Genomic DNA, 65,098 nt, shown 5'->3' with positions numbered 1-65,098 from the left:
GGGGTCCCTTCCCCAATTTTGGGTGTCCCCCTCCCCTGTTTTGGTTTCCCCTCCCCAATTTCGTGTCCCCTCCCCACCTGTCCCTGTGTCACACCTGTCTCTGTGTCACACCTGTGTGTCACACCTGTGTCACACCTGTGTCACACCTGTGCCCTGTGCCTGTCTCTGTGTCACACCTGTCTGTGTCACACCTGTCTTTGTGTCACACCTGTCCCTGTGTCACACTGTCTCTGTGTCCCCTCCTGTGCCCTGTGTCACACCTGTCACACCTGTCCTGTCACACTGTCTCTGTCCCCAGGCCACCGAGGTGGCGAAGGAGGAGGTGCGCCGGGTGCTGGGGGTGCTGGACGGGCACCTGAGAACCAGAACGTTCCTGGTGGGGGAGAGGGTGAGCCTGGCTGACATCAGCCTGGTGTGCGCCCTGCTCTGGCTCTACAAACAGGTACAGCACACCTGGGGGCACCTGGGTACAGGTACAGCACACCTGGGACAGGTACAGCTCACCTGGGTACACCTGGGACAGGTACAGGTAAACACACACACACCTGGGACAGGTACGGGTACACCTGGGACAGGTACAGCACACCTGGGGAATCACACAGGGTGAGCCTGGCTGACATCAGCCTGGTGTGCGCCCTGCTCTGGCTCTACAAACAGGTACGGGGCACCTGGGGCAGGTACAGCACACCTGGGTACACCTGGGGGCAGGTACAGCACACCTGGGGCAGGTACAGCACACCTGGGACAGGTACAGCACACCTGGGGGCACCTGGGGCAGGTACAGCACACCTGGGACAGGTACAGCACACCTGGGGGGTCACACAGGGTGAGCCTGGCTGACATCAGCCTGGTGTGCGCCCTGCTCTGGCTCTACAAACAGGTATGGGGCACCTGGGGGCACCTGGGACAGGTACAGCACACCTGGCACAGGGACAGCACACCTGGGACAGGTACAGCACACCTGGGTACAGGTACAGCACACCTGGGGCAGGTACAGCACACCTGGGGCAGGTACAGCACACCTGGGTACAGGTACAGCACACCTGGGACAGGTACAGCACACCTGGGGCAGGTACAGCACACCTGGGTACAGGTACAGCACACCTGGGACAGGTACAGCACACCTGGGGCAGGTACAGCACACCTGGGGCAGGTACAGCACACCTGGGGGCACCTGGGGCAGGTACAGCACACCTGGGTACAGGTACAGCTCACCTGGGACAGGTACAGCACACCTGGGGCAGGTACAGCACACCTGGGGGCACCTGGGACAGGTACAGCACACCTGGGATAGGTACAGCACACCTGGGGCAGGTACAGCACACCTGGGATAGGTACAGCACACCTGGGGGCAGGTACAGCACACCTGGCACAGGTACAGCACACCTGGGGCAGGTACAGCTCACCTGGGCACAGGTACAGCACACCTGGGACAGGTACAGCACACCTGAGACAGGTACAGCACACCTGGGGGCAGGTACAGCACACCTGGGACAGGTACAGCACACCTGGGGGCAGGTACAGCTCACCTGGGGCAGGTACAGCACACCTGGGGGCAGGTACAGCTCACCTGGGGGCACCTGGGGCAGGTACAGCACACCTGGGGCAGGTACAGCACACCTGGGGGCAGGTACAGCTCACCTGGGGGCACCTGGGGCAGGTACAGCACACCTGGGTACAGGTACAGCACACCTGGGGCAGGTACAGCTCACCTGGGGGCAGGTACAGCTCTCCTGGGCACAGGTACAGCTCACCTGGCACAGGTACAGCACACCTGGGGCAGGTACAGCACACCTGGGACAGGTACAGCACACCTGGGGGTGCCAGGGGGTTTGGGGTGATTTTGGGGTGCCGGGCAGGTTTTGTTCAGGATCCCCGATGGGTTTGGGGGTGTCCCAGTGGGGCTGGTTGGGGTCCCAGGTGCGTCCCAGGTGAATTTTGGGGTATTCCAGATGTATTTTGAGAGCCCAGGTGCATTATGGGATGTCCCAGGTGTATTTGGGATCTCAGGAGTATTATGGGATGTCTCAGGTGTGTTTTGGGGTCTCAGGTATATTTTGGGGTGTCCCAGGTGTGTTATGGGATGTCTCAGGTGTGTTTTGGGGTCCCAGGTATATTTTGGGATGTCTCAGGTATGTTGTGGGATGTCTCAGGTGTGTTATGGGATATCTCAGGTGTGTTTTGGGGTCTCAGGTATGTTGTGGGATGTCTCAGGTGTATTTTGTGATGTCTCAGGTACATTTTGGTACATCTTAGGTTTATTATGGGCTATCTCAGGTGTGTTTTGGGGTATCTCAGGTATATTTTGGGATGTCTCAGGTGCATTGTGGGATGTCTCAGGTGCATTATGGGATATCCCAGGTGCATTATGGGATGTCTCAGGTGCATTATGGGATGTCTCAGGTGTGTTTTGGGGTATCCCAGGTGTATTGTGGGATATCTCAGGTGCATTATGGGATGTCTCAGGTGTGTTCTTGGGGTATCCCAGGTGTATTTAGGGGTCTCAGGCTGTTCTGGGCTCTCCCCAGGTGCTGGACCCCGCCTTCCGGGGCCCGTTTGGGAACGTGAACCGCTGGTTCCTCACCTGCCTGAACCAGCCCCAGTTCAAGGCTGTGCTGGGGGAGGTGCAGCTGTGCCAGAGGATGGCGCAGTTCGACGGTGAGAGACACCTGGGGGCACCTGGGGGACACACCTGGGGGGCACCTGGGGGGATGGGACACACCTGGGGGGGATGGGACACACCTGGGGGCACCTGGGGGGATGGGACACACCTGGGGGGGATGGGACACACCTGGGGGCACCTGGGCACACCTGGGAGGCACCTGGAACACCTGGGGGGGATGGGACACACCTGGGGGGGATGGGACACACCTGGGGGGGATGGGACACACCTGGGGGGGTGGGACACACCTGGGGGGGATGGGACACACCTGGGGGGGGATGAGACACACCTGGGGGGAATGGGACACACCTGGGGGGCACCTGGCACACCTGGGGGGGATGGGACACACCTGGGGGGGAATGGGACACACCTGGGGGGGGATGGGACACACCTGGGAGGCACCTGGAACACCTGGGGGGATGGGACACACCTGGGGGGGGATGAGACACACCTGGGGGGAATGGGACACACCTGGGAGGCACCTGGAACACCTGGGGGGAATGGGACACGCCTGGGGGGGATGGGACACACCTGGGGGGGATGGGACACACCTGGGGGGGTGGGACACACCTGGGGGGCACCTGGAACACCTGGGGGGCACCTGGAACACCTGGGGGACACACCTGGGCATATCTGGGGGGCCTGGGACACACCTGGGGCACACCTAGTGGGGCTGGTGGACAAAACAAAGGAAATTTCGGGGCCGTTTCAAAAGGGAAAGAAAGGGAATTTTGGGGTTTTTCCAAAAAGAAATAAAAGGGGAATTTGAAGAGATTTTATCGAGCTTTGAAAGGAGCAGAAAAGATGAATTTTACAGGAATTTGAAAAGGGTTTTTTAAGGTAAAGAATGGGCAGAGAAGCTGAATTTTATGGGAGTTTCAAAAGGTTCAAAAGGAGCAGAAAAAATAAATTTTATGGGGATTTTAAAAGGGCAGGAAAGATAAATTCTGTGGGAAATAAAAAAGGTTAAAAAGAGGCAGAAAAGCTGAATTCTAGAGAATTCAAGAAGGGGTTTTTTTTGAGGTGAGAGGCCCAAAAAAAAACCAAATTTTGTGGCATTTTTTGAGTAAAAAAAGCCGAAACTAACCCCAAATTTTTTGTGACAAAAGCCAAGAAGTTTGCAGAGAGCCAGTCCCGGAAGGAGAAGGAGAAGGAGCCCCCCAGGAAGGAGAAGGAGCCCCCCAAGAAGGAGAAGCCCCCCAAGAAGGAGGAGAAGCGGCCGGAGCCCGACGAGGAGCTGGACGAGTGCGAGCAGGTCCTGGCAGCTGAGCCCAAGGCCAAGGACCCCTTTGCTCACCTGCCCAAGAGGTGGGGCACACCTGGGGGGCTGGGAGCATTGGGGACACACCTGGGGGAGTTGGGACACACCTGGGGACACCTGGGGGGGCTGGGGACACACCTGGGGACACCTGGGATACACCTGGAGGGGTTTGGGGTCACTTTGAGGGGGTTTGGGGGTCACTCACAGGGTCAGTCGTGGGATTTGGGGTCACCCAGGGGATCACCCAGGGGGTCACTGAGGTTTTAGGGTCACTCAGAGGTCACTCAGGGGTCACTCATGGTCACTCAGAGGTCACTCATGGTCACTCAGGGGTCACTCTGTCCCTGTGTCTGTCCCAGCCCGTTTGTCCTGGACGAGTTCAAGCGCAAGTACTCCAACGAGGACACGCTGTCGGTGGCGCTGCCCCATTTCTGGGAGCACTTTGACCCCCAGGGTTGGTCGCTGTGGTTCTGCCAGTACCGGTACCCCGAGGAGCTGAGCCAGACCTTCATGAGCTGCAACCTCATCACTGGTGAGAGCCTTCCTCAGCAGCAGCATCCTCATCCTCACCTTCATCCTCATTGCCAGCCTCATCCTCACCTTCATCCTGATCACCATCCTCATCCTCACCTTCATCATCATTCTCATCATCCTTCATCATTCTCTCTTTTATTCTCATCCTCACCTTCATTCTCATCCTCTCCTTAATCCTCATCCTCATCTCCATCCTCATCATCATCCTCACTTTCATTATCATTCTTCATTCTAATTATCATTTTCACCTTCATCCTCATCCTTTTTTTCATCCTGATCATCATCCTCACCTTCGTTCGCATTGTCACTTTCATCATTATCATCATCATCCTCACCTTCATCCTCATTGCCAGCCTCATCCTCAGCACCTTCCTCATTGCCATCCTCATCCTCACTGTCATCCTCACTCTTACCCTCATCTTCATCCTCATCTTTATCCTCGTCATCCTTTTCGTTTTCATCATTCTCTCCTTTATCCTTATCCTCACCTTCATTCTCACCTTCATTCTCATCTTCATTCTCACCTTCATCCTCATCACCATCCTCATTCTCATCTTTTTTCTAATCCTCAGCATTATCCTCATCATCCTCACCTTCATCCTCAACCTCACCTTTATCCTCATCCTCATCTTTATCCTCATCAGCATCCTCATCATCCTCCCCTTTATCCTTACTTTTATCCCCATCATTCTCTTCATGCTCTTCATCCTCACTTTCATCCTTTCATTCTTCCATCATCATCATCCCCTTTCTTTTCATCCTCGCCTTTATCATCTTCATCATCCTTGTCATCCTCGTGTTCATCATCCTTATCATCCTCACTTTTATTTTCATCATCCTGATTCTGTCCTTCATCATCCTCACTCTCACTGTCCTCATCCTCAGCCTTTATCCTCATCCTCAACCTTTATCCTCATCTTCACCTTTACCCTCCTCATCCTCACCCTCCTCCTCCTCCTCCTCCGCAGGGATGTTCCAGCGCCTGGACAAGCTGCGCAAGAACGCCTTCGCCTCGGTGGTGCTGTTTGGGAGCAACAACGACAGCAGCATCTCGGGGGTCTGGGTGATGAGGGGCCAGGAGCTGGCCTTCACGGTGAGGGGGTTCCCAAAAATCCCAAAAATTCCCAAAATGGCCCCAAAAACAGCCATGGAGTGGTGTTTATGGGGAGAAAATCCCAAAAATCCCCACTGAAATATCCCGAAATGTCCCCCAAATCCAAGGTCTGGGTGATGGGGGGCCAGGAGCTGGCCTTCACGGTGAGGGGGTTCCCAAAAATTCCCAAAATAGCCCCAAAAACAGCCATAGAATGGCATTTATGGGGAGAAAATCCCCATTGAAATATCCCAAAACAGCCCCAGAATATCCCAGAAATGCCTCAAAATCCTTCCCTGGGACCAGGAGCTGGTGAGGGGATTCTCAAATATTCCCAAAATTTCCAAAATGGCCCTAAAAACAACCATGGAGTGATGTTTATGGGGAGAAAATCCCAAAAATCCCCACTGAAATGTCCCAAAATGTCCCCCAAATCCAAGGTCTGGGTGATGGGGGGCCAGGAGCTGGCCTTCACGGTGAGGGGGTTCCCAAAAATCCCAAAATCTCCCAAACTGATCCCGAAAACAGGCACAGAATGGCGTTTATGGGGAGAAAATCCCCATTGAAATGTCCCAAACCAGCCCCAAAATATCCCAAAAATGTCACAAAATCATTCTCTGGGGCCAGGAGCTGATGATGGGATTCCCAAAATTTCCCAAAAATTCCCAAAATGGCCCCAAAACCAGCCACAAAACAACATTTACAGGGAGAAAACCCCAAAAATCCCCATTGAAATCCCAAAAATCCCCATTGAAATACCCCAAAAATCCCAAGAAAATCAGATTTTTTCCCCGTTTTTTTTCACTAATCACCATTTTTCCCGTTTTTCCCGTTTTTTCCCCCGTTTTCCCCAGCTGTGCCCCGACTGGCAGGTGGATTACGAGTCCTACACCTGGCGCAAGCTGGACCCCGAGAGCGCCGAGTGCCGGACGCTGGTGCAGGAATATTTCCTGTGGGAGGGCGAGTTCCGGCACGTGGGGAAGCCCTTCAACCAGGGCAAGATCTTCAAGTGAAAATTTGGGCTGAAATCCCGGGATTTTGGGGCTCAGATTCTGAGATTTGGGGTTCAGATCCCAGGATTTCGAACCTTTCAACCAGGGCAAGATCTTCAAGTGAAAATTTGGGTGAAATCCCGGGATTTTGGGGCTCAGATTTTGGGATTTGGGGTTCAGATCCCAGGATTTCAAACCCTTCAACCAGGGCAAGATCTTCAAGTGAATTTGGGGTGAAATCCTGAGATTTTGGGGCTGAAATCCCGGGATTTTGGGGCTCAGATCCCGGGATTTTGGGGCTCAGATTCTGGGATTTGGGGTTCAAATCCCAGGATTTCAAACCCTTCAACCAGGGCAAGATCTTCAAATGATTTGGGGTCAAATCCCGGGATTTTGGGGCTCAGATTCTGGGATTTCAAACCCTTCAACCAGGGTGAGATCCTCAAGTGAATTCTGGGGTGAAATCCCGGGATTTTGGGGCTCAGATTTTGGGATTTGGGATTCAGATCCCAGGATTTCAAACCTTTCAACCAGGGCAAGATCTTCAAGTGAATTTGGGCTGAAATCCTGGGATTTTGGGGCTCAGATTCTGAGATTTGGGGTTCAGATCCCAGGATTTTGAACCCTTCAACCAGGGCAAGATCTTCAAATGATTTGGGGTCAAATCCCGGGATTTTGGGGCTCAGATTCTGGGATTTCAAACCCTTCAACCAGGGTGAGATCCTCAAGTGAATTCTGGGGTGAAATCCCGGGATTTTGGGGCTCAGATTTTGGGATTTGGGATTCAGATCCCAGGATTTTAGGTTCAAATTCTGGGATTTGAGAACCCTTCAACCAGAGCAAGATCTCCAAGTGAATTTTGGGGCTCAAATCCCGGGATTTTTGGTTCAAATCCCAAAATTTTTGGCTCACACCCTGGTATTTTGGAGCTGAAATTCTGGAATTTCAGAACCTTTCAACCAGAGCAGAATCTCCAAGTGAATTTTGGGGTGAAATCCCGGGATTTTGGGGCTCTCAGAACCCTTCAGTCAGGGCAAGATGTTCAAGTGAAAATTGGGCTCAAATCCTGGAATTTTGGGCTGAAATCCCAAAATTTCTGGCTCACATCCCGGGATTTTGGAGCTCTTCAAGCAAGACGAGATGTTCAAGCCCCGCCCTGGGATTTTGGGCTGAAATCCCAAAATCTTGGGCTCAAATCCCAGGATTTTAGGGCTCCAGTCCTGGGATTTTGGGCTGAAATCCTGGGATTTTGGGGCTCCAGTCCTGGGATTTTGGGCTCAAATCCCGGGATTTTGGGGCTCCAGCCCTGGGATTTTGGGCTGAAATCCTGGGATTTTGGGGCCCTCCAGTTCTGCAGCCCCGCTCCAATAAAAAAGCTTCAGACAGGATGAGACTTTGGAGTGGTCTGGGGGATTTTGGGGAGGTTTGGGGGATTTTGGGGAGGTTTGGGGGATTTTGGGGAGGTTTTGGGGGGATTTGGGGATATTCCAGGAAAATTTGTGGGGATTTTGGGACATTCTGGGGGGTCTCAGAGGGTCCCAGGCTGATCCAGATCCCGATTTTTCCTAAAAATCCCCAAAAATCCTCATCCGGAATTTGAGGGAGTTTTGGGGGTCCCGGGTGATCCCAGCCCTGCTCTCCCCAGAAAATCCCAAACCCCGAAATTTTGGGGTCACATCTGCCCCAAATTCCGGCCACAAAAATTCGGGAATTTGGTGGGAATTCTCCCCTGGGGGAGGGGCCGATCCCAGTGCAAACCAGTATAAACCAGTTTGCCACTCCGGCCACATCTGGATCCAGTTCGGTCCCAGTTTCACCCCTGTTTATCCCAGTTCAGTCCCAGTTTAGCCCAGTTCAGTCCCAGTTTAGCCCCAGTTCGGTCCCAGTTCAGTCCCAGTTTAGCCCAGTTCGGTCCCAGTTTAGCCCAGTTCGGTCCCAGTTTAGCCCCAGTTCAGTCCCAGATTAGCCCCAGTTCGGTCCCAGTTTAGCCCCAGTTCGGTCCCAGTTTAGCTCCAGTTCAGTCCCAGTTTAGCCCAGTTCGGTCCCAGTTTATCCCAGTTCAGTCCCAGTTTAGCCCTAGTTTGGTCCCAGTTTAGCCCAGTTCAGTCCCAGTTTAGCCCCAGTTCAGTCCCAGTTTAGCCCCAGTTTATCCCAGTTTGGTCCCAGTTTCTCCCTATTCAGTCCCTGTTCTGTTCCATTTCAGTCCCAGTTCCTCCCAGTTCAGTCCCAGTTCCTCCCAGTTCAATCCCAGTTCCTCCCAGTTCAATCCCAGTTCCTCCCAGTTCCCTCCTTCCCGCGGCCGCGCCCTCCTGAGTCACCCCCGGGGTGTCCCCAGTGTCCCCTCCCCCCCCGAATTCCGGGGAGGGGACACGGGGGGGGGGAGGGGACACGGGGACACCTGGCCCGGGTGTGTCCCCAGGGAGTCCCCGGTGCCACCCGGCGCCACCTCCATCAGCGCCACTCCCGGCGCCACCTCAGTGTCCCCCGGGCCCCGCCCCGCTGTCGCTGTCGCTGTCGCTGTCGCCAGGTGTCCCTGCGGCCACCGCCCGGTGCCACCGAACGTCCCAGGGCGGTGTCGGGGCGAGCGGGCACGGCCGGAGCCACCGGAGCGACACAAAGGGACACAAAGTGACACCGAAGCGGCACCAAAGTGACACCAAAGTGCCACAAAGTGACACAAAGTGTCACCAAAGCGACACAGAGGGACACCAAAGTGACACAAAGTGCCACCAGCCCGTCCCTGTCCCTGTCCCCGTCCCGGGAATTTGGGGAATTCGGGAATTTGGGGAATTCGGGAATTCCCGGGGTGCCCCCCCCGCACCCCCCTGTCGCCCCCCCTTTTGTCGCCCACGTGTCCCCTGGCCCTGCCCCCGCCCCTCCCCCCGCGGGTGGCCCCGGGCCAGCGCGGAATCCCAAACATCCCAAAATCCCAAACATCCCCCCCCGCCCCTCCCCCCTCGCACCCGCCCTCCCCTCCCCCCCTCCCGCCGCTCCGGGGGGGTCCCCGGTGTCCCCAACCCCCCCCGGCGGTGCCGCCACATCTGGCGGTGACAGCGCAGCTGGAGCCACCCCCCCTCCCCCTCCCCCACCCCAAATCCGCTTTTTTGGGGAGGGGTCACCCCCGCCCCGCCCCCACGCGGGACCGCGGGGACCCCCGGGTTGGGGGAGGGGCGCTGGGGGTCCCGGTGTCCCCCGGTGTCCCCCCCCCTCCCCCCCCCCAAAATCCGCCACGCGGGGCCCCGGGAGGGGCGGGGGGGGCGGGGCGGGATGAGGCAGCGCTCGGGAATGCGGCGGGATTTGGGAATTCGGGAATTCGGGATCGGGGTTTGGGAATTTGGGATCCGGGATTGGGAATTTGGGAATTTGGGATCCGGGATTGGGAATTTGGGATCCGGGATTGGGAATTTGGGAATTCGGGATCGGGATTTGGGAATTCGGGAATCGGGATCGGGATTTGGGAATTCGGGAATTCGGGATCGGGGTTTGGGAATTCGGGAATCGGGATCGGGATTTGGGAATTTGGGAATTTGGGATCCGGGATTGGGAATTTGGGAATTTGGGAATTTGGGATCCGGGATTGGGAATTTGGGATCCGGGATTGGGAATTTGGGATCGGGGTTTGGGACCGGAGATTCCGGAACCGCCCCAGAACCGGACCCGGGACCAGCCGGGACCGCAGGTGGGGGAGCGGGATCGGGAATTTGGGGAATTTGGAGAAATCCGGGAGGTTCAGGTGCCGAAAGTCCCGGGTTTGGGCTCCCAGTATGGACTGGGCCAAACTGGGAGCAGCGCCCGAGGGTCCCCAGTGCCCCCAGTGCCACCCCAGTACCCCCAGTGCCCCCAGTGCCCCCCAGTGCCCCCCCAGTACCCCCAGTGCCCCCCCAGTACCCCCAGTGCCCCCCCAGTGCCCCCAGTGCTCCCAGTACCCCCAGTGCCCCCCAGTGCCCCCCCAGTGCTCCCAGTGCCCCCAGTGCCCCCCCCCAGTGCCCAGTTTGGGATTCCCCCCCCCCCGCCCGGATCTGGGATTTACCTGGGGGGGGGTTGGGGTTACCTGGGGGGCGGGGCTTGGGACTCACCTGGGGGGGGCGGGGGTCCCGTTCTGGGATTGTCCAATGGAGACCGGACCGGGACCGGGACCGGGACTGGAACCAGAAACGGGACTGGAACCGGGACTGGAACCGGGACTGGGACTGGAACCGGGACTGGAACCGGAACTGGGACCAGAACCGGGACTGGAACCGGGACTGGGAATAAAACCGGGACTGGGACCGGGACTGGGACTGGAACCGGGACTGGGAATAAAACCGGGACTGGAACCGGGACCGGGACTGGAACCAGAAACGGGACTGGAACCGGGACTGGGACTGGAACCAGAAACGGGACTGGGAATAAAACCGGGACCGGAACCGGGACTGGAACCGGGACTGGAACCGGGACTGGAACCGGGACTGGGAATAAAACCGGCAATGGAACCGGGACTGGGACTGGAACCGGGACTGGGAATAAAACCGGGACTGGAACCGGGACCGGGACTGGAACCAGAAACGGGACTGGAACCGGGACTGGGACTGGAACCAGGACTGGAACCGGGACCGGGACTGGAACCGGAACCGGGCTGGGCCAAGGAACGGGATGGAATCAGGACCAGAACTGGACTTGGAGCGGGACTGAGTGGGACCAGGATCGCGACCGGGATTGGATCAGGACTGGATCGGGATGGACTCGGAATCGGGACCAGAACCGGGACTGGATCGGGTCAGGGCCCGGGCTGGGACCGGGATGAGCTCGGGAACGGGAGCAGAAGTGGGACTGGAACTGGACCAGGACCAGGACTGGGATCGGAACTGGACCGGGACTAAAACCGGGACTGGATCGGGACCAAAAGCTGAACTGGATCGGAATCAGAACTGGGACCGGTCCGGGATAAGAACCGGCCTGGGATCGGGATCAGAACCGGCCCGGACTCAGAACCGGGACTGGATTAAGATAAGAACCGCTCCAGTTCAGAACCGAGACTAGAACGGGCCCGAGAGCAGAACCGGAACTGGATCGGGCTCAGAACCGGGACTGGATCGGGGTCAGAACCGGGACTAGATCGAGATCAAAACCGAGACTGGATCGGAATCAGAACCGGGACTGGATCGGGGTCAGAACCGGGACTGGATCGGGATCAAAACCGAGACTGGATCGGGGTCAGAACCGGGACTGGATCGGAATCAGAACCGGGACTGGATCGGAATCAGAACCGGGACTGGATCGGGGTCAGAACCGGGACTGGATCGGGATCAGAACCGGCACCGCATCAGGTTTAGGATCGGGACCGGATCGGGACAAGGACTGGAACTGGATCAAGACTGGGACCAGAACCGGGACCGGGAGTGAAACCGGGACTGGACGGAGACCAGAACGGCCTCGGCTCAGAACCGGGCTCAGAACCGGGCTCGGCACCGGGCTCGGCACCGGGCTCGGCACCGGGCTCAGAACCGGGCTCGGCACCGGGCTCGGCACCGGGCTCAGAACCGGACTCGGCACCGGGCTCAGAACCAGACTCGGCACCGGGCTCAGCACCGGGCTCGGCACCGGGCTCAGAACCGGGCTCAGCACCGGGCTCAGAACCGGGCTCAGAACCGGGCTCAGAACCGGGCCCAGCGCAGCGCTCCGAGCTGCCCGGCCCGGCCGGTCCCTCCCTGCCCGCGCCCGCTCCCGCCGCCGCTCGGGGCTGTCCCGGGCCGCTCCCTGTCCCGGGGCCGGGCCGGGCCGGGCCCTCCCCGCGGGGCGGGGGCGGCGCCGCCGCTACAAGAGCCGGGACCCGCCCGGGCGCGGCCACTCCGCACGGACCCGCCGGGGCCGCTCCGGGACCGGCACCGGCACCGGCACCGGCAGCGCCGCCACACCCGGCACCGGGCATGGCCCGGGCCCGCAGCTGAGCCCGCAGCGCGCAGGTACCGGCGGGGCAGGACGGGCAGAACCGGGACGGAACCGGGACCCGCCCGGACGGAACCGGGACCCGCCCGGACGGGCGGAGGCTCCGGGAGCGGCGGGCGGGGGTCCCGGGACGGTCCCGGGGCTGTTTTCGGGAGGTTCTGGTGGTCCCGGGAGTTGCCGGGGGGGGTTCGGGAAGTTCCCGAGGGAGTCCCGGGGGGCTCCGGGAGCCCCGGGAGTTCGGGGGGGGGTCCCGGCGGTCCCGGGAGGGGCGCGAGGGGTTCTGGTGGTCCCGGAGTTGGTCCCGGCGGTCCCGGGGGGTCCCGGGGGTGTCCCGGTGGGTCCCGGTGGTCCCGGGACCGCCATGGGGGTGCAGGGGGGGTCCCGTCACCGTCTCGGGGCTCTCCGGGACCGTCGGGGGTTCGGGGGGGTTCGTTTGTCTCGGGGGGGGCTCCGGTACCGCCGGGGGGGTCCCGGGGGGGCTCCGGGATGGGGGGGGAGGGGGCACCCCACGCGTGTCCCGTGATCGCTGCAGGGGGGGGGGGTCCCGGGGGTCTCCCGAGCGCTCGGGGCATTCCCGGGGGTCCCGAGGGGGGTCCCGGTGGTCCCGGAGGGGTCCCGGGGGTCCCGGGCGCGCTCAGGGCGTGGTTCCCCCCCCCGCCCCCCCCTCCGGCCGCGCCCGGGGAGTCCCCGTTGGGGGCGGGGCCGCGGTTCCCCCCCTCCCCCCCCTCCCGGGCCCCTCCCGCCGCTCCCGCCCCGCCCGGGCCGGGGGGACCCCGGGGGGGGGGTCCCGGTGCCGATTTTGGGGCGGGGGGGGATCCCCGGGATCCCGCGAGGGCGCGGCCGCGCGTGGGCGCTCGGTTAATGAGGGTTCGCTAATTAACGCTCGGCAGCGCGGGGGCGGCGGGAGCGCCGTGGGTTTGGTTTTTGGGGGGGGCTGCGTTAATTTTGGGGTTCCCAACCCCGAACCCCACTCGGGGGTCCCTGGGGAAGGGGGATTTTGGCGGGGGGGAGGACACGCGGGGTCCCCCCCCGCCCCCCCCTTTGCGGTTTTTGGGGCGCGGCCGCTCCCGCGCGCCACTTCCCCCTCTGCTCCCCCCCCCTTTTTTGGGGACACCCCCCCCCATTCCGGCCACCCCCGAACCCCCTCCGGGTGACCCCAAATCTTGGGGGAACCCCAAATCCGCGATTCGAGGTGGGGGCGACTCCTCTGCGCGCTCCCTGCTCGGAGCGGTTTTGGGGGTTCCGAGGGGGGAGAATTTTTGGGGAGGGGTCGGGGCGGGGCCGGGGACACCCCCGGAGTGTCCCGGCGCCACCGCGTGTGGCCGCGGGCAGAGTCCGGGCAGGACCCGGTGGAACCGGTCCGGGACCCTCCCGGATCCGCGCGGTCCCCGCCGCCCGCGGGACTCTCGCTCCAGCCGGTCCGACCGGTACCGGCCCGGGGCGCGCCCGCTGCGCCTCCGCCTCCTCCTCCTCCTCCTGCTTTTTGGGTTTTGGGGTTTTTTTCCCCTTTTTTTCCCCTTTTTTCCCCTTTTTTTCCTCGGTTTTTTCCCGTTTTCCCCCCGGTTTTCCTGTTTTTTCCCGCTCTCCCCGTGTTTTTGGGACGGTTTTCCGGGATTTGCCGTTTCCTGGGAGGATCCCGAGCCCCGCCCGGACCCCCGAGTTTGGGGGGGATCACAACCCCCGGGCACCCCCAAATTTGGGGGTCAAACCCTCCCGCCCCTCCCCAAATCCCGCGATGAGGGAGGGGAGAGGTGACAAAGTGACACGGGGGTGACACGGGGGGTGACCCCCCCTCGGTACCGGACACGCGGGGGGCTCCCGGGGCGGATTTTGGGGTGACAAAGGCACAACGCGGCCCCGGGGGGGCCCCAAATCAGCCCCCGGGGCCGGGGGGGTCCCGCTGCTGTCCCCAAATGTCACCCGCGGGCGGTGGCCGCGTCCGGGGACCCGGGCAGGGTGACACGGGTGACACCGGTGCCATCTCATCCCTCTGTCCCCTCTGTCCCCTCTGCGGCTTTTTGGGGGCGGGGGGGGGGGATGGGGGCCACTAAAAATACCGGGCAGGGGCCGCACGTGGTTTTCACCCCAAAAATAGCCCCGAGCCGGGGGGGGTGGCATTGCTGCGGGGACACTCGGAGCTGTCCCCTGTGTCACCGGGGGGGCGGGGGGGCTCCTGTCCCCCCCCACACCGCGGGGGAACCTCTGGAAAAGGGGAAAAATTCCCAGGAAAAGCGTCGGGAATGGTGGAAAATGCGGTTTTGGGGCCGTTCCTGGGCGGGCCGGGGCCGCTCCCAGCGCTCGGGGCCGCTCTGAGTCACCCCCGGTCCCCCCCCGTGTCCCCCCCGGTCCCCCCGCCCCGCTCTGAGTCACCAACCAGTCCGGCCGCGCCGAGCGGAGCTTCCAGAGCCTTCGGAGCCGCCGGGTCCCTGCGGGGGCACCCCCGGGCCGGGGGAGCGCCCCCAGAGCCGCTCGGGGCCCCCAACCCGGATTTTGGGGGGGGGTTGAGCAGGGAAAGAGCAAAAAAAACCCCAAAAAAACAAAAAACAAACCGAACCCGAAATTCTCTAAAAAGGGAGGAATTCCCCCCAAATCTTCAGGAGCTGCTCTGGGTGGGGCTCAGGGCGCGAGGTGACAAGGGACAGGTGACAAGGGACAGGTGACGTTCCCACGCGGCCCCGCCCTTCCCCCGCCCCCCCGGTCTGGAATTCCCGCAAATCCCAAAAATCGGCGGGGTCGGAGCTGCTCCTTTGGGGGTGTCCCCAAAGTGTCCCCGATGTCCCGGGGGTGTCCCGGGGGTGTCCCCTCGGTGCCCCCTGTCCCACCGTGTCCCCATGTCCCCTCCAGGCCGGGAGGTGACACCGGAGCCGTTCCCGAGCGAGGTCCGAGGATTCCTGGGGCGGATCCGGCCGGGACCGGGACCCCACCAAGGTCAGCGGGGCCGGACCCGCCCCTCCCCTGACCCCTGACCCCTGACCCCGACCCCTGTCCAACCCCTCCCCTGACCCCTGACCCAGTGCCCACTCCCATCCCTGTGTCCACCCCGTGTCCCCCTTGATCCCAGCCCCGTGTCCAGCCCTGTGTCCATCCTGCTGACCCCTGGCCCGTGTCCAGCCCCATGTCCAGCCCCCACCCCCATGTCCACCCCGTGTCCACCCCTGCGCCCAGCCCCGTGTCCCCCCTGACCCCTGGCCTGTGTCCAGCCCCATGTCCAACCCCTCCAGCCCCATGTCCACCCTGTGTCCCCCAGACCCATGTCCAGCCCTGTGTCCAGCCTGTGTCCATCCTGCTGACCCCTGACCCATGTCCAGCCCATGTCCAGCCCATGTCCAGCCCTGTGTCCACCCCACGTCCCCCTGACCCATATCCAGCCCCATGTCCAGCCCCTCCAGCCCCATGTCCAACCCCTCCAGCCCTGTGTCCACCCTGTGTCCATCCTGCTGACCCCAACCCATATCCAGCCCCATGTCCAGCCCCTCCAGCCCATGTCCAGCCCTGTGTCCACCCTGTGTCCATCCTGCTGACCCCTGGCCCGTGTCCAGCCCCTTGCCCAGCCCCTCCAGCCCTGTGTCCACCCCGTGTCCCCCAGCCCCGTGTCCAGCCCCGTGTCCACCCCGTGTCCCCTGAGCCCCGGCCCTGTCCTGGCGCAGATGGAGCCCCAGGATGACCCCCGGGAGATTCTCCTGCCCAGCTGGGAGGGCAGCGGCTCCCACGGCATCACCATCGCCCAGACTGACCACGGCGTCTTCGTGCGCTGCGTCCAGCAGAACTCCCCGGCCGCGCGCACGGGCGTGGTCAAGGAAGGTGGGGACACCGGGGGGGGGGCTTGGGGACACCGGGGGGGGGTTTGGGGACACCGGGGGGGGGCTTGGGGACACTGGGGAGGGCTTGGGGACACCGGGGGGGCTTGGGGACACCGGGGGGGGCTTTAGGGACAGTGGAAGGGGTTTGGGAGCACCGGGGGGAGTTTTGGGGATACTCAGGGGAGGCTTTGGGGACAGTGGGGGGGTTTGGGGACAGTGGGGGCTGTCCTGGTGACATCTCCTGCCTCTGTCCCCGTGCGTGGTGACCCCACGGTGCCTCAGGTGGGGGCAGGGGGCTCATCCCCGAGGGTTTTGGGGCTCAAAATCGGATTTTTGGGGTTGATCAGTTCATTTTTTCCCATCCCGGTGGGAAATGACCCCACAGCCGCTCACGGTGGGGACAGGGACGCTCATCCCCGAGGGTTTTGGGGTTCAAAATCGGATTTTTGGGGTTGTTTGGTGGCAGTTCTCCCTGGGCCCCCAGGGGCGATGACCCCACGGTCCCTCAGGTGGGTCCCTCCGGTGTCCCCACGCCCCTGACCCGTCCCTGACCCGTCCCTGTCACCGTCCCCAGGGGATCAGATCGTCAGCGCCACCGTGTACCTGGACTCGCTGCCGCCGGGGGAGGCGGCGCAGCTGCTGCAGACCATGGGGCAGCACGCGCTGGGGCTGCGGCTGCAGCGCCCGGGGGAGCGCCCGCCCGCGGCCGGGCACGGACACGGACACGGACACGGACACGGGCACGGACACGGACACGGGCACGGACAGAGCGGGATGGTGCCCGGCAGCCCCGAGGTGGTGCTGGTGAGTGGGGGAGGGGAGGGGGAGGAGGAGGAGGATGGGGATGGGAACGGGGAGGATGAGGATGAGGATGAGGATGGGGATGAGGGTGAGGATGAGGATGGGAACGAGGGTGAGGATGAGCACAGGAATGAAGATGAAGAGGAGGATGGGGATGAGGATGAGCACAGGGATGAGGACAGGGAGGAAGATGAGGACAAGGATAAGGATGAGGATGGGGATGAGAATGAGCACGAGGATGAGGATGAGCACAGGGATGAGGATGGGGATGAGCACAGGGATGAAGATGAGCCTGGGGAGGAAGATGAGGATGAGCACAGGGATAAGGATGAAGATGAGGACAGGGAGGAAGATGAGGATGAGCACAGGGATGAGGATGAGGATGAGCCCAGGGATGAGGATGAGGATGAGCACAGGGATGAGGATGAGGATGAGCACAGGGATGAGGATGAGGATGAGGACGGAGATGAAGATGAGGATGAGCCCAGGGATGAGGATGAGGATGAGCACAGGGATGAGGATGAGCCCGGGGAGGAAGCAGCCCCGCGCTCACGGCTGCCCTGCCCGCAGAGCGGCGATGACGAGGAGTACCGGCGCATCTACACCACCAAGATCAAGCCGCGGCTGCGGCCCGAGGAGGGCGCGGAGGCCGAGGGGACGCAGAGCAGAACCATCACGGTCACCCGCCGGGTCACCGCCTACACCGTGGACGTCACCGGCGGCGACGGCGACCTCGGCCCCGAGCTCGGCGTCCCGATCCCCGACGTGCTGCCCGGGCCCCTCCAGAGCCGCGTTCCTGGCGGAGACACCGGAGCGTCCCTGGCGGGCTGGAAGGGCTCCGGCCCCTCGCGGGGGTCACCGCGGATCGAGGCCAACGGGCAGCTCGGAGACATGGACGGGTCGTTCCACGTGTCCGGCGGGGCCCCGTGTCCGCAGGGGGAGGTCGCCGCCTCCTCCCTGCCCCTGGACGTGGGGAAGATCAAGATCCCGGCGCTGAAAATCCCCAAATTCGGGTTCCAGGCCGGCGGGGAAGCCCCGCGGGTGGACGTCACCTGCCCGCAGGTGGACGTGGGGGTCACCGGTGCCACCGAGGTCCCCTCCCCTCCGCCGGACGTCCCCAGCGCGGAGCTCCAGGACGGCGCCAAGGGCAAAGTCAAAATCCCACACCTGACCTTCCCCAAATTCTCGGCCCAGGGCGAGGCCGTGGAGGCGCCCAAGGGCGTGGCCGTGCCCCAGGTGGAAGGAGAGTGGAAAGGCCCCACCTTCAAAAAGGTGGAAACGCCCCAAATTTCGCTGTCGGACGTGAACCTGCACCTGAGGGGCCCCAGAGGGGAGGGGGACCTGGCAGGACTCGGCCCCAAGGGGCTCCAGGTGGACGTGGCCGGACTGAAGGGCGTGGAGATGGACGTTGGCCTGAAGGGGTCCAAGGGAGGAGTGGACGTGTCCGTGCCGAGCGTGGGGGGTGAACTGAGGGGGCCTCAACTGGACCTTAAAGGGCCCCAAATCGGGGTGGAGGTGCCCGGAGTGGACATCAAGGGGCCCGAGGTGAGCGCCCAGAGCCCCCAGATCTCCGTGCCTGATGTCGAGCTGAACCTCAAAGGGCCGGTGGTGAAAGGAAACCTGGATGTGTCCACCCCAAAACTGGAAGGGGAGCTGAAAACCCCCGGGCTGGACATCAAGGGCCCCAAAGTTGAGGTTGAAACCCCAGATTTGAACATCCAAGGGCCTGAGGGCAAACTGAAATTCCCCAAGCTGAAAATGCCGAAATTTGGGGTGAAGGGAGAGAGCCCCAGCGTCGAGGTGACCCTTCCCAAAGGGGGGGTGGACGTGTCCGGCCCCAAGGTGGACGTCAGCATCCCCAGCGTGGACGTCAAGGGCCCCAAAGTGGACATTGAAGCGCCTGAAGTGGACGCCCACGGCCCCGAGGGGAAGTTCAGGATGCCCAAATTCAAGATGCCCAAATTTGGGATTCCCGGGGTCAGAGCAGAGGGGCCTGAGGTGGACGTGACCCTCCCGAAAGGCGGCCTGGAGGTGTCCGGCCCCAGGGTGGACGTTGAGGCGCCGAGTTTGGACGTCCAGGGGCCCGACCTGCACCTCAAGGCTCCCAAAATCTCCGCGCCGGACGTCAACCTGACCCTGAACGGCGCCAAGGCCAGCGGCGACCTGGACGTGAAGGGCCCTGAACTGGACATCAAGGGCCCCAAAGTTGAGGCTGAAACCCCAGATTTGAACATCCAAGGGCCTGAGGGAAAACTGAAGTTCCCCAAGCTGAAAATGCCGAAATTTGGGGTGAAGGGAGAGAGCCCCGAGCTGGAGGTGACCCTTCCCAAGGGCAGAGTGGACGTGTCGGGTCCCGGACTGGACCTGCAGGGGCCCCAGGTGAGCACCAAAACCCCCCAAATCTCCATGCCCGACATCGACCTGAACCTCAAAGCACCCAAGGTCAAGGCAGATTTGGACGTTTCTGCCCCAAAACTGGAAGGGGAGCTGAAAACCCCCGGGCTGGACATCAAAGGCCCCAAAGTGGAGGTTGAAACCCCAGATTTGAACCTCCAAGGGCCTGAGGGCAAGCTGAAGTTCCCCAAAATGAAAATGCCAAAATTTGGGGTGAAGGGAGAGAGCCCTGAGCTGGAGGTGACGCTGCCCAAGGGAGAAGTGGACATTTCGGCCCCCAAGGTGGACATTTCGGCCCCCAGGGTGGACATTTCGGCCCCCAGGGTGGACATCGACGTCCCGAGCGTGGACGTGGAAGGGCCGGAGGTCAAAGGGAAAGGCCTCAAGTTCAAAATGCCTGAACTCAACGTTCAGACCCCAAAACTCTCCATGCCAGACGTGGATCTGGGCTTGAAGGCCCCGAAGCTGAAGGGCCCCAAAGTCGACGTGAAAGGCCCCAAAGTGGACGTGGAAGGTGCCAAAATGGACGTGAAGGGTCCCAAGTTGGATGTGGAAGGTCCCAAGTTGGATGTGGAAGGTCCCAAGTTGGATGTTGACGTGCCTGAGGTGGACTTGGAATGTCCAGAAGGGAAACTGAAAGGCCCCAAATTCAAGATGCCGAAACTCAACATCAAATCCCCCAAAATCTCGATGCCCGACGTGGATTTGAACCTGAAGGGACCCAAAGTGAAGGGAGACGTGGACGTGGCCGTCCCCAAGGTGGAAGGGGACATCAAGGGGCCGAAGGTGGACGTGGAGGTCCCGGACGTGCACCTGGAGGGGCCAGAGGCCAAACTGAAAATGCCCAAAATGAAATTGCCTCATTTCAACGTGTCCGGCCCCAAACTGGAGGGGCCCGAGGTGGACGTGACCCTGCCCAAGGGAGAGGTGGACGTGTCCGGGCCCGAGGTGGACATTGAGGGACCCGAGGTGGACATTGGAGGAGCAGAAGGGAAGTGGAAAGGTCCCAAATTCCGGATGCCGAAACTCAACATCAAATCCCCCAAAATCTCAATGCCTGATGTGGATTTGAACCTGAAGGGACCCAAAGTGAAGGGAGACGTGGACGTGGCCCTGCCCAAGGTGGAAGGGGATGTGAAAGTTCCAGAAATGGACATCAAAGGGCCGAAAGTGGACGTTGAGGTGCCCGGCGTGGCTTTGGAAGGGCCCGAGGGGAAGATCAAAGGGCCCAAGTTCAAGATGCCCGAGATGCACATCAAGACCCAGAAGATCTCCATGCCCGACGTGGACATCAACCTCAAGGGGCCCAAGGTCAAGGGGGACGTGGACGTGGCAGTTCCGAAGCTCGAGGGGGAACTGAAGGGCCCCGAAATCGACCTCAAGGGCCCCAAAGTGGACATTGATGTTCCAGATGTCGACATTCACGGGCCTGAGGGAAAATTCAAGATGCCCAAATTTAAGATGCCCAAATTTGGGATGCCCGGGGTCAAAGCAGAGGGGCCTGAGGTGGACGTGAACCTCCCAAAAGGAAACCTGGACGTATCCGGCCCCAAGGTGGACATTGAGGGTCCAGAGGTGGACATTGAGTGTCCCGAAGGAAAACTGAAAGGCCCCAAGTTCAAGATGCCCGAGATGCATTTCAAGACCCCCAAAATCTCCATGCCCGACATCGACCTGAACCTGAAGGGGCCCAAGGTCAAAGGAGATGTTGATGTTTCCCTTCCCAAAGTGGAAGGGGAGCTGAAGGCCCCAGACATCGACATCAAAGGCCCCAAAGTCGATGTTGATCTCCCCGACGTGGAGCTGGAAGGTCCCGAGGGGAAGATCAAAGGGCCCAAGTTCAAGATGCCCGAGATGCACATCAAGGCCCCCAAAATCTCCATGCCCGACGTCGACTTTGGCCTGAAGGGCCCCAAAGTCAAGGGGGACATCGATGTCTCTGTCCCCAAGATTGAAGGTGACCTCAAGGGTCCCGAAATCGACCTCAAGGGCCCCAAAGTGGACATTGAGGCACCTGATGTCGACATTCACGGGCCTGAGGGAAAGTTCAAGATGCCCAAATTCAAGATGCCCAAATTTGGGCTGAAGGGAGAAGGCCCCGAGGTGGATGTGAACCTCCCTAAAGGAGACCTGGACGTGTCCGGCCCCAAGGTGGACATTGAGGGTCCAGAGGTGGACGTGGAGCTGCCCGAGGGGAAGATCAAAGGGCCCAAGTTCAAGATGCCCGAGATGCATTTCAAGACCCCCAAAATCTCCATGCCCGACATCGACCTGAACCTGAAGGGGCCCAAACTCAAGGGGGACGTTGATGTCTCTGTCCCCAAACTCGAGGGTGACCTGAAGGCCCCAGACATCGACATCAAAGGCCCCAAAGTCGATGTTGATCTCCCCGACGTGGAGCTGGAAGGGCCCGAGGGGAAGATCAAAGGCCCCAAGTTCAAGATGCCCGAGATGCACATCAAGGCCCCCAAAATCTCCATGCCAGACTTTGATCTCAACCTGAAGGGCCCCAAAGTGAAGGGGGACGTGGACGTGTCACTGCCCAGCGTGGAAGGGGAGCTGAAAGGGCCCAAGGTGGACGTGAAAGGCCCCGAATTCGATGCTTCTGCCCCAGATGTTGAAATCGAGGGGCCCGAGGGGAAGATCAAAGGGCCCAAGTTCAAGATGCCCGAGATGCACATCAAGGCCCCCAAAATCTCCATGCCCGACGTCAACTTCAGCCTCAAAGGCCCCAAGGTCAAAGGTGATGTGGACGTGTCGGTCCCAAAATTGGAGGGTGACCTGAAGGGCCCTGAACTGGACATCAAAGGCCCCAAAGTGGACATTGAAGCGCCTGATGTCGACATTCACGGGCCTGAAGGAAAATTCAAGATGCCCAAATTCAAGATGCCCAAATTTGGGATGCCCGGGGTCAAGGCAGAAGGTCCTGAGGTGGAAGTGAACCTCCCGACAGGAAACCTGGATGTGTCCGGCCCCAAGGTGGACATTGAGGGTCCAGAGGTGGACATTGAGTGTCCCGAAGGAAAACTGAAAGGCCCCAAGTTCAAGATGCCCGAGATGCATTTCAAGACCCCCAAAATCTCCATGCCTGACATCGACCTGAACCTGAAGGGCCCCAAGGTCAAGGGGGACGTCGACATTTCCGCTCCCAAACTGGAAGGAGACCTGAAGGGCCCTGAACTGGACATTAAAGGCCCCAAAGTGGACATTGAGGCACCTGATGTCGACATTCACGGGCCTGAGGGAAAATTCAAGATGCCCAAATTCAAGATGCCCAAATTTGGGCTGAAGGGAGAAGGCCCCGAGGTGGATGTGAACCTCCCAAAAGGAGACCTGGACGTGTCCGGCCCCAAGGTGGACATTGAGGGTCCAGAGGTGGACGTGGAGCTGCCCGAGGGGAAGATCAAAGGGCCCAAGTTCAAGATGCCCGAGATGAACATCAAGGCCCCCAAAATCTCCATGCCCGACATCGACCTGAACCTGAAGGGGCCCAAGGTCAAGGGAGACGTCGATGTCTCCATCCCCAAAGTCGAGGGTGACCTGAAAGGTCCGGACGTGAGCGTGAAAGGTCCGAAGTTGGATGTGGACGTTCCTGAGGTGGACATTGAAGGTCCTGAGGGGAAGTGGAAGGGACCCAAGATCAAGATGCCAGAGATGAACATCAAGGCACCAAAATTTTCCCTGCCTGATGTTGACCTGAACCTGAAAGGTCCCAAACTGAAGGGAGAGATGGGCGTGTCTGCCCCGAAAATAGAAGGAGACGTGAAAGTGCCGGATCTGGAGTTGAAAGGACCCAAAGTGGATGTGGATGTTCCCGACGTGGAGCTGGAGTGTCCCGAGGGGAAGATCAAAGGCCCCAAGTTCAAGATGCCGGAGATGCACATCAAGGCCCCCAAAATCTCCATGCCCGACTTCGATCTCAACCTGAAGGGCCCCAAAGTGAAGGGAGACGTGGACGTGTCCGTCCCAAAAATTGAGGGAGATTTGAAGGCGCCAGACATTGACATCAAAGGCCCCAAAATCGATGTCAACCTCCCTGACGTGGAGCTGGAGTGCCCTGAGGCAAAACTGAAAGGCCCCAAGTTCAAGATGCCCGAAATGCATTTCAAAACCCCCAAAATCTCCATGCCCGACATCGACCTGAACCTGAAGGGGCCCAAACTCAAGGGGGACGTCGACATTTCCGCCCCCAAGCTGGAAGGTGACCTGAAGGGCCCAGACGTGGACATCAAAGGTCCCAAACTGGACATCGAAGCTCCTGATGTGGACATTGATCTCCCAGAGGGGAAGGTGAAGGGCCCCAAGTTCAAGATGCCCGAGATGCATTTCAAGGCCCCCAAAATCTCCATGCCTGACTTCGATCTGAACCTGAAGGGCCCCAAGGTCAAGGGCGACGTCGATGTCTCTGTCCCCAAACTGGAGGGGGACCTGAAGGGACCAGAGGTGTCACTGAAAGGTCCAAAGGTGGACGTAGAGGTTCCCGACGTGGAGCTGGAGTGTCCCGAGGGGAAGATCAAAGGCCCCAAGTTCAAGATGCCCGAGATGCACATCAAGGCCCCCAAAATCTCCATGCCAGACTTCGATCTCAACCTGAAGGGCCCCAAATTGAAAGGGGACGTCGATGTCTCTGTGCCCAAGCTGGAAGGGGACCTGAAGGGCCCCGAACTGGACATCAAGGGCCCCAAAGTCAATGTTGACCTCCCCGACGTGGAGCTGGAGTGTCCTGAGGGGAAAATCAAAGGCCCCAAGTTCAAGATGCCGGAAATGAACATCAAGGCCCCCAAAATCTCCATGCCTGACATCGACCTGAACCTCAAAGGCCCCAAACTCAAGGGGGACGTCGATGTTTCTGTTCCCAAACTCGAGGGTGACCTGAAGGCCCCAGACATCGACATCAAAGGCCCCAAAGTCGATGTTGATCTCCCCGACGTGGAGCTGGAAGGTCCCGAGGGGAAGATCAAAGGCCCCAAGTTCAAGATGCCCGAGATGCACATCAAGGCTCCCAAAATTTCCATGCCAGACGTCGACTTTGGCCTGAAGGGCCCCAAGGTCAAGGGGGACATCGATGTCTCTGTCCCCAAGGTGGAGGGCCCTGAACTGGACATTAAAGGCCCCAAAGTGGACATTGAGGCGCCCGATGTTGACATTCACGGGCCTGAAGGAAAATTCAAGATGCCCAAATTCAAGATGCCCAAATTTGGGCTGAAGGGAGACGGGCCCGAGGTGAATCTCCCAAAAGCAGACCTGGACGTGTCCGGCCCCAAGGTGGACGTTGAGATGCCGAGTGTGGACATTGAGGGGCCCGAGGGGAAGATCAAAGGCCCCAAGTTCAAGATGCCTGAAATGCATTTCAAGACCCCCAAAATCTCCATGCCAGACATTGACCTGAACCTGAAGGGGCCCAAACTCAAGGGGGACGTCGATGTTTCCGTTCCTAAAGTAGAAGGGGAAATGAAAGGTCCAGAATTTGACATCAAAGGCCCCAAAGTCGATGTTGATCTCCCTGATGTTGAATTGGAAGGTCCCGAGGGGAAGATCAAAGGCCCCAAGTTCAAGATGCCCGAGATGCACATCAAGGCCCCCAAAATCTCCATGCCCGACGTCGACTTTGGCCTGAAGGGCCCCAAGGTCAAGGGGGACATCGATGTCTCTGTCCCCAAGGTGGAGGGCCCTGAACTAGACATTAAAGGCCCCAAAGTGGACATCGATGTTCCAGATGTCGACATCCACGGGCCTGAGGGAAAATTCAAGATGCCCAAATTCAAGATGCCCAAATTTGGGCTGAAGGGAGAAGGCCCCGAGGTGGACGTGAACCTCCCTAAAGGAGACTTGGATGTGTCCGGCCCCAAGGTGGACATTGAGGGTCCAGAGGTGGACGTGGAGCTGCCCGAGGGGAAGATCAAAGGGCCCAAGTTCAAGATGCCCGAGATGCATTTCAAGGCCCCCAAAATCTCCATGCCCGATGTTGATTTCAGTCTGAAAGGCCCCAAACTCAAGGGCGACGTCGATGTCTCTGTCCCCAAACTCGAGGGTGACCTGAAGGCCCCAGACATCGACATCAAAGGCCCCAAAGTCGATGTTGATCTCCCCGACGTGGAGCTGGAAGGTCCCGAGGGGAAGATCAAAGGCCCCAAGTTCAAGATGCCCGAGATGCACATCAAGGCCCCCAAAATCTCCATGCCCGACGTCGACTTTGGCCTGAAGGGCCCCAAGGTCAAGGGGGACATCGATGTCTCAGTCCCCAAGATTGAAGGTGACCTCAAGGGCCCCGAAATCGACCTCAAGGGCCCCAAAGTGGACATTGATGTTCCAGATGTCGACATTCACGGTCCAGAAGGGAAAATAAAATTCCCCAAATTCAAGATGCCTAAATTTGGGGTCCCAGGCTTCAAAGCAGAGGGGCCTGAGGTGGACGTGAACCTCCCGACAGGAAACCTGGACGTGTCCGGCCCCAAGGTGGACATTGAGGGTCCAGAGGTGGACGTGGAGCTGCCCGAGGGGAAGATCAAAGGCCCCAAGTTCAAGATGCCCGAGATGCATTTCAAGACCCCCAAAATCTCCATGCCTGACGTTGACTTTAACCTCAAAGGTCCCAAACTGAAGGGGGACGTGGACGTTTCCCTTCCAAAGCTCGAGGGTGACCTGAAGGCCCCAGACATCGACATCAAAGGCCCCAAAGTCGATGTTGATCTCCCCGACGTGGAGCTGGAAGGGCCCGAGGGGAAGATCAAAGGCCCCAAGTTCAAGATGCCCGAGATGCACATCAAGGCCCCCAAAATCTCCATGCCCGACGTCGACTTTGGCCTGAAGGGCCCCAAGGTCAAGGGAGACATCAATGTCTCTGTCCCCAAGATTGAAGGTGACCTCAAGGGCCCTGAACTGGACATCAAAGGCCCCAAAGTGGACATTGAGGCGCCCGACGTCGACATTCACGGCCCAGAAGGCAAAATTAAAATGCCCAAGTTCAAGATGCCCAAATTTGGATTTTCCGGGCCGAAAGTGGAGGGCCCCGAGGTGGACGTGAACCTCCCTGAGGCCGAGGTCAACGTTTCGGGTCCGAAAGTCGACGTTTCAGTCCCTGAGCTGGAGCTCGAAGGCCCCGACGGGAAAATGAAAGGCCCCAAGTTCAAGAAGCCGGAGCTGCAGTTCAACGTGCCCAAAATCTCCATGCCCGACATCGACCTGAGCCTGAAGGGCCCCAAACTGAAAGGGGACCTCGATGCTTCTCTTCCCAAGGTTGAGGGCGAGCTGAAAGGCCCCAAGCTGGACATCAAGGGGCCGGAGCTGGAGCTGGAGGGGCCCAAGGTTGACCTCGAAGGAAAAGCTAAAAAGTCCAGGTTTAAACTTCCCAAGTTTGGCTTTTCTGGCCCCAAAGTTCAAAGCCCTGAGGTGGATGTGAAGCTTAAGAAGCCTGAGGTGGAGCTGTCTGGCCCGAAGGTCGAGGTCCAGGCTCCGGATTTGGACGTCCAGGGGAAATCCAAGGGCTCCAAATTCAAAATGCCTTTCCTGAACATTTCTTCGCCCAAAGTCTCAATGCCGGACGTGGAGCTGAACCTGAAGGGGCACAAAATGAAAGGGGAGTTTGACCTGTCCACCCCCAAACTGGAAGGGGAGCTGAAAGGTCCTGAGCTGGACATCAAGGGCCCCAAGGTCAACATCGAGGCCCCCGACATCGACGTTCACGGCCCAGAGGGGAAAATGAAAATGCCCAAGTTCAAAATGCCAAAATTTGGGTTTAAAGGGGAGGGGCCAGAGGTGGACGTGAACCTCCCCACGGGAGAACTGGACGTGTCGGGTCCTAAAGTGGACATTGAAGGTCCGGAGGTGGACATTGAGGGGCCGGAGGGGAAGATCAAAGGCCCCAAGTTCAAGATGCCCGAGATGAACATCAAAGCCCCCAAAATCTCCATGCCCGACATCGACCTCAACCTGAAGGGCCCCAAGGTCAAGGGGGACGTGGACGTGTCCCTGCCCCAGGTGGACCTGAAAGGACCCAAGGTGGACGTGGAAGTTCCCGACATCGACGTTGAAGGTCCGAAGGGGAAAATCAAAGGCCCCAAATTCAAAATGCCCGAAATGAACATCAAAGCTCCCAACCTCTCCATGCCCGACCTGGACCTGAACCTGAAAGGCCCCAAGGTCAAGGGGGGGGTGGACGTCGATCTGTCTGCACCAAAGATCGAAGGGGACCTGAGCTTGCCAGACGTCGACATCAAAGGCCCCAAGGTGGACATTGAAGGTCCAGAGCTGGACATTGAAGGGCCCGAGGGGAAGATCAAAGGCCCCAAGTTCAAGATGCCCGAGATGCACATCAAGGCCCCCAAAATCTCCATGCCAGACGTCGACTTTGGCCTGAAGGGCCCCAAGGTCAAGGGAGACATCGATGTCTCTGTCCCCAAGATTGAAGGTGACCTCAAGGGTCCCGAAATCGACCTCAAGGGCCCCAAAGTGGACATTGAGGCACCTGATGTCGACATTCATGGGCCTGAGGGAAAATTCAAGATGCCCAAATTCAAGATGCCCAAATTTGGGCTGAAGGGAGAAGGCCCCGAGGTGGACGTGAACCTCCCTAAAGGAGACCTGGACGTGTCCGGCCCCAAGGTGGACATTGAGGGTCCAGAGGTGGACGTGGAGCTGCCCGAGGGGAAGATCAAAGGCCCCAAGTTCAAGATGCCCGAGATGCATTTCAAGACCCCCAAAATCTCCATGCCTGACATCGACCTGAACCTGAAGGGGCCCAAACTGAAGGGGGACGTCGATGTCTCTGTCCCCAAACTCGAGGGTGACCTGAAGGCCCCAGACATCAACATCAAAGGCCCCAAAGTCGATGTTGATCTCCCCGACGTGGAGCTGGAAGGTCCCGAGGGGAAGATCAAAGGCCCCAAGTTCAAGATGCCCGAGATGCACATCAAGGCCCCCAAAATCTCCATGCCAGACTTTGATCTGAACCTGAAGGGCCCCAAGGTCAAGGGAGACGTGGATGTGTCACTGCCCAGCGTGGAAGGGGAGCTGAAAGGGCCCAAGGTGGACGTGAAAGGCCCCGAATTCGATGTTTCTGCCCCAGATGTTGAAATCGAGGGGCCTGAGGGGAAGATCAAAGGGCCCAAGTTCAAGATGCCCGAGATGAACATTAAGGCTCCTAAAATCTCCATGCCCGATTTCGACCTAAACCTCAAAGGCCCCAAACTGAAGGGAGATGTTGATGTTTCTGTCCCCAACCTGGAAGGGGATCTGAAGGGCCCTGAACTGGACATCAAAGGCCCCAAAGTCGATGTTGATCTCCCAGATGTTGAGTTGGAAGGTCCCGAGGGGAAGATCAAAGGTCCCAAGTTCAAGATGCCCGAGATGCACATCAAGGCCCCCAAAATCTCCATGCCCGATGTTGATTTTGGCCTCAAAGGCCCCAAAGTCAAAGGTGACGTGGACGTGTCAGTCCCAAAACTGGAAGGCGACCTCAAGGGCCCCGAAATCGACCTCAAGGGCCCCAAAGTGGACATTGATGTTCCAGATGTCGACATTCACGGGCCTGAGGGAAAATTCAAGATGCCCAAATTCAAGATGCCCAAATTTGGGATGCCCGGGGTCAAGGCAGAAGGTCCTGAGGTGGACGTGAACCTCCCAAAAGGAAACCTGGATGTGTCCGGCCCCAAGGTGGACATTGAGGGTCCAGAGGTGGACGTGGAGCTGCCCGAGGGGAAGATCAAAGGGCCCAAGTTCAAGATGCCCGAGATGCATTTCAAGACCCCCAAAATCTCCATGCCTGACATCGACCTGAACCTGAAGGGCCCCAAGGTCAAAGGAGATGTCGATGTTTCCCTTCCCAAAGTAGAAGGGGAGCTGAAGGCCCCAGACATCGACATCAAAGGCCCCAAAGTCGATGTTGATCTCCCCGACGTGGAGCTGGAAGGTCCCGAGGGGAAGATCAAAGGCCCCAAGTTCAAGATGCCCGAGATGCACATCAAGGCCCCCAAAATCTCCATGCCCGACGTCGACTTTGGCCTGAAGGGCCCCAAGGTCAAAGGTGATGTTGACGTGTCACTCCCTAAGATTGAAGGTGACCTCAAGGGTCCCGAAATCGATCTCAAGGGCCCCAAAGTGGACATTGATGTTCCAGATGTCGACATTCACGGCCCAGAAGGAAAAATAAAGTTCCCCAAATTCAAGATGCCCAAATTTGGGCTGAAGGGAGAAGGCCCCGAGGTGGACGTGAACCTCCCAAAAGGAGACCTGGACGTGTCTGGCCCCAAGGTGGACATTGAGATGCCGAGCGTGGACATTGAGGGGCCCGAGGGGAAGATCAAAGGGCCCAAGTTCAAGATGCCTGAAATGCACATCAAGGCCCCCAAAATCTCCATGCCTGACCTCGACCTGAACCTGAAGGGGCCCAAGGTCAAGGGGGACGTGGACGTGTCCCTGCCCAGTGTGGAAGGGGAGCTGAAATGTCCCGAGGTCAACGTCACCGCCCCTGACGTCTCCATCGACAGCCCCGAGGGCAAATTCAAACTGCCCAAGTTCAAGATGCCCAAATTCTCCATGCCTGGGTTCAAGGGGGATGGGGTGGACGTGGACCTGACCCTGCCCAAGGGCGACGTGGCCGTTTCGGGCCCCAGCGTGGACGTGGAGGCTCCGGAGCTGAGCGTGGACGGGAAAGTCAAAGGTCCCAAATTTTCCATGCCCGAGATGAACATCAAGGCCCCCAAAATCTCCATGCCAGACGTTGACTTCAACCTCAAAGGTCCCAAACTCAAGGGGGACGTCGATGTCTCTGTCCCCAAACTCGAGGGTGACCTGAAGGCCCCAGACATCGACATCAAAGGCCCCAAAGTCGATGTTGATCTCCCCGACGTGGAGCTGGAAGGGCCCGAGGGGAAGATCAAAGGGCCCAAGTTCAAGATGCCCGAGATGCACATCAAGGCCCCCAAAATCTCCATGCCCGACTTTGATCTGAACCTGAAGGGTCCCAAGGTCAAGGGGGACGTCGATGTCTCTGTCCCCAAGCTGGAGGGGAGCCTGCAGTGCCCAGATGTCGACCTCAAGGGCCCCAAAGTGGACATTGAGGCGCCAGATGTGACTCTGGAAGGGCCCAAGGTAAAGATGCCCGAAATTCACGTCAAGACCCCCCAAATTTCCATGCCTGACATTGACCTGAACCTGAAGGGCCTGAAGGTCAAAGGTGACGCCGACCTGCACGGCCCCAAGCTCGAGGGGGGCCTGAAGGGCCCCGAGATCGACATCAAAGGCCCCAAAGTCGACATCGAGGGCCCGGCGGTCGACGTGGATGGTCTGGAGGGGAAAGTGAAGCTGCCCAAAATGAAAATCCCCAAATTTGGCTTTAAAGGGGAAGGTCCCGACGTGGACGTGAACTTGCCGAAGGCCGAGGTGGATCTGTCTGGCCCCAAGGTGGATGTGGGCCTGCCAGAGGTCAACGTTGAAGGTCTGGAGGGCAAAGTGAAGGGTCCTAAAGTGAAAATGCCCGAAATGCACGTGAACGTCCCCAAGATCTCCATGCCCGAGATAGACTTGAACCTGAAGGGCCACAAAACCAAGGGCGGCTTCGACGTTTCCACCCCGAAGGTGGAAGGTCACCTGAAGGGGCCCGAGGTCGACCTCAAGGGCCCCGAACTCGGGGTGAAAGGCCCCGAAGTTGACATCGAATGTCCCGACCTGAGCGTCGAGGGCCCCGAGGCCAACGTCAAAGTTCCCAAGTTCAAAAAGTCCAAATTTGGGTTCGGCATGAAAAGCCCCAAGGCGGAGGTTTTACCGGATTTACCTGAGGCGGAGCTGAGCGTGGAGTCACCTGATGCCCACCTGTCCGGCAAGGGGAAGAAGAGCAAGTTCAAGATGCCCAAAATCCACATGAGCGGCCCCAAGGTGAAGGGGAAGAAGGGAGCGTTCGACGTGAACGCGGCGGGGGCCGAGCTGGACGCCGAGCTCAGCGCCGCCGGCCCCGAGGGCGCCACGAAATCCCCCAAAGGCAGGAAGCACATGTTTGGGAAGATCTCCTTCCCGGACGTGGAATTCGACCTCAAATCGCACAAGTTCCGCGGGGAGGCCTCGGCGGGGGTCCCCAAAGTCGAGGGCGATCTGGAGGTCAAAGGCCCGAGCCTCAACGTGGACGTTGAAGGTCCCGACGTGAACCTGAAAAGCCCAAAATTCAAAGTGCCCGGCGTCCAGGTGGGCGCGGGCGACGGGAACATCGGGGGGGACCTGAGGGGCCCCGGGGTCGACGTCGCCGTCCCCTCGGTGGGCGCCGACATCGGCGTGAAAGGACCAAAAGTCAAAGGCGAAGTTGGAGTTGCTGGAGCACAACTGGAAGGTCCCGAGGTGAAACTGGGATGGCCCAAGGGGGGAAAAGCGGGTTTGGGGCTGGAAATGCCGGACGTGAGTGCCGACGTGGATGTGAAGCTCAAAGGGCCCCAAATCTCCCGGCCTGAGCTGGAGGGGAACCTGAAAGGACCAAAATTAAAGGGAGATTTGGACATTTCGGGCTCCGCCCAAGGGCCCGGCGTCACCCTGGGCGCCCCCTGCTCCGTCCAGTCCCCGGGGGCCACCCTGGACCTCCAGGGGCCCTCGCTGGACGTGTCCGGCCCGGATTTGGATGTCAACCTGAAAGGACCAAAGTTGAAAGGAGACGTCGGCGCCAAAACCCCGCAAATGTCGGCGGACGACTCCGGCTTCGAAATTTTGGGGGGCACCATCAAACTCCCGTCCCTGAAGCTGCCCCAGTTCAGCCTCTCCGGCCCCAGCGTGGACGGGGGGGACGTGGGGGTCACTCTGGAGGGCCCCCAGGCCAAGGGGGGGCTGAAGGGCTCCGGTTTGGGGCTGGAAGGTCCCGAGGTGGAGCTGAAAGGGCCGAAATTCTCCGCGCCGGACGTTGACCTGAGGCTGAAAGGACCAAACGTGGACGTGGCCGGAGACATCCAAGGGCCAAAGGTCAGCGTGGAGGCCCCAGGCCTGGAAGTGTCCGGCTCGGCCTTGAACGTCAACGTGAAGGGGCCGAAGGTCAAAGGCTCGGCCGAGGCGTCGGTCAGCGCCGGCTCCGGAACCTTCCACGCCGCCGGCCCCAGGGCGTGCGGCGAGGGCGGCCAGGTCAGAGTGTCCTTCCCCAAGCTGAGGATGCCCAAATTCGTCTTCTCCGAGCCCGAGGCCAAGGGCCGCGAGGTGGGCGTGGACGTCGACTTCCCCGGCGCCGACGCGGCCGAGCCGGAGCCGGACGAGGCCGAGGCCAGGCTGAAGAGATCCAAGCTCAAGATGCCCAAATTCACCTTCTCCAAGCAGAAGGGGCGCGGCGGCGGCGGCGGCCCGGGCTCCCCCGAGGCCTCGGGGTCGGTGTCGGGCTCCAAGGGCGACCTGAAGAGCTCCAAGGGCAGCCTGGGCTCGGCCGAGGGCGAGCTGGAGGCCAGAGCCAAGTTCTCGCTGTTCCGCGGCCGGAGAGCGCGGCCGCGCTCGTCCTCCTTCAGCGACGAGGCCCCGGCGGAGCCCGGCGCCGCCCGCCAGCCCAAGGGCAAGTTCGGGACCTTCGGGGGCGTCGGCTCCAAGGGCAAGGGCTGCTACGAGGTGACGGCCGAGGACGGGGGGTCCCCGAAATCGCGGCTGGCCCCGGCCGCGTCCTGCGAGCTGCGCAGGGAGTGACCGCCCAGGGCGGGGAGTGACCGCCGGGGGTCAGCGCCGCAGTGACCGCGGGCGGGGGTTGTACATAGGCCCGGGCGCGGCAGGGACCCCCCGTGTGTACAGAGGGGGGAGGGGGGGGGTCCCCCCGCGTTTTTGGGGTCCTCCCTGTGCTGAGAGCTTCGATTCTTCCCTCCGCATTTTCCCCCTTTTTTTTTTTTTTTATATTTTTATTGGGGTTTATTTTTGTCCCCTGTTTTTTTTTCTTCCCTTCAACTCCGACTCTCCTCCCCCCCCCCAAAAAAAAAATATATTTTCAGTGTTTGGTTCGTGGAAATGAATTTTTATTTTTGGTCTTCCCCCCACCAACGTTTTTAACCTTTTTATTTGGCTTTTTTTTTTTTTCCCGGGGCTGAAGGTTCTTTGGGTCGATGGATTTGCTCAAAATTTTGGGTTTTTTTTCAGTTTGTGAAAGAAATGGAAGCAAAACTGAGGATTTTATTTAAATAACATCCAAAGCTGTGGATTTATTAATAAAAAACTAACCAAAATCAGGGATATATTCCATAAATTAACCAAACCTGTGGATATATTCAATACATTAACCAAAGCCATGGATATATTAAAAAATACAAAGCAAAACCATGGATTTACTAAAAAAAAGGAACCAAATAAAATAGAATTAATTTTAAAAGCACAAAGTAAAAATCTGGATCCATTAAAAAAGTCTGTTAAAGAAATTAATTTTTATAAAATTAAATAAATTAACTAACAGACACAAAATTGGATCTGTCAAGAAAATAAACTAAAGAAAAAGGGATCTCTTGAAAAAAACCAAAAAATAAATGGATTTATCCAAAGAAATAAACAAAAAAATACGGATTTATTTAAAAATAAACCAAAAAACCGTGGATTTGTTAAAAAATAAACCAAACCCGTGAAATTATGAAATAAAATACAGCGAAAGAAACGGTTTATGAATAAAAACAAACCAAAAAAACCGCAGCTCTGACCTCTGAAACTGAGACGTGTCCCCTGGGGCACTTTAATCCGCGGGGATCGAATGTCCCGAGCAGCCCGAGCTTCTCCCCGCGGCTCCTTTTCGTTTTCTGGGCTGTTTTTTGTTATATTTGTTACATTCTCTGTATTATAGTTTGATAAAAACACCCGTTTCTGTCTCGTTCAGCCCCAAAAGTCAAAGGTGCGTCGGGACTCCGGGATAAAGTTTTGTGTATGAGGATTTTTGGGGGAAGTTTAAATAAATTAAATTAAAAAAAAAAAAAAAAAAAAAAAAAGGAAAAAAAAAAAATCCCCAGAAAATATAAACCTGTTCCCTTTGCAGCACTTTAACGGCGAATTAACGGGAGAAAAACCAGGGTGGAAAATGCAAATAAAAAAATGTTTATTAACCGCGAGTTTGGTGCATTTGGGGTTTTTTTTTAAAGCTGAAATTTGGGGTTTTCTGCGCAAATCTGATCCTCCTCTGGATTTGGGGGTGACGACTCCCCCCAGTAAAAAATTTGGGGTCTTGTCCCCCCCCCACCCCCTCCCAAATTTCAGGTCTCCACTCCCCCCCATGGCCCCTCCCTCCAAAATTTGGGGTTTCTCCTCCTCCCATTGCCCCTCCCCCTCAGGTCCTTTTTGCCCTCCCCGCGCGGTTCCTGCCCCTCCCCCTCCCCAAAAATCCCCCCAACATTTGTTCCTCCCGGCCGCCAGGGGGCGCTGCTGCGCGCCCCCATTTTAGCGAGCGGAGCGAACGGAGCCGCCGGAATGGCGGACCGGAAGTCGGCCGTGTTGGGCTGGTGCATCATGGGAGTTGTAGTCTAGTAAATGATCGGCAATTCCGGTCACGTGCAGCAGTGCATCCTGGGAACTGTAGTTGTAATTTAAAGGCGGGAACGGAAGTGGCTCGGCGGCCATGTCACTCCCGATGCACTCTGGGAGTTATGGTTTTTCAATGAGGGCGGGGCTGGGCCGTGCTGCCGCCCAGTGCATGCTGGGAGTTGTAGTTTGCTCCGATAACCCGGGGGAGTCTCTGCCTCACGCCCTGGGCGTTACTGGTCTGTACTGGGCCTTACTGGTCTATACTGGAGGCAGCTGCTCACCCCGCCCCACCCCTATGACATCACCCACACAGAGGCATTATGGGTACGTGGCCATCTTTACTCGGGGACGGTCACTCCCATGTCCAGGGGGTCCAGGTGTCCATGGAGGGTCCTCAGGTGTCCCCAGATGTCCCTTGGAGGGTCCCCAGGAGCTCACGACAGGTCCTTCCAGTGTCCACTGGGGTTCCCAGGTGTGTCCCAGCTGTTCCCAGGTGTGTCCCAGCTGTCCAAGCTGTCTCCAGGTGTGTCTCAGGTGAGTCCCAGGTGTGTCCCAGCTGTGTCTCAGGTGTGTCTCAGGTGAGTCCCAGGTGTGTCCCAGCTCAGCAGCGCTGCCCCGAGCCCGGGTAATGCAGTCTCAGCTGTCCCCAGGTGTGTCCCAGCTGTCCCCAGCTGTCCCAGCTGTCTCCAGGTGTGTCCCAGCTGTCCCCAGGTGTGTCCCAGGTGTGTCCCAGCTGTGTCCCAGGTGTCTCTAGGTGTCTCTCAGCTGTCTCCAGCTGTGTCCCAGCTGTCCCCAGCTGTCCCCAGGTGTGTCCCAGCTGTGTCCCAGGTGTCTCCAGCTGTGTCCCAGCTGTCCCAGCTGTGTCCCAGCTGTCTCCAGGTGTGTCCCAGGTGTCCCCAGCTGTGTCCCAGCTGTCCCCAGCTGTGTCCCAGCTGTGTCCCAGGTGTCTCCAGCTGTGTCCCAGCTGTCCCAGCTGTGTCCCAGCTGTCTCCAGGTGTGTCCCAGGTGTCCCCAGCTGTGTCCCAGCTGTCTCTCAGCTGTCCCCAGGTGTGTCCCAGGTGTGTCCCAGCTGTCTCCAGCTGTGTCCCAGCTGTCCCCAGCTGTCCCAGCTCAGCAGCGCCGCCCCGTGCCCGGGTACCGCCCCCGCAGCTCCTGCCGGAATTGCCGGAACAGGCGCCGGTTCTGCCCCAGCTCGGCCTCGCGGCCCCCGTGGAACCCCCCGGGCTCCTTGAAGCCGCGGTGGGCGACGAAGGCGCCGTCCAGCACCGCGAACCGGAACCCGGCCACGTGCAGCTCGCAGGCCTGGGGGCAGAGGGGCGCACTGAGACCCCACGGACCCCCCAGAGCACCCGGAGACCCCACAGACATCCCAAAGTACCCAGAGACCCCCCAGAGACCCCAGAGAGCACCCAGGGACCCCCTCAAGAATCCAGGGACCCCAAGGACACCCCAGAGCACCCGGAGACCCCAGAGAGCACCCAGGGACCCCTCAAAAAATCCACAGATCCCCACAGGTGCCCTAAAATACCTACAGACCCCACGGACACCCAGAGACCCCAGAACCACCCCCAAAGTACCCCCAGAGACCCCCCAGAGCACCCAGAGACCCCAGAAAGCACCCAGAGACCCCCCATAAAATCCACAGATCCCCACAGGTGCCCTAAAATACCTACAGACCCCACGGACACCCAGATACCCCCCAGAGTACCCCAAGACCCCTCCAGAGCACCCAGAGACCCCCTAAAAGGATCCAGGGAACCCATGGACACCCCAAAGTACCCAGAGACCCCAGAGAGCACCCAGAGAACCCAGAGACCCCAGAGAGCACCCAGAGACCCCTCCAAAAAATCCACAGATCCCCACAGATCCCCCAAAGTACCCACAGACTCCCAGAGCACCCAGAGACCCCCCAAAAAATCCACAGATCCCCACAGGTCCCCTTAAATACCTAGAGACCCCATGGACACCCAGAGACCCCCCCCAAAGCACCCCCAGAGACCCCCACAGAGCACCCGGAGACCCCACGGACACCCCAAAGTACCCACAGACCCCCCAGAGACCCCCCAGACCCCCTCAAGAATCCAGGGACCCCACGGACATCCAGAGACCCCCCCAAAGAACCCCAAGACCCCTCCGAAGCACCCAGGGACCCCCTACAGCACCCCCAGACCCCCCCGAGCCCCCCGACCTGGCTGATGCGGTTGAAGCCGTACTGCAGGAAGCGCTCGTCGAAGGGGGGCACGCCGCGGGCGGGGGCCACGAAGAACGGCTCCCAGGGGTCCCTCCAGGGCACCTCGTAGGCCACGCGCAGCCGGGGGGCGGCGGGCAGAGCCCCCCAGCGCCCGAAGTCGGTGGGCGCCTGGCAGCGGGGGCACAGCGCCCCGTAGAACGGCCGCGCCAGCCCCGCGCCCCAGAGCCGCAGCAGCTCCGCCTTGGAGCGCGGCACCCGCTGCCCCCGGCGCAGCTCGAAGGCGGGGAGCACGAAGAGCAGCCGCGCCCAGGGGGGCTCGGAGGGGCGGGGGGCAAGCGGGGCGCGGGGGGCACTCAGGGTGTTGGGGACATCCAGGGCATGGGGGTCACTCAGGGTGTTGGGGTCACTCAGAGAGTTGGGGTCACTCAGGACATTGGGGTCACTCAGGGTGTTGGGGTCCCTCAGAGAGTTGGGGTCACTCAGGACATGGGGGTCACTCAGAGAGTTGGGGTCACTCAGGGTGTTGGGGTCCCTCAGAGAGTTGGGGTCACTCAGGACATTGGAGTCACTCAGAGAGTTGGGGTCACTCAGGACATTGGGGTCACTCAGAGCTTTGGGGTCACTCAGAGAGTTGGGGTCATTCAGGGCATTGGGGACCTCCAGGACATTGGGGTCACTCAGGGCACTGGGGTCACTGAGAGCTTTGGGGTCACTCAGAGCTTTGGGGTCACTCAGAGCTTTGGGGTCATTCAGGGCATTGGGGCCACTCAGTACATTGGGGTCACTCAGAGCTTTGGGGTCACTCAGAGCTTTGGGGTCACTCAGGCCCCTGTGGTCACTCAGCTCCTGGAGACCCTCGGGGACCTCGATGGCGTTGGGGAAACCGGGGTCACTCAACCCCAAACTTTTGGGGACCCCCAAGGTTTCGGTGGCCCCCAGGCCACCAGGAGCCCCCAAAGCTTTTGGCTCCCCCAAATCCCCTGGAGACCCCAAATTCTGCTGGATATCCAAAATTTTGGGGTTCCCCAAATCCCTCCGAGCTTGGGGGTCCCCCAGCGCCTCCTGCCCCCCCCAGTTTTTGGGGTGCAGCCCCCCGTCCCGCAGCAGCTCCAGGAACCCCTCCCGCAGCCCCGGGCTCGGCACCACGTCCGCGTCCACCATGAGCACGAAGCGCTCGCCCAGCCCGGGCGGGGGTCCCGGCCCGAGCCCCCCGCCCGCCGCCCCCTGCCAGGCCACGTTCCTGAGCAGATTCCCGGGGTACGGCACCCCCAAACTGTAGCTGGGGGGGTCCTTGGCCGCCAGCCCGGCCAGAGCCCCCCGGCACCCCGCGGCGCTTTGGGGACCCCGCGGCGGCTCCGGGATTTTGGGGGGGGGTCCCGCCGCCCCCAGCACCACGTGCAGGCTCAGGCGGCCGCGCAGCCCCCGGCAGGGCCCCCCCAGAATCGCCATCAGCTCCTCCAGCCCCTCCCGCGGCGCCCCAAAAACCGCCAGGGACAGCGGCCCCCGCCAGGGCCCCCCCAGCGCCGCCGCCGCTCGCCCGGGGCTGCCGTGGGTGGCCAGGACCAGCTCGGGGCGCGGCGCGCGGGCCCAGCCCGGCGCTCCCAGTACGTCCCAGTACACCCGGAACGCGCCCGACGCGTCCAGCACCCCCCGGGGGGCGCGGCGGGGCCGGGGCGGGCGCGGGGGCGGCAGCGCCCGCAGGTAAAGGGTCTGGAGCAGGGCCAGAGCCCCCAGCAGCCACGCGCAGCCCCCCAGAACGCGGGCCCGGCCCATGGCGGGCACTGGGAGCACTGGGAGCACTGGGAGGACTGGGAGGGGACTGGGGGGACTGGGAGGGGACTGGGAGGGACTGGGGGCACTGGCAGAGGGGACTGGGGGCACTGGGAAGGGTCTGGGAGCTACTGGGGGTGACTGGGAGGGCTCACACGGCTGTACTGGGAGGGTGCTGGGATATACTGGGAGATACTGGGAGGATTCCGGGGGTCACCGCGGCCCGGGCGGGGCTGTGAGCAGTCAGGCATGCTGGGACCAGTACGGGAGTGCTGGGACCAGTTTGGGGGGTTGGGAAGAGGGGCTGGACCCAGTTCCGGGGGGATCGGGACCAGTTTGGGGTCACTGGTTTCCCAGTTTGGGGTCGCTGGGATCCGGCTGGAACTCACCGCGCTGCGTCGGCGCCGGGGGAGCTGCGCATGCGCGGGGCGGAGGGGCGGGGCCCCGAGCACAGGGGCGGGGTTATGTAAATCAGACATGGGCGGGGTCTGGGCTCGGGGCGGGGTTATGTAAATCAGACGTGGGCGGGGTTATGTAAATCAATGTGGGCGGGGTTATGTAAATCAGACATGGGCGGGGTTTTGCGCTCGGGGCGGGGTTTGCGCGTTGTGGGCGGGGCCTGGAGCCCCGGGACCCCCAAACCCCAAATTCCCGCGTCCCCCCAAGTCCCGGCTCATTCCTGGGATCCTCCCCAATAACCCCGCGGCTCCCCCAAATTTCCGCGTCCCCCCCAAATTCCTGAGCCCTCCCCAATTCCTTCCCCCGCCCCCACCCCAAAATCCAGGGTCCCTCCCAAGCTCTGCCCCCTCCCCAAATTCCCCCCAACTGTCCCTGGGAAGGAGCAGCCGCAGGCACGGGGACCATGGGGGACACTTTTATTGTCGGGGGACATCGGGGACGTTGGGTCACGACAATCGCAGTCCGTGGGGTTGGGGACACATCGGGGACATTGGGGACATCGGGGACATCGCGCTGCGACAGTCTCGGGGAGGGGGAGGGGGACCTTGGGGACATCGGAGGAGTTGGGGACAGTGGGGACAGAGGGGACATCAGGCCAGGATGTCCCTTGGAGGGTGTTGGGGACATTGGGGACACCGAGCCACATTGTGCCTCAGCCCCAGGCTCGGGGACATCGTCGGGGACATCGTTGGGGACATTGGGGACATCAAGCCACATCGTGCCTCGGTCCCCCGCGTTTGGGGACATTGAGGGTGACACCCACGGGGGGGGGAGAAGGGGAGGGGACACAATTTTGGGGAGGGGACTCTGCCAAAAACGCAGAGCCCGAGGTGAGGGAGGCGACAGGGCCGAGGTGGGTGACAAGGGACAAGGACACTCCGGGCTCGGGGGGGGGGAGGGGGGGCCACAGGCTCCTACAGGGGGGTCCAAGCCCCCACCCCAGAGACCCAAAAACATTTTGGCGGCGGGTCCTGGGGCGGGGGAGGGGACACGGGGACACGGGGGTCCCCAGGCGTCCGGGCTGGGGGAGGGGGGGGCCACCAGCCCCCCCCCAATTACCTTAGAGACTCGTTACGAGTTAAATTAGCACGAGCGGCCCCGGGGGGCGGCGGGGGGCGCGGCCGGGCCGGGGGGCGCTGGCCCGGGCCGGGGTGACAATGACAATATGCCATACTGGGGGCAAGTCGCGTCACAGACTTAGTTCAGAACGACGGGGCGCGCTGGCTTCCGGCTGCGGGGACAGAGGGGACACGGGTCAGGGACGGCTGCAAACCGCCCCAGAAACTGCAGAGAAACACCCAAAAACCGCCCGAAAACAGCCCCAAAAACTGCACAAAAATACCCCTAAACTGTCCCGAAAAACCGCCCCAAAATACCCTGAAAACCGCCCCAAAAGCTGCAGAGAAACACCCCAAAACCGCCCGAAAACCGCCCCGAAAACTGCACAAAAATACCCCTAAACTGTCCCGAAAAGCCGCCCCAAAAAACCCTGAAAACCGCCCCAAAAGCTGCAGAGAAACACCCAAAAACCGCCCGAAAACCGCCCCGAAAACTGCACAAAAATACCCCTAAACTGTCCCGAAAAGCCGCCCCAAAAAACCCTGAAAACCGCCCCAAAAACTGCAGAGAAATACCCCAAAACTGCCCTGAAAGCCGCCCCAGAACTGCAAAAAACCTGCCCCAAAAAGCTCCCAAAATACCCCCAAAACCACCCTAAAAAACCACCCCAAAACCCCCTGAAAAACTGCCCAAAAATCCCCCAAAAACCCCCCAAAAATTCCCCATAACCGCCTCAGTCCCCCCTTTCCCCCGAACCCCCCAAAACGCCCCAAAACCCCGTCCCCCACCTTTGCGGAAGGCGTCCTGGAGGCGGCTCTGGGGGAGTTGATACAACTCAGCGAAGGGGTCGCGGGGCGACCGGGGCGGGGGTCGCGGGGGGGGCGCGGGGTCGCGGCGGGGGCGGCCCCGGCCGGCGATCGCCGCCAGCCCCCGCAGCAGCCGGCGCAGCGCGGGGGGCGCGGGGGGCGCGGGCGGCGGCGGCGACGTCTCGGGGGTCGGCAGGGAGCCGGGGGGCCCCCCCGGGACCCCGCCCGGGCTCTCGGGGCTCGGCGGCAGCTTCTCGGGGGGCTCGGGGGGCTCGGGGGGCCCGAAGGCGAAGGGCGGCGCCTGGCGCGGGGTGTAGGGCGGGGTCCAGGTCTCGGCGCCCCCCGCGGGGGTCTCGGGGACCCCCAGCCCCGGCGGCAGGCGGGGGAGCCCCAGGGGGGGGCCCAGGGGGGCGGCGAGGGCGGCGAGGGGGTCGGCGGCCAGCGAGGGGTCGGCGCCCACGTCCGGCCCCAGGCCGCCGGCCCCCAGCGCGGCGCCCACGGCGAAGCCGAGAGCCGAGCCCGGCCCGGCGCCTCCGGCCGCTCCGGCCAGGCCGGCGCCGATGTCCGAGCCCAGCCCCAGCGCCGCAGAGTCCGGAGCGAGCGCGGCGCCGGCCGCCAGCCCCATGTCCAGCTCGGGGCCCAGCGCCAGGCCGAGGCCGGGGCTGCCCACGGTCAGTCCCACGCCGTGGCCGAGGCTGGAGCTGGTGTTGGCTCCTGTGGTCAGTCCCATGCTGTGCCCAAGGCCGGTGCCAGCACTGGTTCCTGTGGTCAGTCCCACGCCATGGCCGAGGCCGGGGCCGGCGTTGGCTCCTGTGGTCAGTCCCATGCTGTGCCCAAGGCCGGGGCCGGTGTTAGTTCCTGTGGTCAATCCCACGCCATGGCCAAGGCCGGCGTTGGCTCCTGTGGTCAGTCCCACACCGTGGCCAAGGCCTGGGCCAGTGTTTGCTCCTGTGGTCAGTCCCACACCGTGGCCAAGGCCTGGGCCAGTGTTTGCTCCTGTGGTCAGTCCCACGCTGTGCCCAAGGCCAGTGCCAGCGCTGGTTCCTGTGGTCAGTCCCAGTCCGGCTCCGGGCGTGGCTCCCACGCCGCCGCTGAGCCCGGCCCCGACGGTCACTCCGATGTCCGGCTGGCCGAGCCCCAGCCCAATGCTGGCCCTGATGGCGCCGCCGGCCAGGCCGGGCCCGATGTTGGCGCCGATGCTCAGGGCCACGCCCGGCCCGATGCCGGCGGTCACTCCGGCCACGCCCGGCCCGATGCCGGCGGTCACTCCAGCCACACCTGGCCCGATGCCGGCGGTCACTTCGGCCACGCCCGCTCCGATTCCAGCGGTCACTTCGGCCACTCCGATACCGGCGGTCACTCCGGCCACGCCCGGCCCGATGCCGGCGGTCACTTCAGCCACGCCCGCTCCGATGCCAGCGGTCACTTCGGCCACGCCGGCCCCGCCCAGCTCCTCGCCGAGGTCAGCGCCCAGGGCGGGGCCCACGCCGGCTCCGGCCGCCATGCCCAGGCCAACGTCCACTCTGATGCCGCTGCCCACACCGAGGCTGAGGCCGGTGTCCGAGCCCAGGCCGTCTCCGAGAGCGTGGCCAACGTTCGGGGCGACGCCGGCGCCGAGTCCAGTGTCCATGGTGGCCGCAGTGCTGGCCCCCAGGCCGTGTCCGATGGTGGCCACCAGGCCGGACTCGATGGCGGCCGTGGCGCTTCCTCCCAGGCCGTGCCCGATGCCGGGCCCGAGCCCGGGCTCCGCGGTGGCCGCAGCGCCGTGTCCGAGGCCGCGTCCGAGGCCGGCCCCCAGGCCGGGCTCCACGCCGCTGCCCAGGGCGGCTCCCAGCCCGTGGCCGACGGTGGCCCCCAGCCCGGGGTCGATGGCGGCCGCAGCGCCGTGTCCGAGGCCGTGTCCAGCATCACCTCCGAGGCCGCAGCCGGCGCTGACCGCCAGCCCCAGGCCGGCGCCGGCCCCTCCATCGCTGCCCACGCCCAGCTCCAGGCCCAGGTCGCCGCCGGGGAAGTCGAGGCCGAACGGCTCCGGGGGTCCCGGGGGGGCTTCGGCCGCCAACTGCTGCCGCAGGCACCAGGCCTCGGCCTCGCTGCGGGGACACGGCGGTCAGCGGGGCTGCGGCCAGCGGGCTGACCCGGGCACTGACCGCTGCCCCTGGCACTGACCGCTGCCCCTGGACATTGTCACTGACCGCTGCCCCTGGACATTGTCACTGACCGCTGCCCCTGTCCCAGCACTGCCCCTGTCCCAGCACTGACCGCTGCCCCTGTCCCCAGGCACTGACCGCTGCCCCCTGTCCCAGCACTGACCACTGCCCTTGTCCCAGGCACTGCCCCTGTCCCAGGCACTGCCCCTGTCCCAGGCACTGACCCCTGTCCCAGCACTGCCCCTGGATATTGTCACTGACCACTGCCCCTGTCCCAGCACTGCCCCTGTCCCCAGCACTGCCCCTGTCCCCAGCACTGACCCCTGTCCCCAGCATTGACCGCTGCCCCCGGCACTGCCCCTGGACATTGGCACTGACCGCTGCCCCTGTCCCAGCACTGCCCCTGTCCCCAGCACTGCCCCTGTCCCAGCACTGCCCCTGCCCAGGCACTGACCTGATGATGAAGTTGTGGGCCAGCAGCGCCGGCCCCTCCGGCCGCAGGCGGGCGTAGACCCAGGTCCAGCCCAGGCCGTCCTTGCGCTGCAGCCGCGTCACCAACTCGGCCCGAGCGTCCGGCCCTGCGGCCGCTGCGGGGACAGCGACGGTCAGCGGGGTGGACAGGGGTGGGGACAGGGGGATGGACAGGGGGATGGACAGGGGTGGGGACAGGGGGATGGACAGGGGTGGGGACAGGGGGATGGACAGGGGTGGGGACAGGGGGATGGACAGGGGGACATGGGGTGGGGTGAGGTCATTGAGGGCTCTGGGGACACGGGGACACCAAGGAGGACATGGCATCCCAGGGGCCATGCAGGATCCTGGGGGCATGTGGGGACACTGAGGGGACAAAGGGACAGTGAGGGGACACCCAGGGTGATGGGGGACACCCGGAGGGCACCCCAGGAGTGGCAGGGGGGGGACGGGGACACCCAGGGGACACCCAAGGGGACACTCTGGGGACACCCAGGGGACACCCAGGGGACACTCTGGGGACACGCAGGGGACACTGACCGAGGCGCAGGTGCTGGCGCGCCACGTGGCCGAGGTCCTCGGGGTGCAGCAGGCGGTACCAGGAGCGGCCCAGCAGCTCGGCCCGGCCGTAGCCCAGGTGCACCAGGACACTGCCGGACAAAGGCTCGGGGTCACTCGTGCGCCCCGGCAGGGTCACTGCGGACACCCGGGGACACCCGGGGACACACTGGACGCCTGGACACCCCTCAGGACCCCCCCCGGACACCCGGCCCCCCCCACCTGTCGGAGATGTCCAGCAGCGCCAGGTCGCGGGCGTGGCGGCTCTGGAAGGCCGGCAGCAGGAGGCAGTCGGGGCAGGGCCAGGGCGGGGGGTCCAGGGGGGCGCAGAAGGCCACGAAGAGCGCGGGGGCGGCGCCGGGGGGCCCGGGGGGCTCCTGGAAGCGCCCCCGCAGCAGCACCAGCTTGCGGCCGGCGCTGGGGCGGCGCGAGGCGCGGGAGGTGGTGAAGCGGCAGCGGAACAGGCGCTCTGGGGACAGGGCCGGGGTCACTCTGTGCGGCTGTCCGGCCCTCTGTCCATCCCTCTGTCCATCCCTCTGTGCGGCTGTCCGGCCCTCTGTCCATCCCTCTGTGCGGCTGTCCGGCCCTCTGTCCATCCCTCTGTCCATCCCTCTGTGCGGCTGTCCGGCCCTCTGACCATCCCTCTGTCCATCCCTCTGTGCGGCTGTCCGGCCCTCTGGCCATCCCTCTGTGCGGCTGTCCGGCCCTCTGTCCATCCCTCTGTCCTGCTGTCCATCCCTCCATCCCTTTGCCCTTCCATCCCTCCCTCTCTCTATCCCCTCCAAACCCTCAAACCCCCCCAGACCCCTCTGAATCCCCCGGACCCCACAAACCCCCCAAACCCCTCTGAACCCCCCCGGACCCCCCCGGACCCCCACCCACCTGCCTGGGGGGGCCCGGGCAGGCTCAGCTGGTGCCGCACCAGGGGGTGATCGGCGGGGTCCAGCAGGTCGTAGATGCTGTCCCCTTGCGCCACCAGATCCACCTGGGAGGGCAGGGAGGGAGGTCGGGGTGAGCCCCCGGAGCCCCCCGGGACCCCCGGCGCCCCCCATGCCCCCCGGTGCTCACCATGGAGTGCCCCAGGTGCTGGGCCACGTTGTCGGTGACCCCGACCAGCTTCCCCTCGCGGGTCACGGCCAGCAGGAACCCGGGCAGCGACGCCACCAGGTCGGCGAGCTCGGGCCCCCCCAGCAGCTCCAGGGGCGCCCCCCGGCTCGGGCCTGGCGTGGGGACACGAGGGGACAGCGGTCAGCGCCCGGCCGGCAGCTGCGGCCACAGTGTCCCTGTCCCGGTCCCGGTTCCTCAGTTCCAGCCCCGGTCCCTGTCACCGATCCCCCATCCCGGTCCCTGTCACCAATTCCCGATCCCCGATCCCCGTCCCTGTCTCCGGTCCCCGTCCCTGTCTCCGGTCCCGGTCCCGCTGCCCCGCCCGGTCCCCGCCGCTCTCCGCGGTGCTGAACGGGAACCTCCCGCCGCTCTCCGCGGTGCTGAACGGCGCCGGTCCCTGTCCTGTCCCTGTCTTGTCCCTGTCCCTGTCCCTGTCCCTGTCCCTGTCCCTGTCCTGCCCTGTCCCAGTCTCATCCCATTGCCGCTCCTCGGTCAATCCCCGGTCCCGGTCCCATCCCGATGCTGTTCCCTGCTCCATCCCCGGTGCTACTCTCCGCTACCATTCCCGCTCCCGCTCCCGCTCCCGTTCCCCGCTCGATCCCTGCTCTCATCGCTCCGCATCCCCGCTCCCCGTTCCATCCCCGCTTGCTCCCGGTCCCATCCCCGCTCCCCGCTCCATCCCTGGTCCCATCCCGATCCCCGCTCCTGCTCCATCCCCGCTTGCTCCCGGTCCCATCCCCGGTCGCTCCCCGATCCCATTCCCGGTCCCGCTTCCCTCCCGTGCCGTTCTTCGCTCCATCCCCGTTCTCCGCTCCATCCCCGGTCCCTTCCCCGTTTCCCGCTCCATCCCCGCTCCATCCCCGGTCCCATCCCCGCTCCCCGCTCCATCCCCGGTGCCGTCCCCGCTCCCGGTCCCGCTCCCCGCTCCATCCCCGCTCCCTCCCCGGTCCCGGTCCCATCCCCGCTCCCGGTCCCATCCCCGCTCCGTCCCCGCTCCCGGTCCCATCCCCGCTCCCTCCCCGCTCCCGGTCCCGTCCCCGCTCCCTCCCGGTCCCGGTGCCGGTCCCGCTCGCACCTGGCCGCAGGCAGGCTCCCTTGCGGGTGTAGATGCAGGCCAGGGCCATGACGTGCAGGTAGGAGAGGCGCGGCCGGTCGCCGTCGGGCAGCGGGAGGAGGTCGCGCAGGGCGCGGATCTGCGCGTTGATCTGGTCCCGCCGCGCCTTGGAGGCGCCTTTGGTGGAGCGGAGCATCCTCCGCCCGCCCGGGCCCGCGCCCGCCGCTTTATGCGGCCCCGCGCCCGCGTCAGCGCCGCGTCACCGGCCCCGCGCCGCCCCGAAACCGGGGGGGACCCGGGGGGGGACGGGGACACGCGGGGGGACGCGGCGGGCGCGTCACCGGTGACGCTGACGCACGAGGGAGGGAGGGAGGGGAGGGAGGGGGGATCGAACCGAAATTGGAGATGGAGAGGGGAGAGGGGCGGGGCGGGGGGAGGGGAGAGGGGGACACGCCCCGGGGGGGGGAATGGGGGGTGGGGGGAGAGGGGAGTCAGTGAGGGGTCAGGGGAGGGAGGGAGGGAGGGGGGAGAGGGTCGAGGGAGGGGCGGAATGGTCAGTGGGGAGATGGAGGAGCCAGGGGACGGAGGGATGGAGGGGGAGAGGGTCAGTGGGGAGATGGAGGGAGAGGGGAGAGGGTCAAGGGAGGGATGGAGGGAGAGGGGAGAGGGTCAGTGGAGGGGCGGAATGGTCAGTGGGGAGATGGAGGAGCCAACGGGGGGTCAGTGGGGAGATGGAGGGAGAGGGGAGAGGGTCAAGGGAGGGATGGAGGAGCCAACAGGGGTCAGTTGGGAGATGGAGTCAATGGATGGAGAGAGAGGGAGGGTCAATGCGGGGCTGGAATGGTCAGTGGGGAGATGGAGGGAGAGGGTGAAAGGAGGGGTGGAATGGTCAGTGGGGGACGGAGGAGGCAGTGAGCGGTCAGTGGAGGACGGGGGTGAGTTTGGGAGGGGGAGATGGCTGGAGCGGTCAGTGGGGAGAGGGAGTCAATGGATGGAGGGTCAATGGGGGGCTGCAGCGCTCAGTGGGGAGATGGAGGAGCTCGAGGGATGGAGGGAGAGGGTCCGGAGATGGCGAGGGGCACCCTGGGGGTCAGCGTGGCCAGAGAGGGGTGGGAGTGACCACGGGGGGACGGGAGTGACCACGGGGGGACGGGAGTGACCACAGGAGAGTCACAGTGACCACAGGGGACTCAGAATGACCACAAGGAGACTGGAGTGACCAGAGAGGGACTGGAGTGACCACGGCGCTATCACAGTGACCACGGGGGGACGGGAGTGACCACAGGGGTATCACAGTGACCACAGGGGGGTGGCAATGACCGCATGGGGGTCGCAGTGACCAGAGAAGGGCTGGAAATGACCACAGGGGGGTCTCGGTGACCACGGGTGGGTCGCAGTGACCACAGGGGGGTCGCAGTGACCACGGCGGTATCAGAGTGACCACGGGGGGACGGGAGTGACCACGGGGTGGTCGCAGTGACCATGGGGGGCACTGGAGTGACCACAGGGGGGTCTCGGTGACCACGGGGGGGCCGCAGTGACCACGGGGGGGACTGGAGTGACCACAGGGGGGTCTCGGTGACCACGGGGGGGTCGCAGTGACCACGGGGGGGCCGCAGTGACCACGGGGGGCACTGGACTGACCACAGGGAGGGTCAGCGTGGCCGGAGGGGCCCCAGGACGAGCGGGGGGGGGCCGGACCCTCTCCCCCCCTCCCCCCCGGCCTTTGGGAACCCCCTCTCCCCTCCCCCTCCCCCCGGCCCTCCCCCCGCGCGCGGCGCCCCCGGACTTGGCTCCGCCCCCCGCCCCTCCCCCCGCGCGCCGCCGCTGCCAAATTTGGGCGCCGAAGCCGCGGAGCCAAAAATAGCGCGGGGAGCCCAAAAATAGCGCGGGGGGGGCGGGGCCGCGCCGAGCGGGGCCGGGGGGGGAGCCGGGACCCCCCGGGGGGATTTTGGGGAGGGGGGGAGGGGATGTGGGGACGGGGATTCGGGGAGAGGGGCTTGGGGGAGACCCCCGGTCCCACCCCCCAAAATTTGGGTGTCCCCCGCCCCCCCGCGGGTCTCGGGATTTCCCCCCACCCCCTCCCAAATTTAAGGTGCGATCTCCGGGACCCCCCCACCCAAAATTCTCGGGTCCCTTTCCCAAATTTGGGAGCCCCTCCCCAAATTCCTGAGCGTCCCCCCCATCCCCGAGCCCTCCCCTCCCCCAATTCCCGCGGGTCTCCCCAAATTCCCGGGGATCCCCCCCGCCCCCCCCTCCCCCCGCGGGGTTTCCATGGCAACGGCGGCGCCGCAGCGATGGGGGAGGGGGAGGATGAGGAGGGAGGGGAGGAAGGAGGAGAGAGGATGAAAAGGGATGAAGAGGAGGGAGGATGAGGAGGAGGAAGGGGGAGGGGGGAAGGTGAGGATGAGGAGGAACGAGGGGAGGAAGATGAGGATGAGGAAGGAGGGGTGAGGAGAGATGGAGGAAGATGAAAGAGGATGAAGAGGAATGAGGAAGATGAGGATGAGGAAGGAGCTGGGATGGGGCTGAGGATGAGGGAGGAGGGGTGAGGAGGAAGATGAGGAAGAGGAGGAGGAGGAGCAGGGGGAGGAAGATGAGGATGTGGGATGGAGGAGAAGGATGAAGATGAGGAAGATGAGAATGAAGGAGCTGGAAAATTGGTGAGGATGATGAAGGGGAGGATGAGGAGAGATGGAGGAAGACGAAGGAGGATGAAGAGGAACGAGGGAGGAAGATGAGGAGGAGGAAGGAGAGGATGAGGATGAAGGCCCAAGGAACTCCCCCCTCCCCAAAAAGAGACCCCAGCCCCCCGACACTCTGGGCCCCCCCACATTCCCGACGGGGTCTGTGGGAGGGGTCTTTATTTGGGGGGCTCTGGGGCCCCCCGAGGGTTTTGGGGTTTTTTGGGGGTTTTTTGGGGGAGGGGTCATTTCTTCTTGGCCGCCCCCTCCTCACCCTCCTGCCCCTCCGGGGGGGCTGCGGCCGCCTCGAGCTCCCGGCGCCGGCGCTGGACATCGGCCACGGCCTGGGGGGTCAGCCTGGGGGCGGGGGGGTCAGGGGTCAGGGGTCAGCCTGGGGGCAGCGGGGTCAGGGGTCAGTGGGGGGTCAGGGGTCAGCTGGGGGTCAGGGGTCAGCGGGGGGTCAGGGGTCAGCCAGGGGTCAGGGGTCAGCCTGGGGGCAGGGGGGGTCAGGGGTCAGCTGGGGGTCAGCCTGGGGTCAGGGGTCAGCCTGGGGGCAGCCGGGGGTCAGGGGTCAGCTAGGGGTCAGGGGTCAGCGGGGGGTCAGGGGTCAGCCGGGGGGCAGCGGGGGTCAGGGGTCAGCCGGGGGTCAGGGGTCAGCCTGGGGGCAGCGGGGTCAGGGGTCAGCCTGGGGGCAGGGGTCAGCCTGGACATCGGCCACGGCCTGGGGGGGCAGGGCGGGTTTGGGGCTGGTTTTTGGGGGTCAGGGGCTGTTTTGGGGAGTGTTTTTGGGGCTGATTTTGGGGGAATCTTGGTCAGTCTTTGGGCAGATTAGGGCCAGTTTTGGGGTCAGTTTTTGGGGATCCCAGGGCCAGTTTGGGGTCAGAGTTTGGGGGTCCCAGGGTAAGTTCTGGGGTCAGTTTTGGGGCTCTCAGGGCCAGTTTTGGGTCAGTGTTTGGGGTCCCCAAGGCCAGCTCTGGGTCAGTGTTTGGGACAAGGGCTGGGTTCGGGGTCCCAGGGCCAGTTTTGGGGGTCAACGTCTGGGGTTCCCAGGGCCAGTTTGGGGTCAGTGTTCGGGGTCCCCAGGGTCAGTTTTGGGCTCAGTTTGGGTCAGTGTTTGGGCTCAGTTTGGGGCTCAGTTTGGGGTCAGTGTTTGGGGTCCCCAGGGTCAGTTTGGGCTCAGTTTGGGTCAGTGTTTGGGCTCAGTTTGGGGCTCAGTTTGGGGTCAGTGTTTGGGGTCCCCAGGGTCAGTTTTGGGCTCAGTTTGGGCTCAGTTTGGGTCAGTTTGGGTCAGTGTTTGGGTCAGTTTGGGTCAGTTTTGGGCTCAGTGTTTGGGTCAGTTTGGCTCAGTTTGGGTCAGTTTGGGTCAGTTTTGGGGCCCTGTCCCACCTGGGCACCACGAGCAGGCCGAGGCTGCGGGCAGAGCCCAGCAGGGCGGGCAGGGCCGTGCCCCGGGCAGTGTTTGGGGTCAGTTTTGGGGCTCAGTTTGGGTCAGTTTGGGTCAGTTTTGGGTCAGTTTTTGGGGTCAGTTTGGGGCTCAGTGTTTGGGTCAGTGTGGCTCATTTGGGCTCAGTATTGGGGTCAGTTTGGGGTCAGTTTTGGGGCTCAGTTTGGGGTCAGTTTGGGTCAGTTTGGGGCCCTGTCCCACCTGGGCACCACGAGCAGGCCGAGGCTGCGGGCAGAGCCCAGCAGGGAGCGCAGCAGGGCGGGCAGGGCCGTGCCCCGGGCAGTGTTTGGGGTCAGTATTTGGGGTCAGTTTTGGGCTCAGTTTGGGGTCAGTTTGGCTCAGTTTGGGGTCAGTTTGGGTCAGTTTTGGGGCTCAGTTTGGGTCAGTTTGGCTCAGTTTGGGTCAGTTTTGGGGCCCTGTCCCACCTGGGCACCACGAGCAGGCCGAGGCTGCGGGCAGAGCCCAGCAGGGAGCGCAGCAGGGCGGGCAGGGCCGTGCCCCGGGCAGTGTTTGGGGTCAGTTTTGGGGTCAGTTTGGGTCAGTTTGGGTCAGTTTGGGTCAGTTTTGGGTCAGTTTGGGTCAGTGTTTGGGCTCAGTTTTGGGGCTCAGTCTGGCTCAGTTTGGGTCAGTATTTGGGCTCAGTCTGGCTCAGTTTGGGCTCAGTTTGGCTCAGTTTGGCTCAGTTTTGGGGCTCTGTCCCACCTGGGCACCACGAGCAGGCCGAGGCTGCGGGCAGAGCCCAGCAGGGAGCGCAGCAGGGCGGGCAGGGCCGTGCCCCGGGCAGTGTTTGGGGCTCAGTTTGGGTCAGTTTGGGCTCAGTTTTGGGTCAGTCTGGGTCAGTTTGGGGCCCTGTCCCACCTGGGCACCACGAGCAGGCCGAGGCTGCGGGCAGAGCCCAGCAGGGAGCGCAGCAGGGCGGGCAGGGCCGTGCCCCGGGCACGCAGGGCCGGGTCCCGCTGCTTGGCCAGCGCCACCTCGAACAGCTGAGCCAGAGACACCAGCCCGGCCGGGGCGTGGCCTGGGGGCCGGGCTGAGAGCCTGGGGGACACTGAGAGAGCCCCCAGGGACCCTCACAGCCCCCCAGAGCCCCCAGGGACACTCACAGTCCCCCAGAGACCCCCAGGGACCCTCACAGCCCCCCAGAGACCCCCAGGGACACTCACAGCCCCCAGAGACACTCACAGCCCCCTGAGAGCCCCAGAGACACTCACAGCCCCCTGAGAGCCCCCTCAGAGAGCCCTGAGTGCCTCAGAGACCCCTCAGAGCCCCCTGAGAGCCCCCAGAGCCCCCTCAGAGCTCCTCAGAGACCCCTGAGAGCCTCTCAGAGACCCTGAAAGCCCCCTCAGAACCTCCACCCCTAAATCCCCTGAGACCCCCAAATCCCCCATCCCCTCAAGAACCCCCACCCCAAAATCCCCAAATCCCCCTCAGAGACCCCACTCCCTCAGGAACCCCCACCCCAAAATCCCTCAAATCCCCTAAGAACCCTCACCGCCTCGGGAACCCCCAAAATCTCCACCCAGGGTCCCCCAAAATTCCCTTCAAACGCCCCCCCAGCACCTCAGAACCCCCCGAGGACCCCAGGACCCCCAAATCCCCCCTCACAATCCCCAAATCCCCCCCCAGGACCCCAAATCCCCCCTCACAATCCCCAAATCCCCCCCCAGGACCCCAAATCCCCCCCTGACCAGGTCTGCCCGATCCTTTTTCCACTCCGGCCACGGCCTTGAGGAAGTAGGAGGTGGGGGGGGTCCCGATGGTCAGCGAGTAGGTGCGGTCAGGCTGGGGGGGCAGGGAGGGTCACTCAGGGGTCACTCAGGGGTCACTCGGGGGTCACTCAGGGGTCACTCGGGGGGGGGTCCCGGCCCCCCCCCCACTCACATGCACGAGCAGCCGGACCCTCAGCGGGACCCCGGGTTTGATGTCCCGGGTGCGCTCGTTGAAATCTTTGCAGAAGGCGGCGATGGAGACCCCGCGCTGAGGAAACACCGGGGGAGGGTCGAGCCGGGCCCGGGGGGCATCGGGACACCCCGAACTCCTCCCGTCCCCCCGAAACTCGCCGCACCTGCCCCAGCACCGGCCCCAGCGGCGGCCCCGGCGCGGCGCCCCCCGCCGGGATGAGGATCCGCACGGGTCTGGGCGCCGCCGCCGGCGCTGACCGGGCCGCCCCCGCCGCCGCCCGCACCGAGCGCGCCGAGCGCGCTGCCCGCGACATGGCGGCGCCTCCGTGAGGGAGCGCGGTCACGTGCGGCGCGGGGAGCAGCGCGGCCAATCAGAGACAAGGACGGGGGGGCGGGGCCGAGAGCAGCCAATGGGAACGCGGAGGGGGCGGGGCCAAAGGGGGCGGGGAAATCGTGAGGGGCGGAGGGGCGGGGCCAAAAAAATGGGCGCGAAAAGCTGCAGAGGGGGCGTGGCCTGAGGGCGGAGTGGGCGGGGCCGGGGAGAATCGGGGATTCCCTCCCGAGGGATTCCCCCGGGGATTCCCTCCCCTCCCCCTCCCGAGGGATTCCCCCGGGGATTCCCTCCCCTCCCGCACCCCAGCCTCACCTGGGGGCTCCCGGCGGAGCGCGGAGGGGGGGGAGGAGCAGCGGGGGGAGGGGCAGGGGGCGGGGGACGGGGTGGGAGGGGAGGCAAAGGGGGGGTCAGGGCCCCTCCCCTCCCCCCTCGCCGCCCCCTCCCCCTCCCCGGCCCCTCCCCCGCTCCCGCAGCCGCCTCAGAACCTCCGCGTGCGTCCCCGCCCTGGCCGGAGGTCAAAGGTCACGGGGGGGAGGGGAGGAGACAGAAACCCCCCGACCCCCCCAGATCCCTCCTCACCCCCTCCCCCTCCCCAGGAATGTCCCCAAGAGTCCCCCAGACCCCAAAAACATCCCCAGACCCACCCCAAAATCCCCTTTAACCCCCCCCCAAACCCCTCGGGACCCCCCCCAAATCCTCTTGGGGACCCCAAATTCCCCTTGCGACCCCCAGAATGTTCCCCAGTCCCCAAAGGACCCCTCAGACCCCCCCAAAAAAATCCCTTTTAACCCACTTATCCCTCCCAATCCCCTCTAACCGCCCCCAAATTCCCTTTAGACCCCCCGAAGCTCCTCCCAGCCCCCCCGGGATCCCCCCAAATCCCCCCCCGGGACCCCCACCGGCTCCGGGCTCGCTCGTAGGCCGCTCGCAGCTCCCGGTCCTGCCGGTCCAGGAAGGCGGCGTGAGCCCCGGCCAGGTACCTGCGGGCAGAGGGGCGGGGGGGAAACGCGGCCAGGGCAGGGGGATGCACCCCAAAATACACCCCAGATTCAGGGGAATGCACCCCAAAATACACCCCAAAATTCATCCCAAATACAGGGGAATGCACCCCAAAATACACCCCAAAATTCATCCCAAATACAGGGGGATGCACCCCAAAATACACCCCAGATTCAGGGGAATGCACCCCAAAATACACCCCAAAATTCATCCCAAATACAGGGGAATGCACCCCAAAATCCACCCCAAATACAGGGGAATGCACCCCAAAATATACCCCAAAATCCGCCCAAAAATTCACCCCAAATGCAGGGGTATACACCCCAAAATCCGCCACAAATCCAGGGGAATCCTCCTGAATCCACCTCATTTTTGGAGCCCCCATCCCCATTTCCTGACCCCCATCCCCATTTTTGGGGTCCCATCTCCATTTCTGGGGTTCCCGCCCCATTTTTGGGGTCCCCGCCCCGTTTTTGGTGTCCAATCCCCATTTTTGACCCCCATCCCCGTTTTTGGTGTCCCATCCCCGTTTTCGGGGTCCCATCCCCGTTGTCGGGGTCCCCGCCCCGTTTTTGGTGTCCCATCCCCGTTTTCGGGGTCCCATCCCCGTTTTCGGTGTCCCATTCCCGTTTTCGGGGTCCCATCCCCATTTTTGACCCCCATCCCCGTTTTCGGGGTCCCCGCCCCGTTTTCGGTGTCCCATCCCCGTTTTCGGGGTCCCATCCCCGTTTTTGGGGTCCCATCCCCGTTTTCGGGGTCCCATCCCCGTTTTCGGGGTCCCACCTGTAGGCCAGGGCGTGGGCGAGCCCCCCCAGGGCCATGAGCAGCAGCAGCACCCCCAGGACCCGGCGGGGGGAGGTTCTGGGGGGGGTCCCGGGGGGCCGGAACTGCTCCCAGTACCGCCGGTTCTGATCCCAGTACCGCCGGTTCTGATCCCGGTTCTCCCGGTTCTGCTCCCAGTACCGCCGGTTCTGATCCCGGTTCTCCCGGTTCTGATCCCGGTTCTCCCGGTTCTGCTTCCCACTGGGACGGGCCGGGGGGACACGGCACCCATGGGACCCCCAGGACCCCCCAAAACCCTCAGGGACCCCCGAGATCCCCCCCAAAACTCCCCAAACCCCTCCCCCGACCCCCCAGGACCACCCAGGACCCCCCCAGGACCCCCCAAAACCATCAGAGACCCCCAAGATCCCCCCCAAAAACTCCCCAAACCCCTTCCCCGACCCCCCAGGACCCCCCAGGACCCCCCAAAACCCTCAGGGCCCCCCCGCCCGTTACCTGGGGGGGGTCCCGGGGCGCGGGGGGGCCCCGGGGGCGTCCCGGGGGGGGGTCCCGGGGGTCCGGGGGGGGCTCAGGGCCGCGTAGGCCTCGGCCAGCAGCAGGAACCGCCCGTGGCGGGAGGGGTCCGAGGGGTCCCCGTCGGGGTGCACCTGGGGGAGGGGCGGGGAGACCCCGAAATGGGGAGAGACCCCCAAAAATGGGGAGAGACCCCCGGAAATGGGGACAGACCCCAAAAATGGGGACAGACCCCAAAAATGGGGAGAGACCCCGAAATGGGGACAGACCCCCGGAAATGGGGACACACCCCAAAAATGGGGACACCCCCCGAAAATGGGGAGAGACCCCCGGAAATGGGGACACACCCCCCGAAATGGGGACAGACCCCAAAAATGGGGACACACCCCAAAAATGGGGACACACCCCCGGGAAATTTGGGGTTCGGGGGAGGGGCCAAACGGGCGGGGAGGGGTCGCCAAAACACCGGGACCCCCCCGCGCGACACTTGGTACGGTCCGGGGGGAACCCGGTGCTCCCAGTTCATCCCAGTTCATCCCAGTCCCATTTTATTTTCCAACCCCAAAATCGCCGTTTTTCACCCCAAAACCACCGTGGTTTTTTTCCCCCAGTTCCCTCCCAGTTTGTCCCAGTTTACCCCAGTCCTCCCAGTCCCATTTCTGCTCCCAAACCCCCATTTTTGACCCCAAAATCTCCGTTTTTAACCCCAAAACTTACGGGTTATTTCCCCCCGTTCCCCTGAATCACCTCCCAGTTTGTCCCAGTTTGTCCCAGTTTGTCCCAGTTCCCTCCCAGTTTGTCCCAGTTTGTCCCAGTTCCCTCCCAGTCCCATTTCTGTCCCCAAACCTCCCATTTTTGTCCCCAAAATCACAGTTTTTCACCCCAAACCCGCTGGTTTTTCTTCCCCCCAGTCCTGCCCAGTGTCCCCCAGCTCCCTCCCAGTTTGTCCCAGTTTGTCCCAGTTTGTCCCAGTTTGTCCCAGTCCCCTCCAGCCCCATTTCTGCCCCCAAACCTCCCACGTTTCTCCCTCCCGGTGCCATTTTTGACCCCAAAATCGCCGTTTTTTCCCCCCAGAACCGCCGGGTTTTTTCCCCCCAGTTCCCTCCCAGTCCCTCCCAGTCCGTCCCAGTCCGTCCCAGTCCCGGTACCTCCTTGCAGCGCGCCAGGAACGCGGCGCGGATCTCGCGGGCGGAGGCGCCGGGACGAACCCCCAGAACCGAGTGGGGGTCGGGGGGTCCCGGCCTGGGGGGGTTGGGACGTTTGGGGGATTTTGGGACATTTTGGGGGATTTTGGGGGATTTTTGGGACATTTGGGGGAATTTTGGGGGATTTTTGGGACATTTTGGGGGAATTTTGGGACATTTGGGGGGATTTTGGGGGATTTTTGGGACATTTTGGGGGATTTTTGGGACATTTTGGGACATTTGGGGGAATTTTGGGACATTTTGGGGGATTTTTGGGACATTTGGGGGAATTTTGGGACATTTTGAGACATTTTGGGGGATTTTTGGGACGTTTTGGGAGGTTTTGGGACATTTTGGGGGATTTTGGGGAGGTTTTCAGGGTTCCCAGGTGAATTTTGGGGCTTTTATTTGGAGCTCCCCTGTGATTTTCGGGGAATTTTGTGGCGGTTTTGGGCAATTTTGGGATATTTTGGGATATGTTGGGATATTTTGGAATATTTTGGGGCCGTTTTTGGAGTTCCCAGGTGAATTTTGGGACATTTCGGGCAAGTTTGGGATATTTTGGGGCTCCCAGGTGAATTTTGGGACAATTTTGGATCATTTTTTGGAATGTTCTTGGGACATTTTGGGATATTTTGGGATGCTTTGGGTATTTTGGGGCAGCTTTTGGGATATTTTTGGACATTTTGGGACATATTTGGAGATTTTGGGACACTTTGGGATATTTTTGGGTATTTTTGGTATTTTGGGGCAGTTTTTGTGATATTTTGGGGTATTTTGGGGCAGTTTTTGGGTATTTTGGGATGTTTTGGGGCAGTTTTTGGCAGTTTTTAGGGATTTTTGGGACATTTTGGGACATTTTTGGGATATTTTGGGTATTTCGGGCTCACCTGCTGCCGAGGCCCCTCCAGGTCCAGCCCCGCCGTGGGGGAGGGGCGGCCCAGGCCCCCTGCGGGAGCGGCGCCAATTAACGCCGTTAATTAATTAACCCAAATTAACGCCGTTAATTAATTAACCCCAATTAACGCTAATCAACCCCGAGACTCGATGGTCAGCGCGGCCGGAGTTAATGACCGCTAATTAGGACGTTAATTACCATCAACTCAGCCATTCCCACACATCTAGCTGTTAATTAATGATTAATTAATGCTTAATTACTGCTAACTAACGCGTTAATTGCTGTTAATCAGGCTGTTAATTACCCCAAAGTTCCGAATGTTTATTAACACTAATTACCCCGACCCCGCTAATTGCCCCGCTATTAATTAACACTAATTAACGCTCCGGGGGGCGCTGCCGTGGGGGAGGGGAGCGCTAATTAGCGCTAATTGGGGGTTAATGAGCCCCCGGCCCGCCCGTTACCATGGCAACCGCGCGCCGCGCCGCCATCGCCGCCGCTTCCGCTTCCGGGGCGGCGCCACGTGACCGGACACGGCGATCACGTGGTAAAACCTGCGCGTGACGTCAGCGGAAGCGGCGGCGCCGCCGCGATCACGTGATTCCGACGGGACCCGCGATGGCGGCGGAGGTGCGGGGGGGGAGGGGCGGATTCGGGGGGTCCCGGGGGGGAATTTTGGGGCCGGGGGAGCGCGGGAGGGGCGGGGGGAGGGGCGGGGGCCCTGTGGGGGTTGGGGGGCGCTGAGACCCTGGGGGTGGGGGATGGGCGTTGGCGGAGCCCCGGGGGCGCGGTTTGAGCGGCCGTGACGTCATCGCCGCGGCGCCGGTGACGTCACGGGCGCGCCCGTGTACAGCGCCCCCCAGCGGGGAGACACGGGGGGGCTGGGGACGCTCAGGGGACAGTCGGTGACAATTAATGACGTTAAGGGGACACTCAGTGCTGGTTAATGACATTAATGACATTAATGACATTAATTACATTAATTACATTAATTACACTAATTACTTGTGCCCCAGTGGCTGCTGCTGGCGCTGTCAGGGTGTGCTGGGCACACTCCAGGTGACAATAGGTGACAATAACTGACATTAGGATGGCAATCAGTGCTAATTAACGCCATTAATTAGTGCCGTTTGTCGCCCCCCAGTGGCTGCAATCAGTGCTAATTAACGCCATTAATTAGTGCCGTTTGTCGCCCCCCAGTGGCTGCTGCTGCTGCTGGCGCTGTCAGGGTGTGCTGGGGACACTCCAGGTGACAATAGGTGACAGTTAATGGCGTTAAGGTGACAATGAATGTTAATTAACCCCGTTAATTACACTAATTACCTGTGCCCCAGTGGCTGCTGCTGGCGCTGTCAGGGTGTGCTGGGACACTCCAGGTGACAATAGGTGACAGTTAATGACACTGAGGTGACAATGAATGTTAATTAACCCCGTTAATTACACTAATTACCTGTGCCCCAGTGGCTGCTGCTGGCGCTGTCAGGGTGTGCTGGGACACTCCAGGTGACAATAAGTGACAGTTAATGACACTGAGGTGACAATGAATGTTAATTAACGCCGTTAATTACGTTAATTACTGTAATTACCCGTGCCCAGTGGCTGCTGCTGGCGCTGTCAGGGTGTGCTGGGGACACTCCAGGTGACAATAGGTGACAGTTAATGACACTGAGGTGACAATGAATGTTAATTAACGCCGTTAATTACACTAATTACTGTAATTACCTGTGCCCAGTGGCTGCTGCTGGCGCTGTCAGGGTGTGCTGGGACACTCCAGGTGACAATAGGTGACAGTTAATGGCGTTAAGGTGACAATGGATGTTAATTAACGCCGTTAATTACGTTAATTACTGTAATTACCTGTGCGCAGTGGCTGCTGCTGGCGCTGTCAGGGTGTGCTGGGACACTCCAGGTGACAATAGGTGACAGTTAATGACACTGAGGTGACAATGAATGCTAATTAACGCCGTTAATTACGTTAATTACACTAATTACACTAATTACCTGTGCGCAGTGGCTGCTGCTGGCGCTGGCGCTGGCGCTGCCCCCCGAGCGCCCCCTGGCGGCCGAGCCGCGCAAGGTGCAGATCGGGGTGAGGCGGCGGCCGGAGCGCTGCGGGGAGCGGAGCCGGCGGGGGGACGTGCTGACCCTGCACTACGAGGTACTGGGATTAACTGGGTAAACTGGGATGAACTGGGAGCGCTGCGGGGAGCGGAGCCGGCGGGGGGACGTGCTGACCCTGCACTACGAGGTACTGGGATTAACTGGGATGAACTGGGAGCGCTGCGGGGAGCGGAGCCGGCGGGGGGACGTGCTCACCCTGCACTACGAGGTACAAACTGGGTAAACTGGGATGAACTGGGAGCGCTGCGGGGAGCGGAGCCGGCGGGGGGACGTGCTCACCCTGCACTACGAGGTACAAACTGGGTAAACTGGGTAAACTGGGATGAACTGGGAGCGCTGCGGGGAGCGGAGCCGGCGGGGGGACGTGCTCACCCTGCACTACGAGGTACAAACTGGGTAAACTGGGATTAACTGGGATGAACTGGGAGCGCTGCGGGGAGCGGAGCCGGCGGGGGGACGTGCTGACCCTGCACTACGAGGTACTGGGATTAACTGGGTAAACTGGGATGAACTGGGAGCGCTGCGGGGAGCGGAGCCGGCGGGGGGACATGCTGACCCTGCACTACGAGGTACTGGGATGGACTGGGTAAACTGGGATGGACTGGGAGGGACTGGGATGGACTGGGATTAACTGGGGGGACGTGCTGACCCTGCACTACGAGGTACAAACTGGGTAAACTGGGATGGACTGGGATTAACTGTGGGGACGTGCTGACCCTGCACTACGAGGTACTGGGGGAACTGGGATGGACTGGGCACATGCAGTGGTCCAGACAGGTTCATACCGGTCTGTACTGGTTTATACTGGTTCATAGTGGTTTATACTGGCCCATACTGGTTTATACTGGTCCATACTGGTTTATACTGGTCCATACTAGTTTATACCGGTCGTGCTGGTTTATACTGGTCCATACTGGTCCGTACTGGTTTTTACTGGTCCGTACCGGTCCGTACTGGTTTGTACTGGTCCGTACCGGTCCGTACTGGTTTGTGCTGGTCCATACTGGTTTATACTGGTCCATACTGGTCCGTACTGGTTTTTACTGGTCCGTACCGGTCCGTACTGGTTTGTGCTGGTCCATACTGGTTTATACTGGTCCGTACTGGTCTGTACCGGTCCGTACTGGTCCGTACTGGTCTATACTGGTCCGTACCGGTCCATACTGGTTTGTACTGGTCCATACTGGTTTTAACTGGTCCGTACTGGCGCAGGGCACGCTGGAGGACGGGACCCCCTTCGACAGCAGCCTGAGCCGGGAGCAGCCGTTCGTGTTCTCACTGGGAACTGGGCAGGTCATCAAGGGCTGGGACCAGGGGCTGCTGGGGTGAGTGACCCCTGACCCCTGAGTGACCCCTGAGTGACCTCTGACCTCTGGGTGACCCCTGAGTGACCCCTGACCAGCACTGACACCCCAAACTGGGACTGGACAGGTCATCAAGGGCTGGGACCAGGGGCTGCTGGGGTGAGTGACCCCTGAGTGACCCCTGAGTGACCCCTGAGTGACTTCTGACCCCTGAGTGACCTCTGACCTCTGGGTGACCCCTGAGTGACCCCTGAGTGACCCTGAATGACCCCTGAGTGACCCTGAATAACCCCTGGGTGACCCCTGACCCCTGAGTGACCCTGAATGACCCCTGGATGACCCTGAATGACCCCTGGGCGACCCCTGACCTCTGAGTGACCCCTGGGTGACCCTGAATGACCCCTGGGTGACCCCTGACCCCTGAGTGACCCCTGACCACCACTGACGCTGAACTGGGAGCACTGGGGGGTCACTGAGACCCTCACAATGGGGGAGGGGGGAATTCCTCGGATTTTGGGGCTCCAGGATTTTGGGGAGGATTCCCTGGATTTTGGCTGCCCTGACCCCGCCCCTCCCCCCAGGATGTGCGAGGGGGAGAAGAGGAAACTCGTGATCCCCCCAGAGCTGGGTGAGACCCCAAAAACTGCCCCAAAAACTGCCCCAAAAATGGCCCAAAAATGGCCCCAAAACTGCCCCAAAACTGCCCCAAAAAAGGCCCCAAAAACTGCCCCAAAACTGCCCCAAAACTGCCCCAAAACGGCCCCAAAACGGGGGGACACAAACCTGGGGGGAAATCCCAAAAATGGGGAAAAAAACCCCCAAAAGTGGGGGAGGGGGAACCCAGAAATGGGGGGAATCCCAAATTTGGGGGAAATCCCAAAATTTAGAGGAAAACCAGCAAGTTTCAGGGGAAATCCCGAATTTTGGGGGGAAATCCCAAAAATGGGGAGGAAAAATCAAAAATGGTGGGAAAAAATAAAAAAAAAATGGGGGGAAATTTCGGGAGGAAATGGAAAATTTGGGGGGAAACCCCAAAATTTGGGGGGGGAGGGGAGGAAACCCCGACAAGAGAGCCCAAAATTGGGGGAGGGGAGCCCCAAATGACCCCAGTGACCCCTGCCCATCCCCCCCCAGGTTATGGGGACCGAGGGGCCCCCCCCAAAATCCCAGGTGAGCCCTGACCCCCCCCCGGGGATTTTGGGGTGAAAGGTGGGAAATTCGGGAGGGAATTTGGGGATTTTGGGGGATTTTTGGGAGGGTTTTTGGGGAGAATTTGGGGGGGATTTGGGGAGGATTTTTGGGGGGATTTGGGAGGATTTTTGGGGAGGTTTTGGGGGGTTCAGGAGGAGATTTTTGGGGAATTTTTGTGGAGAGATTTTGGGTAATTCCAGGAGGATTTTTCGGATAATTTTGGGGTAATTTTGGGAGGTTTTGGGGGGTTCAGGAGGAGATTTTTGGGGAGAGATTTTGGGTAATTCTGGGATGATTTTTAGGGGGATTTGGAGAGGATTTTGGGTAAATCCGGGAGGATTTTTGGGGGAATTCTGGGAGATTTTGGGGGGTTCAGGAAGAGATTTTTGGGGAGAAATTTTGGGTAATTCCATGAGGATTTTGGGGGGATTTTTGGGGAGAGATTTTAGGTAATCCTGGGAGGATTTTTGGGGTAATTTTGGGGGGGTTCAGGAAGAGATTTTTGGGGGATTTTTGGGGAGAGATTTTGGGTAATTCCAGGAGGATTTTTGGGGTAATTTTGGGGTCTCCGAGGCGATTTTGGGGGCGGATTTTGGGTAATTTTGGGGTAAATTCGGGGAGATTTTTTTGGCGGTTCTGGGGCGGGTTTGGGGTTTTTGGGGAGGGGATTTTGGGGTGCTGACCCCCCCCAGGGGGGGCTGTGCTGATTTTCGAGGTGGAGCTGCTGAAGATCGAGCGGCGCCCGGAGCTTTAGGGGGACCCCAAAACCTCCAGAATTTCCCCCAAATTCCCCCCTAAAACTCGAGATTTTGGGGTCCCCCCCCATTTTTTTTTGTGGGACCTTTTGTGGAGAAACCCCCAAATTTTGGGGTCAATAAAGGGTTAAACCAAAAGGTTTTGGCGCCACCGATTTTTTTTTCCCTTTTTTTTTTTTTTTTTTTTTTTTTTTTTTTTTTGTTTTGCTTTTTTTTGTGTTTTTTTTTGTTGTTTTGGGGGGTTTTTTTGTTTGTTTTTGTTTTTTTAGGGGTGGAAAATAAGAAAAAAAATCTGGGGCAAAACCCCAAAAATGTCAAATCTGCTTTTATTAAACCCATATAAAAACAACCCCAAACCCCCCACCCCGGAATTTAAAAAAAAACTAAAAAAAAAACCCCAAAACCCCCCAAATTCCCCCCAAAATCCCTCCCAGGACCCCCCAAAACCAGTGGGGGAGGGGGGGAGTGATTATCGCTGCAGGGGGGACCCCAAAAATGGGAGGGGTCCCCCAAAATTGGGGTGGGGATTGAGACTGGGGGGGTCCCCCCGAAATTTGGGGATCCCCACGATTTGGGGGTGGGGGAGGGGGTTCCCCCCGGGGTTTTTGGGGGTCCCCCCGAATTTTGGGGGGTCATTTCTTCTGGGGGGTGTTGAGTTTCTGCATCCCCCGAATCTTCTCCAGGAGATCCCCCACGAACGCCTGGGGGGGCAGGGGGGGTCAGGGGGACCCCAAAATCAACCCCAAAATCCTGGGGGGATCCACCCCCAAAATCCTCCCAAACCCCTCCCAAAAATCTCCCCAAATTCCCTCCCAAAAATCCCCAGAATTCCCCCCAAAATCTTCCTGAAAATCCCCCCAAAATTCTCTGAATTCCTCCCCCCCCCCCAAAATTCCCCCATCAAAAAAAAAAAAAAATCCCCCAAAATGGGACCCCCCCCCCACCCAAAAAAGGAACCCAGAACCCCCAAAATTCCCCAAATTCCAAAATCCACAAAATTCCCAAATCCCCTCAAATCTCCCCCAAATTCATCCAAATCCCCCAAAATTCCCAAATCCCCTCAAATTCCCCCAAAATTCCCAAATCCCCAAAATCCTCCCAAAATCCCCAAATTCATCCAAATCCTCCAAGTCCCCAAAATCCCCCCAAAATTCCCAAATCCCCAAAATTCCCCAAAATTCCCAAAATCCCCCCAAATCCCCAAAATCCCCCAAAATCTCCTCACCTCGGTGGGTTTGTAACAGTCAACGAGGATTTCCTGGGGGGCACAGAGGGGTCAGGGGGGGCTCGGGCCCCCAAAATTTGGGGGATTTTGGGGATTCTTGGGGGGATTTGGGGGCAGATTTTGCAGGGGATGGGTGGCGATTTTTGGGGTGATTTTGGGATTATTCTGGGGTTTTTTTTAGGATGATTCCGAGGATGATTTTGGGGTTTTTTTTGGGTGATTCTGGGTTTGGTTTTGGGATAATTCTGAGAATGATTCTGGGGTGTTTCCGGGGATGATTTGGGGTTTTTTTGGGGATGATTTTGGGTTTTTTTTGGGGATGATTTTGGGTTTTTTTGGGGATGATTTTGGAGTGTTTCTGGAGATGATTTTGGGGTGTTTCTTGGGGACGTCTTTGGGTTTTTTGGGGTGATTGTGGGTTTGGTTTTGGGATAATTCTGGGGATGATTCTGGGTTTTTTTGGGGGTGATTCTGAGGATGATTTTGGGATTTTTTTGGGGATGATTTTGGGCTGTTTCTGGGGTTGGTTTTGGGGATGTTTTGGGGTTTTTCTGGAGATGATTTTGGGTTTTTGGGGGGTGTTTCTAGGGATGTTTTTGGGTTTTTTTGGGGATGATTTTGGGCTGTTTCTGGGGATGATTTTGGGTTTTTTGGGCTGTTTCTGAGGTTGGTTTTGGGGTGATTTTGGGCTGTTTCTGGGCTGTTCCTGGGGGTGTTTCTGGGGATGATTTTTGGGTTTTTTGGCTGCTCCCGGTACCTGCACGCGGGCGCTGCGGGCGCCGTCGCTCTGGGGATGATTTTGGGTTTTTTTGGGGATGTTTTGGGCTGTTTCTGGGGATGTTTTTGGGTTTTTTTGGGGATGTTTTGGGTTTTTTTGGGGATGTTTTGGGTTTTTTTGGGATGATTTTGGGCTGTTTCTGGGGATGTTTTTGGGTTTTTTTGGGGATGTTTTGGGCTGTTTCTGGGGATGATTTTGGGTTTTTTCGGGGATGTTTTTGGCTGTTTCTGGGGTTGGTTTTGGGCTGTTTCTGGGGATGATTTTGGGTTTTTTTGGGGATGTTTTGGGCTGTTTCTGGGGATGTTTTTGGGTTTTTTTGGGGATGTTTTGGGCTGTTTCTGGGGATGTTTTTGGGTGATTTTGGGCTGTTTCTGGGGATGTTTTTGGGGTGATTTTGGGCTGTTTTTGGTACCTGCACGCGGGCGCTGCGGGCGCCGTCGCTCTCCATGTCCAGCAGCTCGTCCACGT

General features: G+C 61.2%; 7 protein-coding genes and 3 long non-coding RNA genes across 11 annotated transcripts in view; 3 read left to right on the top strand and 7 right to left on the bottom strand.

Moving 5' to 3' along the window:
* The window catches only part of EEF1G (eukaryotic translation elongation factor 1 gamma), an 11,174-nt gene extending 4,288 nt beyond the window's left edge, over positions 1-6,886 (top strand). The window contains exons 5-10 of the mRNA XM_056510436.1: positions 299-442; positions 2,529-2,658; positions 3,772-3,970; positions 4,283-4,455; positions 5,426-5,550; positions 6,405-6,886. Coding sequence (XP_056366411.1) covers positions 299-442; positions 2,529-2,658; positions 3,772-3,970; positions 4,283-4,455; positions 5,426-5,550; positions 6,405-6,563 — 930 coding nt within the window. The 3' untranslated portion in view covers positions 6,564-6,886. The remainder of the gene's footprint in view (positions 1-298; positions 443-2,528; positions 2,659-3,771; positions 3,971-4,282; positions 4,456-5,425; positions 5,551-6,404) is intronic.
* LOC130263001 (uncharacterized) lies at positions 569-2,816 on the bottom strand. Of its 2 annotated transcripts, none has more exons than XR_008842255.1 (3): positions 2,802-2,816; positions 810-901; positions 569-688 (listed from the first exon to the last, which is right to left on the bottom strand). It is a non-coding gene; the product is annotated as an uncharacterized LOC130263001 (long non-coding RNA). The 2 variants fall into 2 exon arrangements; XR_008842256.1 differs by lacking the exon at positions 2,802-2,816 and adding an exon at positions 962-1,020.
* On the bottom strand, positions 6,738-7,023 carry LOC130262987 (uncharacterized). The gene is made up of 2 exons (XR_008842239.1): positions 6,885-7,023; positions 6,738-6,841 (listed from the first exon to the last, which is right to left on the bottom strand). It is a non-coding gene; the product is annotated as an uncharacterized LOC130262987 (long non-coding RNA).
* A 5,364-nt stretch (positions 7,024-12,387) lies between these two features.
* Positions 12,388-33,440, top strand: AHNAK (AHNAK nucleoprotein). The gene is made up of 5 exons (XM_056510055.1): positions 12,388-12,484; positions 15,312-15,395; positions 16,115-16,268; positions 16,842-17,071; positions 17,639-33,440. Exons 3-5 carry the CDS (start codon positions 16,115-16,117, stop codon positions 33,092-33,094), a joined length of 15,840 nt encoding a protein of 5,279 aa, XP_056366030.1. The 5' UTR covers positions 12,388-12,484; positions 15,312-15,395; the 3' UTR covers positions 33,095-33,440.
* Positions 33,441-35,994: 2,554 nt separating this feature from the next.
* On the bottom strand, positions 35,995-39,275 carry B4GAT1 (beta-1,4-glucuronyltransferase 1). Its single transcript, XM_056510134.1, has 3 exons — positions 38,915-39,275; positions 37,083-38,866; positions 35,995-36,196 (listed from the first exon to the last, which is right to left on the bottom strand). Coding segments are annotated over exons 1-3 (1,977 nt in total). The 5' UTR covers positions 38,916-39,275; the 3' UTR covers positions 35,995-36,004.
* Positions 39,276-42,043: 2,768 nt separating this feature from the next.
* Positions 42,044-46,875, bottom strand: NPAS4 (neuronal PAS domain protein 4). The gene is made up of 8 exons (XM_056509943.1): positions 46,550-46,875; positions 45,424-45,575; positions 45,238-45,340; positions 44,578-44,824; positions 44,338-44,447; positions 43,781-43,913; positions 42,192-43,269; positions 42,044-42,079 (listed from the first exon to the last, which is right to left on the bottom strand). The coding sequence occupies exons 1-8, from the start codon at positions 46,710-46,712 to the stop codon at positions 42,044-42,046; spliced, it is 2,022 nt and encodes a 673-aa protein (XP_056365918.1). The 5' UTR covers positions 46,713-46,875.
* Positions 46,876-49,410: 2,535 nt separating this feature from the next.
* MRPL11 (mitochondrial ribosomal protein L11) lies at positions 49,411-52,886 on the bottom strand. Its single transcript, XM_056510445.1, has 5 exons — positions 52,710-52,886; positions 52,526-52,621; positions 52,333-52,426; positions 51,503-51,662; positions 49,411-49,557 (listed from the first exon to the last, which is right to left on the bottom strand). Exons 1-5 carry the CDS (start codon positions 52,857-52,859, stop codon positions 49,446-49,448), a joined length of 612 nt encoding a protein of 203 aa, XP_056366420.1. The 5' UTR covers positions 52,860-52,886; the 3' UTR covers positions 49,411-49,445.
* Positions 52,887-53,226: 340 nt separating this feature from the next.
* Positions 53,227-57,782, bottom strand: DNAJC4 (DnaJ heat shock protein family (Hsp40) member C4). The gene is made up of 7 exons (XM_056510323.1): positions 57,721-57,782; positions 57,249-57,307; positions 56,323-56,416; positions 55,157-55,308; positions 54,662-54,901; positions 53,779-53,859; positions 53,227-53,383 (listed from the first exon to the last, which is right to left on the bottom strand). The coding sequence occupies exons 1-7, from the start codon at positions 57,745-57,747 to the stop codon at positions 53,287-53,289; spliced, it is 750 nt and encodes a 249-aa protein (XP_056366298.1). The 5' UTR covers positions 57,748-57,782; the 3' UTR covers positions 53,227-53,286.
* A 21-nt stretch (positions 57,783-57,803) lies between these two features.
* Positions 57,804-62,765, top strand: FKBP2 (FKBP prolyl isomerase 2). The gene is made up of 6 exons (XM_056510392.1): positions 57,804-57,886; positions 59,268-59,414; positions 60,590-60,702; positions 61,263-61,309; positions 61,816-61,851; positions 62,565-62,765. Exons 1-6 carry the CDS (start codon positions 57,875-57,877, stop codon positions 62,624-62,626), a joined length of 417 nt encoding a protein of 138 aa, XP_056366367.1. The 5' UTR covers positions 57,804-57,874; the 3' UTR covers positions 62,627-62,765.
* A 460-nt stretch (positions 62,766-63,225) lies between these two features.
* Positions 63,226-64,665, bottom strand: LOC130262980 (uncharacterized). The gene is made up of 3 exons (XR_008842231.1): positions 64,610-64,665; positions 63,853-63,885; positions 63,226-63,328 (listed from the first exon to the last, which is right to left on the bottom strand). It is a non-coding gene; the product is annotated as an uncharacterized LOC130262980 (long non-coding RNA).
* Positions 64,666-65,098: the final 433 nt, after the last annotated feature.

This window comes from Oenanthe melanoleuca, chromosome 25, assembly GCF_029582105.1.
Source record: "Oenanthe melanoleuca isolate GR-GAL-2019-014 chromosome 25, OMel1.0, whole genome shotgun sequence".
NCBI lineage: Eukaryota > Metazoa > Chordata > Aves > Passeriformes > Muscicapidae > Oenanthe > Oenanthe melanoleuca.
This window is presented reverse-complemented; position numbering and strand designations above follow the sequence as displayed.

Bases quoted from the DNA above. Each gene is read 5' to 3' on its own strand.
- AHNAK (XM_056510055.1), top strand. From the start codon at position 16,115: ATGGAGCCCCAGGATGACCCCCGGGAGATTCTCCTGCCCAGCTGGGAG. The intron at 16,269-16,841 runs GTGGGGACACCG...CACCGTCCCCAG, and splicing joins CACGGGCGTGGTCAAGGAAG to GGGATCAGATCGTCAGCGCC. The intron at 17,072-17,638 runs GTGAGTGGGGGA...CCCTGCCCGCAG, and splicing joins GCAGCCCCGAGGTGGTGCTG to AGCGGCGATGACGAGGAGTA.
- B4GAT1 (XM_056510134.1), bottom strand. The intron at 36,197-37,082 runs GTCGGGGGGCTC...CTCTGCCCCCAG, and splicing joins GCTTCAACCGCATCAGCCAG to GCCTGCGAGCTGCACGTGGC.
- NPAS4 (XM_056509943.1), bottom strand. From the start codon at position 46,712: ATGCTCCGCTCCACCAAAGGCGCCTCCAAGGCGCGGCGGGACCAGATC. The intron at 44,825-45,237 runs GTGGGTGGGGGT...CCCTGTCCCCAG, and splicing joins GCCCGGGCCCCCCCAGGCAG to AGCGCCTGTTCCGCTGCCGC. The intron at 42,080-42,191 runs GTGGGACTGACC...GACTGACCACAG, and splicing joins GCACTGGCCTTGGGCACAGC to GAGCCAACGCCGGCCTTGGC.
- MRPL11 (XM_056510445.1), bottom strand. From the start codon at position 52,859: ATGTCGCGGGCAGCGCGCTCGGCGCGCTCGGTGCGGGCGGCGGCGGGG. The intron at 51,663-52,332 runs GTCAGGGGGGGA...CCCGGCCCCCAG, and splicing joins AAAAGGATCGGGCAGACCTG to GCCACGCCCCGGCCGGGCTG. The intron at 49,558-51,502 runs GTGGGACAGGGC...CCCCGCCCCCAG, and splicing joins GGCCTGCTCGTGGTGCCCAG to GCTGACCCCCCAGGCCGTGG.
- DNAJC4 (XM_056510323.1), bottom strand. From the start codon at position 57,747: ATGGCGGCGCGGCGCGCGGTTGCCATG. The intron at 54,902-55,156 runs GTAACGGGCGGG...GGCCCGTCCCAG, and splicing joins CGCCCCGGGACCCCCCCCAG to TGGGAAGCAGAACCGGGAGA. The intron at 53,384-53,778 runs GTGGGGGTCCCG...ACCTCCGGCCAG, and splicing joins TACGAGCGAGCCCGGAGCCG to GGCGGGGACGCACGCGGAGG.
- FKBP2 (XM_056510392.1), top strand. The intron at 61,310-61,815 runs GTGAGACCCCAA...ATCCCCCCCCAG, and splicing joins CGTGATCCCCCCAGAGCTGG to GTTATGGGGACCGAGGGGCC. The intron at 61,852-62,564 runs GTGAGCCCTGAC...GACCCCCCCCAG, and splicing joins GGCCCCCCCCAAAATCCCAG to GGGGGGCTGTGCTGATTTTC.